Consider the following 72,089-nt stretch of genomic DNA (forward strand, 5'->3'; position numbering starts at 1 on the left):
ATAACTGTTACAGGCATAATTTCCTCTCGTCGCACTGTAGCCAAAAATTTATCACGTGGATGTTACAAGTGCTACGTGGCGTTACCAACATAAAAACCTAAAAAGCTTAGCTACACTATATATGTACATATCGCTATCCCATGAATTTTGTTGCCTCTGTGTACATAAACATACATCACGAAATTTTCCTTTTTCTCTGGGACGATGGACGTCGTTGTCTCAGAAATGAAAATGTTTCAATAACCCAGTTCGACCAAGAGTTTCGGGAAGTTACCTTGGGTCATTGGGCGAATATGGAAAGTGGAAATTCCCCCCGCCCCCCCCCCCCCCCAAAGATTTCTAATTGGGATTCTGTTTGCTCCACTCCTAATGTTATTAATATTATTATATTATTATTGACTGAAAAAGATGAAGCCCTACCACAGGCCCCCTTGCTGTCACGACTTGCGGATGAGAGATATAAAATAAAATAAAAAGAAACTGATCCAGAAAGAGTCCGCAATAAAATGAGATGGAACGCAAGTAAGTGAAGCGAAGCTAACTGTGACCTGCGCTCAGGGGCCCAGGAGAGATGAGCGACGACCTGGGCGAGCTGCTGGGGCCGGTGGCGGCCGCGCTGCGGCTGCTGGGGCTCCAGGCGCCGTCGACGTCCTGGTCACTGACGTGGAGGGCGCTGCTGCTGCTCGTGGTGAACGCGTCCGTGCCCGCCATGGCCGCTTCCAAGCTGTGGGTGGCGCCGGCAGCTAAGCTCGAGGAGCTCGCCGTCGAAGTCTTCGTCTGTGTCACCGGTGTCGCCATGACCGTGAAGGTAGGCAGCAGTCGACTTTGTAAGAGAAGGCGGTACTGCCGAGGTCGGGCTTGCAGTAATGAGATGTAGTCATAAAGTATCAATTACCACATCGAGAAGTCGATCTGCTACCACAAGACTTGGTGTCAGCCTCGCTCTACACATTTTTTCCAGCGGTGAAAGACTTACTGGAGACCTTAATGTGCCTTTACATGGGCCCCATTTTACTGCAATGTTTGACCTCAGCCGGCCGGAGTGGCCGAGCGGTTCTAGGCGCTACAGTCTGGAACCGCGCGACCGCTACGGTCGCAGGTTCGAATCCTGCCTCGGGCATGGATGTGTGTGATGTCCTTAGGTTAGTTAGGTTTAAGTAGTTCTAAGTTCTAGGGGACTGATGACCTCAGCAGTTAAGTCCCATAGTGCTCAGAGCCATTTGAACCATTTTTTTTTTTTTTGTTTGACCTCAGATGACCGGCGAACTTAATTGTTTCATTTTCGCACTCTTTCATCAGGAAGTACATTACGGCTTCCGTTCAGATATGACACGGAATGAGAAAGAAAGCAATCTAAATAATAACTAAATAATAATCTTGTTGCATAAATAGAGTGATTAAAAGAGACTTTCACCCATTTGACTGCGACTGGGGAAACATTATAATCGAAATCCTCCCTAAACCCCCGCCCCCTCCCCCTTATTACCGCTGTTTCACTTCTTCGACTTTACTCTTATTTGAATTAAAGAAGCTTGAGAACGCTATCAAAATAAGGACTCTTGGAAATGGTATATGTTCTCGATCCATTGCCAAATCACTAAGGTCCATTATCGACCCGTGATTTAATTCATGTGAGAGTGAGGTGACAAGCGGAAGTTTCTGTGCCACATAATCTTCTAAGCACTGTGCGCAAACTCGATTAGTTCTTCGTAATGAATCTATTGACAAAGCTACACGGATTCACCAGCTTGATATGGCGCTATATGTTATCACGTTTTTAACGATTTTCAGTCTGAAATAAGAGGCTGTATAATACTAGGATGTGGTACATATAAAACTACCTGCACAAAATCAGTGTCAGGTGTGTAAGTAACCGTATCTTTCTTTTGCCTAATATTTATGCCGTCTAGTACGGCTCTACTTTTTTCAGAATTTGGCAAATTTTATTTCATTATTTAACAGTGTAGCCAGGTGGCCTTCCTGAAGCCACAGTCAAGAGGCTAATCTAAGGGAGGGAAGTCGTGTTCGCCATCTGTCTGTGGATCGTGTAAACTTCGATCTGTGTAGTATCGTGTTTTAACTCCTTGTGTGTGTTATATCCTGTGATACGAAATTTGGGGACCAACCCAGCATTTGCCTAGAAGAAGCCTGGGTAACCGCTTATAAACCATACACAGATTGATCGGCGTACCTGCCCACAGTCGTTAATCCGTCGGGCGGATACGAGCCCTAAAACACAAATCGGACTGATACGATCCAGGTTTGGCTCACCTCCGAGTATCGCGAGTTAGAGCTTTGCGCGTTGCACTGTATGAGTAGGTCAGGTGAGTATCTGTATAGTTAACGTATATTCCAATCATTATTGTAGCACTAACTTGCAATACAACATAAAAATGACGTTTCATGACTCACTTGTGTAATATGTGTCAGTCTGACAAGAGGAGACCAGAAACGAAATGAAACATCATGTGTTGTCATTTCAATGATTACGCAATCAAGTCAAATTTACAAAGAACTTAACACTATGAACCCACTTATCAGTATGACTTACTCGTTCTGGCCCGGGTGCATACACTGATTCAGTTGGGAAGGGAGTCACATAGCCCTTGTATCCTATTTTGAGGCAAGCTCTCCTACAGCTGTTTCAAACGGCCTATGATCTCCTGAGTACTGGCAGTGGGACGCAGTTGACATCCCAGTTGGCCCCACACATGTTCCATAGGCACATGTCTCTGGATCTCGCTGGCCACGGAAGCACCTCAGAAATCACGCAAACAGTTCACAGAGACACATGCCACGTGTTGACGACCATTTTCACTATGTAAAATGGCATTACGGCACTGCCGCACGAAACGTAACACATGGGGACGCAGTATGTCCTTGACTTACTGTTGCGACGTGAATGTTCCGTCAGTCGCTACCAGCCGTGATCTAGAGTCATATCCGATGTCTCGAGACAGAATGATGCCAGGAATGCCTCTCCAAAATATTGGAAGAATGGGATCTCTTCCCAGGTCGCTAGTATACTCCCTGACGATGATCATCCGGGATTGTGCAGAAATGCGAATTATTATTGAACACAGTTCGGTGCCATTCATCAGTAGGCCAAGCTTCCCGGTCACACCGCCATTCGAAACGTAGCTGTCTGTCCTGTGGTGATTATTCCGTAATCTGGCTGCTCCTAGTTCCTGGCCAATAGTATGGGATGACACACTAGATTGCAGAAAGTCGGTTACTTGTTCTCGGAAGCGCGACGCAGACTTGAAGTGGTTAAGATGTGGTTGGTGCACTACACGGCGATCCTCTGTTGTGGTGGTGACGTTGTCGACCGTAACCGTGCGGACGCGTATGCCTGCATGCACGTGTCCATGCAGTTCATCATCAGGCCACAGTCACATCTGAATGCCCCCGAAATCTGGATACTGAACGTTTCGTTGTTGTTGTTGTGGTCTTCAGTCCTGAGACTGGTTTGATGCAGCTCTCCATGCTACCCTATCCTGTGCAAGCTTCTTCATCTCCCAGTACCTACTGCAACCTACATCCTTCTGAATCTGCTTAGTGTATTCATCTCTTGGTCTCCCCCCTACGATTTTTACCCTCCACGCTGCCCTCCAATACTAAATTGGTGATCCCTTGATGCCTCAGAACATGTCCTACCAACCGATCCCTTCTTCTGGTCAAGTTGTGCCACAAACGTCTCTTCTCCCCAATCCTATTCAATACTTCCTCATTAGTTACGTGATCTACCCATCTAATCTTCAGCATTCTTCTGTAGCACCACATTTCGAAAGCTTCTATTCTCTTCTTGTCCAAACTATTTACCGTCCATGTTTCGCTTCCATACATGGCTACACTCCATACAAATACTTTCAGAAATGACTTCCTGACACTTAAATCTATACTCGATGTTAACAAATTTCTCTTCTTCAGAAACGCTTTCCTTGCCATTGCCAGTCTACATTTTATATCCTCTCTACTTGCTCCCCAAACAGCAAAACTCCTTTACTACTTTAAGTGTCTCATTTCCTAATCTAATACCCCCAACATCACCCGACTTAATTCGACTACATTCCATTATCCTCGTTTTGCTTTTCTTGATGTTCATCTTATATCCTCCCTTCAAGACACCATCCATTCCGTTCAACTGCTCTTCCAAGTCCTTTGCTGTCTCTGACAGAATTACAATGTCATCGGCGAACCTCAAAGTTTTTATTTCTTCTCCATGGATTTTAATACCTACTCCGAATTTTTCTTTTGTTTCCTTTACTGCTTGCTCAATATACAGATTGAATAACATTGGGGAGAGGCTACAGCACTGACTTACTCCCTTCCCAACCACTGCTTCCCTTTCATGTCCCTCGACTCTTATAACTGCCATCTGGTTTCTGTACAAATTGTAAATAGCCTTTCGCTCCCTGTATTTTACCCCTGCCACCTTTAGAATTAGAGAGTATTCCAGTCAACATTGTCAAAAGCTTTCTCTGAGTCTACAAACGCTAGAAACGTAGGTTTAATCTTTCTTCTAAGATAAGTCGTAAGGTACGTACTGCCTCACGTGTTCCAGTATTTCTATGGAATCCAAACTGATCTTTTTTGCAGCTGTGGCTTATTAAACTGATTGTTCGGTAATTTTCACATCTGTCAACACCTGCTTTCTTTGGGATTGGAATTATTATATTCTTCTTGAAGTATGCGGGTATTTCGCCTGTTTCATACATTTTGCTCACCAGATGGTGGAGTTTTGTCAGGACTGGCTCTCCCAAGGCCGTCAGTAGTTCCAATGGAATGTTGTCTACTCCGGGAGCCTTGTTTCGACTCAGGTCTTTCAGTGCTCTGTCAAACTCTTCACGCAGTATCGTATCTCCCATTTCATCTCCACCTACATCCTCTTCCATTTCCATAATATTGTCCTCAAGTACATCGCCCTGGTATAGACCCTTTATATACTCCTTCCACCTTTCTGCTTTCCCTTCTTTGCTTAGAACTGGGTTTCCATCTGAGCTCTTGATGTTCATACAAGTTGTTCTCTTATCTCCAAAGGTCTCTTTAATTTTCCTGTAGGCAGTATCTATCTTACCCCTATTGAGATAAGCCTCTACATCCTTACATTTGTCCTCTAGCCATCCCTGCTTAGCCATTTTGCATTTCCTGTCGATCTCATTTTTGAGACGTTTGTATTCCTTTTTGCCTACTTCATTTACTGCATTTTTATATTTTCTCCTTTCATCAATTAAATTCAATATTTTTTCTGTTACCCAAGGATTTCTACTAGCCCTCGTCTTTTTACCTACTTGATCCTCTGCTGCCTTCACTACTTCAACCCTCAAAGCTACCCATTCTTCTTCTACTGTATTTCTTTCCCACATTCCTGTCAATTGTTCCCTTATGCTCTCCCTGAAACTCTGTACAACCTCTGGTTTAGTCAGTTTATCCAGGTCCCATCTCCTTAAATTCCCACCTTTTTGCAGTTTCTTCAGTTTTAATCTACAGATCATAACCAATAGATTGTGGTCAGAGTCCACATCTGTCCCTGGAAATGTCTTACAATTTAAAATCTGGTTCTTAAATCTCTGTCTTACCATTATATAATCTATCTGATACCTTTTAGTATCTCCAGAGTTCTTCCATGTATACAACCTTCTATCATGATTCTTAAACCAAGTGTTAGCTATGATTAAGTTGTGCTCTGTGCAAAATTCTACCAGGCGGCTTCCTCTTTCATTTCTTAGCCGCAATCCATATTCACCGACTACGTTTCCTTCTCTCCCTTTTCCTACAATCGAATTTCAGTCACCCATGACTATTAAATTTTCGTCTCCCTTCACTATCTGAGTAATTTCTTTTATTTCTTCATACATTTCTTCAATTTCTTCGTCATCTGCAGAGGTAGTTGGCATATAAACTTGTACTACTGTAGTAGGTGTGGGCTTCGTATCTATCTTGGCCACAATAATGCGTTCACTATGCTGTTTGTAGTAGCTTACCCACGTTCCTATTTTCCTATTCATTATTAAACCTACTCCTGCATTACCCCGATTTGACTTTGTGTTTATAACCTTGTAGTCACCTGACCAGAAGTCTTGTTCCTCCTGCCACCGAACTTCACTAATTCCCACTATATCTAACTTTAACCTATCCATTTCCCTTTTTAAATTTTCTAACCTACTGCCCGATTAAGGGATCTGACATTCCACGCTCCGATCCGTAGAACGCCAGTTTTCTTTCTCCTGATAACGACATCCTCTTGAGTAGTCCCCGCCCGGAGATCCGAATGGGGGACTATTTTACCTCCGGAATATTTTACCCAAGAGGACGCCATCATCATTTAATCATACAGTAAAGCTGCATGCCCTCGGGAAAAATTACGGCCGTAGTTTCCCCTTGCTTTCAGCCGTTCGCAGTACCAGCACAGCAAGGCCGTTTTGGTTATTGTTACAAGGCCAGATCAGTCAATCATCCAGACTGTTGCCCTTGCAACTACTGAAAAGGCTGCTGCCTCTCTTCAGGAACCACACGTTTGTCTGGCCTCTCAACAGATAGCCCTCCGTTGTGGTTGTACCTACGGTACGGCTATCTGTATCGCTGAGGCACGCAAGCCTCCCCACCAACGGCAAGGTCCATGGTTCATGGGGGGGCTGGGGGGTGGGGGACGTTTCGAGCAGGCCACTAAATGGAGGCCCTCAACGAGGCTGCTTGCGAAGTCTGCCAGGAACTGAGGAAACCGTCTCACACGAGTAGGTGGCAACTCTGTCTCCCTCATACTGACTACTCAAGATCTGATGCTGTTCACGCCCAATAATGCCCTACCAGGCCAGCACCAAACGCGAGAAACACTGGTGCACTCTCGTGATCGTTCTGCCTGTCAAAGAGAATGGTACCTCTAATCACTGCATACCCGGCGGTTATGTGTATGCGTACTCAGTCACTTTACCATTAGGCTGTGCCTTCCGGCGGCTTGACTTTTTTGTCAGGCAGTGTAAACGTCGCAAAGATTAACACATGATTGTCACACCTTTATAAAATTAAATTTCAGCAAGCCGAAATCTATATAGCCTGACAAGTTGTTATCATCTCATAATCTACATCTACATCTACGTACATACCCCGCAATCCACCATACGGTGCGTGGCGGAGGATACTTCGGACCACAACTAGCATCTTCTCTCCCTGTTCCAGTCCCAAACAGAACGAGGGAAAAATTACTGCCTATATGCCTCTGTACGAGCCCTAATATCTTTTATCTTATCTTTGTGGTCTTTCCGCGAAATGTACGTTGGCGGCAGGAAAATTGTACTGCAGTCAGCCTTAAATGCTGGTTCTCTAAATTTCCTCAGTAGCGATTCACGAAAAGAACGCCTCCTTTCCTCTAGAGTCTCCCACCCGAGTTCCTGAAGCATTTCCGTAACACACGCGTGTTGATCAAACCTACCAGTAACAAATCTAGCAGCCCGCCTCTGAATTGCTTCTATGTCCTCCCTCAATCCGACCTGATAGGGATCCCAAACGCTCGAGCAGTACTCAAGAATAGGTCGTATTAGTGTTTTATAAGCGGTCTCCTTTACAGATGAACCACATCTTCCCAGAATTCTACCAATGAGCCGAAGACGACTATCCGCCTTCCCCACAACTGCCATTACACGCTTGTCCCACTTCATATCGCTCTGCAGTGTTACGCCCAAATATTTAATCGACGTGACTGTGTCAAGCGCTACACTACTAATGGAGTATTCAAACATTATGGGATTCTTTATCCTATTCATCTGCATTAATTTATATTTATCTATATTTAGAGTTAGCTGCCATTCTTTACACCAATCAAAAATCCTGTCCAAGTCATCTTGTATCCTCCTACAGTCACTCAACGACGACACCTTCCCGTACACCACAGCATCATCAGCAAACAGCCGCACATTGCTATCCACCCTATCCAAAAGATCATTTATGTAGATAGAAAACAACAGCGGACCTACCACACTTCCCTGGGGCACTCCAGATGATACCCTGACCTCCGATGAACACTCACCATCGAGGACAACGTACTGGGTTCTATTACTTAAGAAATCCGTGATCTGGTCAGATGAGTACCAATTCCAACTGATTGTAGGGTTCTAGTGTGGTACAGACCCCACTAAGCCTTGGACCCAGTTTGTCAACAATGATTGTAATACAGATTAATAAACAAAATACCACTCAAGATAGCACAAAAACTGACGGAACTTGTTTGAGTAGAGCGAAAATAAACAAACCGTGTCTTGCATAAGGCGGAGTTTCTCTCTAATTTTAGAACAGTTGCTCTTTTATGTTTTATATAGTGGCAGGAATACATTGAGATGCAAAAGTCATGGGATAGCGACATGCACATACGGTAGTATCACGTACACGAGGTATATAAGGGCAGTGCACTGGCAAAGCCGTCATCTGTACTCAAGTGATTCTTGTGAAAAGCTTTCCGACATGATTATGGTTGCACGAGGGAAATTAACAGACTACGAACGCAGAGTAGTAGTTGGAGCTAGATGCATGGGGCATTCCATTTCGGAAATCGTTAGAGAATCCGATATTCCGAGATCCACAGTGTCAAGGTGGTGCCGAGAATACCATGTTTCAGGCACTACCTCCTACCACGGACAACGCAGTGGCCGACGGCCTTCACTTAAGGCCGAGAGCTGTGGCGTTTGCGTAGAGTTGTCAGTGCCAACAGACAAGCATTACTACGCGACATAAACGCAGAAATCAATGTGGAACATACGACGAACTGTGAAATTTGGCGTTAACGGGTTATGGCAGCAGACGACCAACACAAGTGCGGTTGCTAATGGCACGAAATCACGTGCAGCGCCTCTCCTGGTCTCGTGACCATATCGGTTGCACCCTAGACGACTGGAAGTCTGTGATCTGGTCAGATGAGTACCAATTCCAGCTGACGGTAGGGTTCGAGTGTGGTACAGAGCACACCAAGCCATGGACCCAGTATGTCAACAAGGCACTGTGCAAACTGATGATGGATTCATAATGGTGTAATGGTGTAGGCTGTGTTTACATGGAATGGACAGTGTTTTCTGGTCCATCTAAATCGGTCATTGACTGGAAATGGTTACGTTCGGCTCGTTGGAGACCATTGGCAGCCATTCATGGAGTTCATGTTCCCAAAAAACGGTAGACTACGTTGGTTGACAATGCGCCATGCCACTGGGCCACAACTGTTTACGGTTGATTTGAAGAATATTCTGCGCAATTCGAGTAAATGTTTTGGCCACCCAGATCGCCCCACATGAATCCCATTGAACATTTATGGGACATAACCGAGAGGTCAGTTCGTGCACAAAATCCAGTACCGGCAACATTTTCCCTATTATGGATGGCTATAGAGGCAGTATGTCTTAGTATTTCTGCAGGGGATTTCCAACGACTATTTGAGTCCACGCCACGTCGAGTTACTGCACTACGCCGGGCAAAAGGAGTTCCGACAAGACACTGGGAGGTATCCCATGGCTTTTGTCAGCTCAGTGTATACAAATAAAATACAGCTTGCTAGCAGTTCAGCTGGGTGGACACATTGCGCCTTGTGCCACCAGGTTGCAGCCTTCCTGTGGCAGCAGGAGCGGATGCAGCGGCTGGCGCTGCTGTTGGCGGACTGTAGACGTCGCTTCGTGAGAAGCGGAGGCGGTCCCGGCGACACTCGGGCCCGCTACCGGCGACACATCCGCCGCATCGTGGTCTACATGCAGGTCAGTAGTGACACACGTCCCTGAGCCACCCTGTCGTTCTAGTATTGATATCTTTCGCGGGGACAAACCCGATGAGTCGGCCATGTTAGGGGAGCACATCTCGCAACTGGGCGGATGCCCACTCCCCTGGGTATTCCCCATGTTGTGGATAGAGATCCCCCAACCTTGTAATACACGGAGTTGCCGCAGAATATATATTAAGTAAGCGGCTTCCTGTCATGGGATCAGAGTATAGCTGGGGCTAGTGTTTGAGGTGCCAGGCCATGCACTATGTATACCTAATATTCAAGGTTCAACCATGATGTAGTCCCTTCTCAGACCAATTGGCGAGTATCTTAAAGCTGGCCGATTACCCAGTTCCTAGTGTCCACAAGCTAGGAAAACAGCCGTTCTTGTTAGCATTAGATGTGCAAGAGCGATTTCGCTAAAGCACTCTCAGCAACTGATTCGTCAAATGCAGTGAGATGGATTTTTCTACCACTAATGATGAAGTGACGAAGTGACAGATGAAGGTATGTAAGCACTGGAGCATTCATTTGACGTGTCATGTCACGTGAACGTGTGAGATTTTCTAGTCTCTCAGGCTCACTGTCTTGTCACGGTTCGCGCGGCTCCCCTCTCTCCCCCCCCCACCCCCCACCCCCGTCGGAGGTTCGAGTCTACCCTCGGGCATGGGTGTGTGTGTTGTCCTAGGCGTAAGTTAGTTTAAGGTAGATTAAGTAGTGCGTAAGTCTAGGGACAGATGACCTCAGCAGTTTAGTCCCATAGTCATTACCACAAAAATTTCAGGCTCATTGTGGTCACAACGAAGTCCTCTGAGAAACCATAAGATGTTTATCCATAAAACGATCGCCATCTATCTCATCCTATGGCGTGGCATCATGGGCATCGGGCTTTTTACAGTAGAGAAAGAGATACAGGGTAGGTAACAGGTGAACTTTCTCAACAGTGAGTCGTCCATTGTTGTGATAGGGATCTCACCAACACGAGTACCTCCCTGGAAAGGGCTGTCGATTGCGGTGCCGGGCCACACGTGTGAGTTACTGGTTTCAGAGTTCCGTCTGGAGACACGATGTCGCCCGTTGGCAAACCACACACCGATCACCGATAAAACAGTCTAAAATTCTCCGTCATGCTCATGTTTGCGTTCCTAAGGGTAACAGGCGTCTCCAGGCAGGATGTGATGTGCAGCGAAGGAAACATGCAAGTGTCATCGATCTTTCCTAATCAGACATGGTACGAGAAGCCACATTAATACGAGTTGTAAACATACAATGTCAATATACCAACTCCCCGCCATCAGGGACACTCAGGAATACAGTCCGAAGGGAGCCTGGGCTCGACATTGGGTAGGTCTCACCAGCCACGTTATGCAGGGGCACAGTCTGACAAGGTGTTCATTATACAGGTACCGACGCCGCGTTACATCGATGCATGATGCAGTATGAGTTGGCCAAGATGACAGCACCTCCTCCTGGATCACTGTGGGCACCGTCTTCAGGCACACGCCTGCAGTCAGCGGTGACCTACAATCATAGGGTCCGTCCCCTGGTAAGCAGACCTGACGCAGAGGTACAATTTAAAGCTAAGTACCGTACCACCTTACGTTCACATGGCGTTCAATAGCTTGTACGACAGTGTAAAGTAGTTAGAAACGGTATCAGGGGCTGATCCAAGGACTCGATAATTGGTCCATTGTTCTGGGGTTTTAGTAGTTATCCTCTTTTACATCTGTTAGATGGGGTGGATATTGTTTCTACACCTATCTCTGGTTTACTGATAACTCTCGGGATATGTCTGATAACTATCGTAGTAGGTTGCAGAGCAGCATTATAGTGGTTAGGGCGAGAACAATACGATTAATATCACAGGAGGTTATATTTTTAATAATAGACACGTAAATGCCTGGAGGTTAGACGAATACAGTCTGATTGGAATATTAGACGCACTGCAAGGCGGCTGTACAGCATATTTCCAAGCATTAAGAACAGGCTCAGTAAGTGCGTCTTTGACCCTAGTCGACGTATGGTGCACCTATCAACAGGTCATAGTCCACGACCCAAACGGTTTATGTCGATTGGGATGCAGTAATACTTAAGTCTGTGAATGTGGAGAGGAAGGTTAAGTTGATCATGTCGTTTTCAGTTGTCTCCGTTTCCATGTAGAGAGGAATGCAGACAACTAGACTGCGATCTGCAAACAATTGTAAACTACCAAAACGTATATGATTGCACATTGTAATCCTAAAAATCAGTTGCTCAATTTTCACTCTGTAAGATTAAGTGAATGCTCTGAACATCAAAACAACGTCAATATAGCAGAAGAACAAGATAGAAGACCAACAAACAGCTTTTTCTTCATACCAGAGAGTGATAGCTACAAATAAAATGTAATTAATAGAAGCTATACAGTCGATTGTTGTCATGGCCCCCCACACCAGTGGGAGCAATACAGAATAATGTAACAACAATTGCTACATAAGCTGGATGTTATTCACACATATCTTTAATTGCACTCCTTTTACTTTATGTTGCTTTTGTTTGATTATATTTTCAAGATTCTGCTTGGTTTCAGTGTCAGTATTATCAATAGTTGCGGTGTAACGCACGGCTTTCCGGATTGGGAAGGAGCGCCTGGTCCCCAGCACGAATCCGCCCGGCAGACTTGTGTCGAGGTCCGGTGAGCCGGCCAGTCTGTGGATGGTTTTTAGGCGGTTTTCCATCTGCTCGGAGAATGCGGGCTGGTTTCCCTTATTCCGCCTCAACTACATTATGTCGGCGATTGCTGTGCAAACAAGTTCTCCACGTACGCGTACACCACCATTACTCTACCACGAAAACATAGGGGTTACACTCGCCTTGTGTGAGACATTCCCTGGGGGTGGAGGGGAGGGGGAGGGGAGAAGGGGGGGAGATACACCGGGGGCCGAACCGCACAATAGCCCTGAAAGAGTGGTTCGGTGTGGGCGGCGGAGGGGTGAAGTGGACTGCGGTAGTCATCGTGGGGTTGTGGACCACTGCGGCTGCGGCGGGGACGGAGCCTCTCCGTTGTTTCTAGGCCCCTGGTTAACATACAATGCAATGAAATACAGCATGTTAATAAAAACTATTGTTAACACTGATATAGAGACAAAGCAGAATATTGAAAATATAATCAAACAAACGCAACATAAAATAAAGGGAATATAATTAAATTTCTGTGTGAATAGCTTCGAGCTTATATTTCAACGGTTGCTACATTATTCTGTATTGCCCCCCACTGGTGTATTGTATCATGAATATTGACTAAGTAGGAACTGTTTAAGGTACAGTTTCAAGGATATCTGAACCTTGGATTTATGGCTTCGTAGGGTCTGCATTACACTAGAACCCCACCGTCAGCTCTTACCAACTGAAATCGGGACTCATCTGACCAGACCGCGGCTTTACAGTTGTCCAGGGGCCAATCGATATGGTCACGAGCCCAGGAGAGGCGCTGCAGGCGATGTCGTGCTGTTAGCAAAGGCACTCGCGTCGGTCATCTGCTGCCATAGCCCATTAATGCCACATTTTGTCACACTGTCCTAACTGATACGTCCGTCGTACGTTCTACATTGATTTCTGCAGTTATTTCTCGCATTTTGCTTGTCTATTAGCACTAACAAATTTACGTAAACGCCGCTGCTCTCGGTCCTTAAGTGAAGGCCGTCAGTCACTGCGTTGTATGTGATGAGAAGTTACGCCCGAAATTTGGTGTCCTCGGGGCACTCTTGACATGTAGTGGATCGGAAACCTTTTCACACGAATCACTTGAGCTGAAATGGAAGCTCCGCCAATGCGCTGCCGTTCTAAACCTTGTGTGCGTGATACTACCACCATTTGTATTTGTGCATGTCGATATCCCATGACTTTATCACCTCAAAGCATAATATATACACTCACACACAGGTAATGATGTAAAATCATAAGACTGTGAGTACACACCTGAAAATAGTACAACGCCAAAATCAGTTGATCGTATGAGATAAATGACTGTGATCGTAATACAGCCAAGGTGGAAAATTGAATTATCTTTTGATAAATTTGTGGCTATGGGGAACGACATTAAAAAACTTATTTGTCGCATTGCGCTTTCTTATGGTTCCCCCAAACTTGCTTTTACGATAGACATTTACTGGCTGAGTTAAGAAAAACCATGATGAAGTCTATATTAGAAATTTCTTAATGCGTGATTTAACTTCAGTCCCTCCACAGACAGCAAGTGCAAATAGTCTAACAGAGGCCCATTCGGATGCGGAAAACCTCCTAAAAGCCACATATAGGCTGGACTGTGCACCAGCCCTCGTCGTTAGTCCACCAGGTGGATTCGATTCGCGACCGATTCGTCTCCCCGCATCCCAGAAGCGACATGCTAGTACGTGCGGCTTCCAGGGCGGATCCGCTATTCTATTAAGTAAATTCCGGTTTTGTGTGATAGGTCTCATGAATAGATAAGATAGTTATTATAGCATAAGTCGTTTAGATTTTATCATGTATTGTTTTCACTTATCTCGTATGAACGTATGAGTATACGAGTATTTGCATATACTACAACTGTAAGGTATGATAAAAGCGTATGATGACCAAAATCTGGGGAGGATATACGAGCTTATGAATAAATAAATAAATACTGCTTGTTCATCAAATTATAATCAACTTGATTCTTAATTATTGACGGAAAGTGTAGCTACATTCCAGATTTAAGAGAACACAATATTTCAAACATTGGTGAGGGTTTACAAAACCTCGAAACTTAGCACAGACCTCAATGCAAGATGCTTTCGTTCGTTTCCCCAAGGTAATACCTCTTGAAATCTTACATAAAATCGAAAAAGATTCTCATCGTATGCAAAGTACATCAGCGGCAAGAGACTATCAATGCACATTATCAACAATAATGTTTCCGAGCACAGCGCCACTAAAACAGGGCTATTAATCACGGTTTATTCCTTCTCCAAAGAATATGTAGTAAAATATTGCAGGATTCGAATCAAGAATAGCTGCAAATGTGAGTAATTTAGAAGTAGCGAAGCAATTTGAGCCACTTAATTATGACAAGTCTTCCGGTACACACTGTACCAATTACATTTCTTTCGGGGTGTTTTGAAGAAGTAGCTCAGTTGCTAAAAGTCGTATATAATCGTTCGTTGGACGGAAGATCCACACCTAAGGACTGGAAAGTTGCACAGATGACACCAATGCACAAGAGAGGAAATAGATGTAATACGCTGAATTAAAGGCCCATATCGTTAATATCGGTTTGTAGTAGTGTTTTGGAACTTTATAAAATACCTCAAAGAAAACGATGTGTTCACACATAACCATCACGGATTCAAAAAATACAGTTCTTGTGAAAGTCAGTTGGCACTTTATTCATGCAGAGTAATGAGTGCTATCGACAGGGAATCTCAAGTTGATTCCATAGTTTTAGAGTTCCTGTTTTGACGCCGTATCTTGCAAGCGGCTTCTACTCGAATTGTGTTTCTATGGAGTATCGTCGCAGTTGCATCACCAGAGGATCAAAACAAATTGCAGAATGACTTATATAAAATAACTGTGTGGTGAGAAAAGTGGCAATTGAGCATAAAGATGAGGTCGTCAAGTGCTAAAAAAAACCCTTAAATTTCAATTACACGACACATCACAAAAATTTAAAGATTGTCTATTCAAATAAATATCCAGGGATTACAATTACGTACTACTTAAGTTATCATACAATATATGTTGTGGGGCGGGAGAACCAGAAACAGCGTTTTATTGACAAGGTATCTATTAAGAAATTGCCTTCACTACTCTTGTCCATCCTCTTCTGGAGTATTGTTGCACCGTTTGGGATTGTTACCTGAGAGGATTGACCAAGGACATCGAAAAAGATCAAAGAAATGTAGCTTGTTTTTGTTACCTCGAAATATGAAATATAGTGTCACAGGTACGATACTCGAGTTCGAGTGGCAGTTATTAAAACCAAGACGTTTATCGTCGCAGCGAAATGTTGTCACCAAATTTCAATAACCAATCTTCTCTTCAGAATGCGAAAATATTTTCTTAACTCCCACCTACATAGGGTCGGGGGGAGGGGGGGGGGCAGGCGGGGGAGACAATCGTAACAAAATAAATCAGCAATCGCAAATTGCAAGTTCTTTTTCCCCACATGCTATTCGTGAGTGGAACGGTGGAGAAGTAGGCTTAAAGCTGTCCTGTGAGTCCTCTGGCTAACACGTAAGTGTGAATTGCAAAGTGGTCGAGCAGAAGTAAAGGAAAGGTACACTGATGAACCACGGATGGCTTGCAGGTGATGGTGGTTGTACCGACGACGCTGTGGCTCCTGGACCCGCTGGTGGGCGCCGGCTCTTCTGCGCGGCGCCTCCCGATGCCCATGTGGGTACCGGCGGGCCTGCGCTCCTCACCGAGTCACCAGATCCTCTACGCCTTCCAGGCTCTCGCCATGATCACCGTGGTCGAAGCGTCGCTCTACCTCGACGTCTGCTTTGTCGTTCTCATGCTCAGCGTCTCCGCAGAGCTGCACGTGCTCAACGACGCCGTTGCCTCCATCAAGGCTCCAGCAGTTCTGGTCAGTAACTGCTCTAATTGGACATAAATATGACAGCATCTCTCTCTTCTAAACAACTCTTGCCTGACATCTCTAGTACCATTCTATGAACCAAGGCGTCTGAGATTATTATGTCACTCATCTGTCATACCGAACGCTACAAACTTCAAATAACTACAGACACCTTAAAATCTGTTAGGTGTATCTACAGTCCGTATTTCTAGAATCATGTATCAAGGCTTCATGGGTAAACTTCGTCTGCTGGTAACAATAGTGGGAGAAAGAATCCACTTACTGACACAGGAGATTAAAGAGCGTTCTTTCCTCAAATGAAAAAGTTGGTACTACTGAGTTGACTTCAGCACGAAACATTGGCTATCCACCATCGGACGCATACACTATTTGATGAAATCTATTACTGGACTTTAATATGGGAGGGATCCACCCTTCGCTTTTGTAACGGTTTGAATTCTGCTGGGGACACTTTCAACGAGGTGCCTGTAGAGGAATGATAACCGATTCTTCCTCAAGAGCCAAAGTATTAACGTTGGAAGCTGGGTTCTAGAGTGAACTCGACACTCTTCGCTCATTCCGCAGCTGATCCATGGGGCTCAGGTCAGAACGCTGGGCAGGACAGTCCAGTTCAGGAATTTTACTGTCCAAAAACTGTGATGGACGAAGCAGTCCAACCGTGCACTTCATTAAATAGCGGCCCGTAAATATGCGACTTTTTAACGTTTTATGTCAATAAATTGGATCTCAGCACTTTACACTTCTGCTACATACGAAAATACGATGGGTATCTCGACATAAAGTGTTAACAAGCATGTCTGAACTTAAGAGATGAGGTACTTGCGTTTTTAACTACTGAGAGGCATGACTGCGAACTTATATGCAGTTGATGAATGGATATCTAAGCTGGCATAGCTTTCCGATATTTTCGTACATTTACATGAATGAAACAGAAAAATAAAAGGCAGAAACAAAAACATTCTGACTAGTATGGATAATATTCAAGGATCGGTTAATAAGATAAATTTGTGGACACAGAAAATTGAAACTGAATTGAGTGAGTTGTTCGTAACTGACTATAATAAGAGTTTGATGGACTTGCCTAAAGATCATTTGATACTCTTGCAGCAGAATTTCAAAAAATATTTTGGAGGAAGTGTTGAAGATTTTGACTGGGTTCGCAACCCATCCGTGGATTATAATTTAGGTTTAGGCTTACAAAAGGAACTGGCAGAATTGAAAACAGACATTGAAATGAAAAATTTTAGAAGTGCCCTTGGATGTATTTTGCTTGTCAGTCAACAGAAACAGCCAGTTATCTCCGACATAACAAACATAATTACGATTTTGAGGAGACAGACATTTTGGTGCGACGTGTTGAATCCAGGTCCGTCTGGGTGTATCGTGATTAATAAAAGGTTGCGGAACATTGATATAGTGGCCAATTCTGCATTACATTCAGATTACTTTCAATCGGATATATATGAGGTAATCCCCACCCCAACAAATGGAGAAAATCGAGGGAAGCGCACAATCCGTACTTTATTCTTCCACCTGCAAAGCGTAGTGAGATTATGTGGTGGCTTTAGCGACCATACCTTTGATCGTACTGAAAGGAAAGCCAAATTCTCATATCCATGAAATAGTTTTGGTTGAGTATTTTCGTTTAACAGGATAGGTGCTGTTCTAAGCAGGGAAACGCATTTTTCACAACTGCAATGCTCCACTCACACGACTGATGCGTCCAAGATTCGTTTGATGCATATGAAAATATCCTACAAATTTCCCTCCTTTGAAAATTATTCTATATCCTGTAATTTTTTTAATTTGAATAATTAAGACTAAATTACCTACTTTCATTTATCTCTCAAAGATTCGTTTTACTTGTTGAAATTGTATAAGTCACTGGATCACCATTCATTGGTTTCTACATACATTGCTATGATAACTCAGAGCGTTTTGGATACCATAGATGCCCATAAAGCTTATTAGGTAGACGCGCTTTGCACTTTGTTCACCTTGATGTAGCAGATGCTACTTTAGTTGTCAGTATCACTGCAAGTAATTGCGGTTGACAAGCAGTAGTTTCTATAGAGTGAAGTTATGAAATTTCGAGAGTGTCAATGGTGCGATAAGCAGGAGCAATGGTGATATGGCAGTTATGATGTTTCTGAGTGTTAAAGTCGTGTTGCACGACCGACCCAGAGTTTAACGATTTAACGGCGTAGAAGGAGCATGAAGTTAAGACCTTTCTCGTAGGTAGATTTGTGGAACTGCCCTTTGGGGAGCTTTAGTCAGCCAGTTGTTAAGTTCTGCTAAGTGGGTAATAAATATTACCAATATTTTATGCCATTGGTAACTGTCCTCAGAACGCTTTTTACTAATCAAATGTTGAATGTTTCAGTCCTGATGCAAAGTAAATCACATATGGGTGACTGAAACTGCCTACAGCATTCCTACATAATCTCACTCACGATCAGGACAAATTTTAAATAATATGTCTTGAATTCTAAGTCGCAGTAACATAGAAACTTCAGTGTTATAATTTATTTTAGAATCGTCTGCAGTATGGGTGCGTAGTTATTATAATTACTTTTTAAACTGTTCACTTTGACTTATTGGTAATCGGACGAGTAAAGGGGTTTGTTACATCAGAAAAACGGGTCGCCATCATCTAAACTACCAACGTGTGTTCTGATTGCTATTATTAAGGGGAAATAAAATAATGGTATTTCTTCAACATGCAAGGGCAACGGCCTTGCCGCTGTGGATACACCGGTTCCCGTCTGATCACCGAAGTTAAGCGCTGTCGGGCGTGGCCGGCACTTGGATGGGTGACCATCCGGACCGCCATGCACTGTTGCCATTTTTCGGAGTGTACTCAGCCTCGTGATACCAACTGAGGAGCTACTGGACCGAATAGTAGCGGCTCCGGTCAAAGAAAACCATCATAACGACCGGGAGAGCGGTGTGCTGACCACATGCCCCTCCTATCCACATCCTCATCTGAGGATGACACGGCGGTCGGATGGTCCCGATGGGTCACTTATGGCCTGATGACGGAGTGCTTCAACATACAAAGTCATTGAATAATATGCTTGGAAACAAATTATTTTATAACACCACAACGCTAGGCTCGTGACGAATTGAAAATGTCCTTGATGGGTGAAACCGGTGTGGTGTTACAAAATACTGGGTGGATATAACTAAACTGCAGCTGCTCACAGAGGTACAGTGTGGGCTGTAATTATCCTATGGCAACGAAACTTGGTAGACATTCTAATGCGTTAATGTGCAACCAATTGACACTGTAAGAAAATTACTTCGAGTTTTTGCCAAAAGTTGCAAATTTTGCGCTGTGTGCAAGGGAGATGTATATAAATATTTCCATATGTAATAGGTTAAGAAAGGAATGTGGGTAGAAAAGCTCAGACAGATGGGAAAGGCATAACGTTCATTTTATTGTTAACCGCCGTTTACACGATTTGTTCAGTATCAGCACCGGAGACGTCAACGAAATGCTGTGCCCGTAAAACGGGGTGACTAACAGTTGCTCGCAGCAGTTCCAATGGAATCTGAGCAACGTTTTCCTGAATACTGGCCTTCACATCAGGTAAAGACCGAACATGTCCCCGGTGAACACTTTCTTTTAGATATCCCAAGAGCCAAAAATCACATGGATTTAGATCAGGCGATCTTGCACGCCAAGCATCTGAAAAACCTCTGGAGGTAACGCGTTTGTGGAAGTTTGCATTAAGCAGATCTTTCACTGTGCGAGCGACGTGAGGCGTTGCCCCATCTTGCATGAAAACAGTGGTTCCCACACAGCTGGGCTCTTCCAAAGCAGGAATCACATGCTGTACAAGGAGGTCTCGGTAACGTGCACACGTCACGGTACACTTGACAGACCCTCTGGGTGTATCCTATTCAAAGAAGAACGGACGGAGAAAAAAAGGTGCTTGAGAATCCACAACACACAGCCACATACGGCAAGTGCAGTAGCTCTTCGTGAACAACACTTGATTTAACAGTACCCCAAATTTGGCAGTTCTTTGTATTCACTACACCCTGTAATGTAAAATGTGTCTCGTCACTCCACAGAATATTGCCTGGCCACATATCATCAACTTTGATCAGTGCCAGAAACCGAAGAGCAAATTCAGAACGTTGCCGTGGATCCAGATGCTACAGCTGCTGCACCATCTGGATCTTGTGCGGGTACCAGTGTAAAATAGAGTGCAATACTTTCCGTACAGTTGACCATGGAATGGACAACGCTCATGACACTGCGCGAGTACTATCACTACTCGGGTGCTCGTGCTGCATGGTCAGTGAAAGTGACAGCAGCCTCGTCAATAACTTCCGTCGAGACAGGATACCTTCCTCTTCCAGATGCCTCAGCAACCTCGCGTTTTGGAATTTCATTATCACCTTCTTTAAACCATTTAATGACATCGGGCCTCTCCTCAGATGTGTCAGTCGGCATACTCTCTCACGCAGCTCTGTAATTGCTGCCGTTCACATAAAACAGTTTCACTAATAGCACGCGGTCTCTCTCTTTTCAATTTCTCTTTAGTCTCATTATGGCTTGTCAAACGACAGCGTGGATGCCATACCGTGGTACAAACAGTGCACAGCGCCAGATTTGCGCTTGGCGGCCGAAATTGGAACTAATATTTTCTGCCGTGTAAATAGGCTCCACATTAATGCATATCTACCAAGTTTCGCTGTCATACGGTAATTACACCCCAAACTGGATATCTGTGGGTAGTTGTACTTTAATTATAATCAGTCGGTAGATTTGCAACTGGTGCAGTAATTTGTTTCTAGGTAATTACTGCAGTTGTGTACTCTGACCCATCTGGACCAAAAAAGAAAAGAGTTATATATAGTTATTACAGCTTGTTAGAGGAGCAATGTTTTGAGACCTAAACAGTCGCACTTTGCTTAGCAACCACATTTCCCGTTTAGCCACTTCTATCAGATCTTTACATAAAAGTTCGCGTTTTGAAATTACGTTTTTGAGTTACTTCACAGGGAATAGTTCATGGCTTCTTTCTATGTACTGAATGCAAACATGGTCCCTTATAAAAGAAATAATTTGTCATGTACTACAATAGTTAAAGCGCGTTCACGAATGTACTCGTATCAGTCCGCAGTCTGTAATTGGTGATAAATTCGCAGTTCTTCACAAATAATTTTGCAGTGATTTTTTTGGAAAGTCTAATCGTGTTTGCTGTCGGATCCTAAAATCAATGTGATTCAATATTTCGGGCATCTAACTGTCCCCCATCTTCAGGACATTGTTGTTCCACTGTGGATTCAGGACAGCGACCGGTCAGATATTTACCAAAGAAAAGTCGCCAACAGCCGTATGTTTTCACAAGTTACTTTATTATATGGCCGGTTTCGGCATGTCATTAATGCCATTTTCAGGCCCCTATGCTCTCTATGTACAGAGATCAGATACATAGATGCAACCCGTTGTCGTCAAATCTTCGAAGTACACACTCCACAAAAAATTCTGGGAATCTAGATACTGATGGCTCCAGTTATGCATGCATCGATGTATCTGATGCTCTATACATAGAGTCCATAGGGGCCTGAAGATGACACGTACTGCAGTTATTCTTTTCAACTTGTTGCTGATATACAGCTGCCAGTAACTGCCATACGTGTACGATAAATTTTATCACATGACAAAAATCTTGCATACAACAAACAGCTGCAGAAAGCCGCTCCGACACGCAAACATAAACAGGCTAGACTGTTGACTTCAGAATTAGATAAAGCGATCTCCAGTGACGAGAAGAAGTGTAATTTAGATGAGCGAGATGGATTTCAATATAATTGACATGATCTGAGAACGGAGCAGCAGGTAAGAACGAGCAGAAATGTTGGTGGTGGAAGTGTTATGATTTGGGCTGCCTTCAATACTAAAGGTCAACCATGCACTGCTTGATTAAACACTAGAATGAATTCTCAAATGCATACTGAAATTCTAGAGACAGAATTGATAAGAATGTATGAGAACCAAGGGTGCGAAAGTCTAATGTTTCAGCAAGATAATGCATCTGTGTAGGGTTCTCCTGCAACCAAAGAGTGGCTCGAAGGTAAAGATATCGATGTCTTGCTCTGGCCTGCACGTAGCGTGGATCTGAAACCCACGAAAAACCTTTGGGGAGTACTTGCAAACAATGGAACGCAATCTGAGGTCGTGTGTGAACTGAAAAGAGCGATACGAGAAGAGTGGGCGACAATTTTACTGCAAGAACTACAAACCCTAACTAAATCAGCGCTTTAGAGAATTTTCGAGCTAACTGGGCGAACGGAGGGTGGAAAAAGTACTGACAGTGCTATAACACAACAGGATAGTGAGTTCCTTTATGCCAATTTCCATCCAGGAAATGCAAACGCCATATTTTGTTACTTTTTCTACGAAAGAAACTATGTAATTCCGTCTTACATGTATATACTACTTTCATAGTAAATTCGGTACATGTATGCTTCAGTCATCGTACTATTATTGTCGTGGAATCCTGTCTTTATACTGACTTCTACTACTGTACATTATCGAGGTGTGATGTTTAATACCCTTGCTTCTCATAGCTTACAGGTCATACGTAGTCTGTGCTAGGCACCACATTGCAAAGAGCTGTCACGGAGAACCATAAAGTTAGAACGCGCATTCCCCGCATTTTTTACGGAAGCCATGGGGCATGTAATCTAAACAGAAGCCAGCGTCCATTTACGCTCACAAAAATACGGAGCTGCAAAGCGGGTCTTTAAATAAAAGTGTACGGGATTCAGGATATGGTGCCTATCAGAAGAAAATTCGCTTCACAAGACTAATATTACGCATTCACAAGCCGCGCTGTACCGCAACCTTCTGGTCACAGCTCTATAGCAGTCACACTGAGAAAAGGAAGAAACGCAAGCTACCATGATACAGGCTTACTTACTTGATCTGGAACATAGGAAGCTTAGAGCTTGACGTCCCATCAACAACGTGATCATTAGAGACGGAGCTCAAGCTCGGACTGTTTTGTTAAGGATGGGCAAGGAAATCGGCTGTGCTCTTTCAAAGGAGCCATCCCGGCATTTGCCTGGAGCGATTTAGGGACATCAAGGAAAACCTGGATCTGGATGGTCGGAGGCGGATTTGAACCGCCGTCCTTCCGGATACGAGTCCAATGTTCTAACCATTGCGCAACCACTCTAGGCATTTGGTCTCAGGAGAAGCGAACTCTTCTGTCAGCAAATCAGTCTCTAACTGGTCACAGTCCCTCGCGTAAGCGACTATCACTACTTGTTATCAAAAATGGCTCTAAGCACTATGGAACTTAACATCTGAGGTCATCAGTCCCCTAGACATAGAACTACTTAAACCTAACTAACCTAAGGACAGCACACACATCCATGCCCGAGGCAGGACTCGAACCTGCGACCGTAGCAGCCGCGTGATTCCGGACTGAAGCGCCTAGAACCGCTCGACTACAGCGGCCGGCTACTTGCTGTCGCGGCCAACCCTTGTGACTTCGCTAAACATACTGTCACTGATGCAAATTTAGGCGTAAGTAACACCTACGTTGGATCTTTAACTTCATCACGATGTTATGGCGGATTTATTCATACTTTATCTCACCATCGATCGTATAGGCTAGGCAAAATAAAACTGGCCTGGAAAACATTTCACGCATCTTGCGATAGGCTCCCTGACAGGGTGACATAAGTTACGCTGCCTATATTAAAGTGCACGAAATATCTTTCCGGCCATTTTTATTACGTTAACGCTGTATTAATTTGTGCCACGCTATTTTTCTTCCATCCTCCATCCGATGGACGAGTCCATCCTCTCGGCTGAGGGACATCGAACATTGGTTGCGTCTTACATATTCTGGAAACCAGATGTCCTCCAAAGGCCATGTCCTAGAAAAATCTCTATGTCCTGCAGAGCGCTTCCGCTTGGACACCTTCCATTCATGTTCCGGCTTCGCCTCTCCCTTCAACTCCAAGACTACGCCTCCCACGACATCCTCTGACACGATGCTATATGTTGTTCCCGCCTATGAGCGAAAACTATGCAGTGTGCTCCTTTAATTAATGTACAGACTACCCGTTTCGCTTATTACCAAGGTACTTACATTTTTCTACCTCCAAAAAATATCGCTTTCCATTTATGCATACTGAAAAACTTATCCCTTGAAAATAAATTAAAATTAAAAATTATAGTGTTCTGTGGGTTTCAAAATACAGCGTGGGTTCGAAGATTTCACGTTATCTCAAATTATAAAAAGAGTCGAGTTACTACGCTTCAGTTTCACACCTTACTTTACTCTTGAAGTAGGAGGTCATGAATAGTTCGATACTCCTAAATGTTTGTGAATTGTCACAGGTCTAGTTTACGGTACACAGTCCAGTCATATTAACGTGACTACCGTCTATGTTCGCCGTCAACATGCAATAACCAATCACAGACGACAGATGGCGCCACTAGCAGTGGAAGATATATAAGCCATGTCGGGAGACGCAGGGAAAAGCGAGTCGTTGTCGTAATCCAGAAACGAAGCGATTGTCTTCCGTCCAAAAGAGCGTGATCATTCGCTTTCGGGCAAAGAATGAAGGCGTTTGCGAAACGGCTAAGTTTGTAAACAGTTCACGTGCCGATTAGCCTAAAGTATACCATGCCTGGCGGAATGGCGCTATCCAAAAGAAGGGCACCACGGGTCATAGATGACAATGGTGAAGGACGCTATGGAGATGTGTGGGGCGGACAGTCGCGCAGCTGTTGAGCAACTGACCACCCAGATGAGCCAAGGCGCTACCGACAGTTTCTCCTCAACGACTGTTCAGCGAACGGAGCTGCTGATGGGCCACCTCAGCAGGCACCTGGTTCAGGCACCCATGCTGACTGCTGTTTATATGCACGCCAGTTTCGCGACTGGACTTCCACTGAGCCACAACAGGTGGCCTTTTCAGGCGAAACATGTTTTATGCTGCATTGGACAGATGGCCGTTGGAGTACATGGCCCTGCAACAATTGCCGTGAGGATTCAGGCCGGAGGATGGAGAATTCTGGGTTTGGCAATCTTTTTGTGGCATTCCCTGGGCGACATCGTCAATCTGGAAGGCATGACGAATCAACACAAGTACACATCCATCCTTGGTGACCATTTCCATTCCAACATACAGTTTGTGTTTCCTCTGCGCCCTGGCATCTACCAGCAGGACATTGCAATGTGCCACATAGCTCGCAGTGTACGTGCGTGGTTCGAAGAACTTCAGGATGAGTTTATTATACTTCCCTGGTCACCATAAACCCAATCGAGAATCTGTGGCACAACCTCGATCGGGCCGTTCAGGCCATGGATTCTCGACCGAGAAACTTGGCGCAGCTAGTCACGACACTGGAGATCGGCTCCACACCCCTTTTGGTATCTTCCAAAACTTCACTGACTCTCTTCCCCCATGCATGCGCTGCAAAAGACGGTTATTCAGGCTTTGTACAGGTGGTCACATTAACGTGTCTGGACCGCGTATGAAATTCATTTCACTTAAATGCATTTTTCTTGGTGTGCATTTTTCGCAAATGTAAGTGTATTTTGTCAGTTTCCTGTCATTCGTTTCTTCTGCGTTTCAGAGATCAGCACTTTATAGTGCATCGTATAGAGTGACCAATGTGATGAATGGAAGTTGGTTGCGCTCTGGACTCAGTAGTCCAAGAAGTGCGATTGCTTATAACGGTCATCAGTCAACCGAAGAACGCAGCGAGAGTACTGCCATCATCTCTATCGATACGAATAGGATAGGTACAGAGATGTACCGCGTGCTGGTGAAGAGTATAAAACACCATCAAGCCATAATTCGGTGAGTACTTCGCATGCTCTTCAGTGTTGAACGACATCATCACCATAGTAACAGCATCGTCACCGCTACTGTGCGTATTTCGTTTATCTGTGTTCTGTCGTGTGGTAAGTTTTCCCAACCATGGTATTTGACACCAACTTAAAGGACGCTGCCACAGTCTCTCACCGAAAGAGTTGAATGTACGAGAGTTGACTGAAAAGTAATGCCTCCACCTTCGTAACTCTTCAACAGTTGGCAGCATTGGTATGTGAGCAGGTTCTGGCTTGTTCCGTAGCCTCGATTCTACAGCTCCAGTTGGCGGTAAGCCTTAGCATTGAACGGCTGTGTTGTTACAGTGTAAAGTATGCAACCCCGCGCAGACGGTCGGTCAATGCGATTTAAGCAACATGCAGTCATTGAATTCTTGACAGCAGAAGGTGTCATCGCAAAGGAGATTCATCAGAGAATGAAAGCAGTTTATGGTGACTGTGTTGATGTGAGTACTGTACGTCGTTGGGCTAGTAAGTTTAAAGATGCTGAGGCGGGATCATCTGACCTGCATGACAAAGAGTTGGACGGCCTGTGACAGCAACCACCGAGCTTCACAAGCAAAATGTTGACAGATTGATTCAGGACGACCGTTGTATCACTCAGAGAGAAACTGCAAGCACAACCGACATTTCACAAGAACGTGTGGGTCACATTATTGCTTTCTTGGCTATCGGAAAATCTGTGCACGATGGGTACCCCGGATGCTGAGTCCTCAAATGAAAGCGCACAGCATTTGTCAGGAACTCCTCCCGCGTTACGAAAATGAAGGTGACGCCTTTCTCCATTCAATTCTGAGAGGAGAAGAAACGTGGGTACACCATTACGAACCGGAGACGAAACTTCAGTCTATGGAATATCGACACAAAGACTCGCCCCAGAAAAAGAAATTCAAGACGCAGCCCTCAGCTGGAAAAAATCATGGCCTCAGTGTTCTGGGACGCAGATGGTGCTATCCTTGTTGATTTCCTTGATCGTGGAACAACAAAAAAATCAGAGCGTTACATCACAACGCTTCGAACTCTGAAACGACGACTTAAAAAGGTCCTAAAGGAAAATGGAAAGATTTTCCTGCAGTATGACAACGCCAAACCACACACTTGCCAACAGCAGAACTTCAAAGACTGAATCTCACCACCACACGGCATCCTCCATACAGTCCAGATTTAGCACCGTCTGACTTCCATCTGTTCCCGATAATGAAAGACGGTCTGCGGGGACATCATTACGCTTCTGATGAAGACGTTGAGAGAACTGTGAGACTGTGGTTGCGGAAACAGAGTGCCGACGTCTTCGGTGACGGCTTCAGAAAACTAGTTAATCGTCGGCAGAAATGTATCCGGTTGGCTGGAGATTACGTGGGAATGTGAATATTGGTAATTAAAGATCACATTCTAAGGATTATTTCTGTGTTTGATTTATTAAAGTATTACCATCCAAACCCAATTAACGAAGGTGGAAACATTACTTTTCATTCGACCCTCGTACAAAGCCGTGCTTACGGCTCAAGGATGTTGCCAGGGGACTGCTAAGGGCGTGCTTCCGTAAGGAAATACTTAGGCCTTGTCGATATCCGGTTGAATCAACGTCAGGCTCTGCGACGAAAGCTCTTATTTTGTGCCTGCATATAGACACTACATTTCCATAAATTTAGATATAATAGTAGCTTTCCTGGTAGAAAGCTAAGAGTGACAAGTGTTATGAGAAAGGTTCGCGGTACCGTTAACACCTGAGTCTGCATGGTGATAAGGCCATTTAGAAAACATACGTTCCTGCATTTGCAGAGTACAGAAACCGAGAAAATATAGGGCATCTGAAAATGAGTATATGGGTCTTAAAGCTTTGCAGCATTTATTACACTCAACGTATAATTACAAATAATACTTCAAATGAAAGAACAACTGCAAACGATAAAGGCATAGTTGTAAGCGTCTCCTTAAAAATCTCCACACAGCCGTCACTGTAACTGCTAATATAATTATAAACACAGAAATGTTCAAATGTGTGTGAAATCTTATGGGACTTAACTGCTAAGGTCATCAGTCCCTAAGCATACACACGACTTAACCTAGATTATCCTAAGGACAAACACACATACCCATGCCCGAAGGAGGACTCGAACCTCCGCCAGGACCAGCCGCACAGTCCATGACTACAGCGCCTTAGACCGCTCGACTAATCCCGCGCGGCAAACAATACATCAAATGAAACAGCTAGTCAGACAGTATGGAACGACCAAGAGTGACTGAAGAGCGTGTTGAACGAGTGAGAGTTTTTCACGCATAGCCCCCAAGAAATCGGTTCGGAAGGCTAGTCGTGAATATACCTAGTCCCCTCCAACCCCACATCTACGGTGTTCGCACCACAGTGAAAATACGGAAAGCAGTTCTCTTAAAAATTACAATACATATTCAATTTCCACACATCCGGCATCCTAAGATGCTCTTGAATGCTAAATTTAGTTGTTCCTAATGAAATACAACTATTATATTATGTTCATGGGGGTAAATTTTCCTCAACGCGTAGCCCATGGATAAAATCAAGCTCATAGTGCGTAACATGTCGGAATTTCCAGTGGCGACAACTGAGGTACGCTAGTAACACCTTCGAGTTTTCTTCAGAGGGCTGCCTTCTGCTAGAAGTGCAAGGTGTTATTGTAACATTTTATGCTGTATATTAGATGTAGCAATTTTGTGTAGTTGTGCGTTCGAAAAATTATTGATATTTTCGTATCGATGTTTTAATTAATTCACTTCAATCAAAATATTGTGTAGGGAGATAGGTGCCTCAACCTCCTGCTTCGACTGAGGTAGCTCAGTTACTTCGAAATTCTGTTTATAAAAAGTATTTAAAGCCAATTAGTGCAGTGGAGACAAGCCCTGCTATGTGGCGCCAGTTATAAAGTGATTTCACGTATGCTGAGATTAGAACCGCTCACACAACCAGTTCATAATGCAACAACGGATCGATACAAAGATTTATTGGTAGACGCGAGGTTCGACACACCATCTACTATGGCAATATCCAGACATTCCATGAAGTGAACAAAGAGATAATGGAACTGTGGACGGCCGTCCATGCTTGAATGACCTATCACTACCTCGCAAAACAAGGCATAACACTAAATTTTAAAGTTCCGCGTGCGGCTTAGTAGGACGTGTTGGTCAGGGGGTAGCTTCAGTCGAAAGATGTCAGAAAAGAACTCGAACGCTCCACAACGAGAAAAGGCTACATACAGACTGTGCTCGTGAATATTGAAACCGCCCTCAACTCGAGGACAATCGCTTAAAAGTAAGATAAAGTGCTTTCCCCAGCACACTTTTTGGTGGGGGAGAGACTCACAACTTTGCCAAGACCCAAGCCACCAACTGTAACAGGCTTGAAGAGAGGACTCAGATTCCATTAGAAAACAGCACCAGAATACGTTCCAGCTTAGACTGTCCGTTGTTTCAGTACGTTTGCTTACGTGTAGTCACAAGCGTGGCGTCGCCATAAGGATGCAGCACTGGACAAGCTTTAATATTAGATCTACACACCAGAGTTCAGATATGCATTTGTTACGTAATTCGACAATTTATTCTGTACGCTCTACTCAAATATTACTTCAGCAGCTTGTACACGGACAATAATCTGATAAATTTTAATAATGAATGCAAGTAATCTGAAGGCAACAATGCTTAAATGACAACTGGGACCGCGCTCGAAATAGACGTAAAAGGCCTCTTGAATTACAGCAGACAGAGACTTCAAAAGTTTCTATCCGTGGTCCCGTTCGCGGTTTCGGCACCAGAAAATGTATGGATCAATTATAAAGTGATTTAACGTCAGTGAACATACGTTATTTAAACAGAAGTTACATCACGGAAATTACATAACGCCTTTCGTTACAAATGCAGAGTTAAATGCTGAGATGCCGTTTAGCTATCTCTCACAGCAGAATTTGCGTAGTACAATGCTATGTACACTTTGCCATGCACTTCATAGTGGTTTGAATAGTATGTACGTAGAAGCAGATGTTTCTAAATCAATACTATTAAAAATTGAATCTCCTTTGCCATTTGAATTTTATTATTTACATTTACGCTTTTGTAAGTTTGTTAAACTTGGTTCACATTTTCAAATAGAAGCTGCAACGAAAATCACTAGGGAAAACATCATTTTTAACCGTTACACTTACGAGAAAATGTTTGCTTGAACTGTATCTTATCTTTCGCAGAAATTTTGGGAATGCAGTTAATTGCCCTATTCCACTATCTAATACACACTAACCGATATACCATTTCAGATGTGTCGAGGAGTTGGAGTCAGTAATGTCACAGTCCGTTTTCGTCCTCCTTTTTCTGAATATGATGAACATCTGTGTACACATTTTCGTTACATCAGTGGTAAGCATAAAATAAATTTTCAATATTTATAATAGTTGTATACGTTTTAAACAAAAAACAATTGTTGAGCAGCTTAAATATGAAGTTCTGACATGGGAAGCGACGGAAAGTCACGTATGCATCTGTTAGGTAAAAACAGGAAAAGAGATTCTTTCGTATGTTTTTCTCATCTGCTCTTACAAACAACTTTCTAACGTAATACACGTTGCTGTGAAAGTCAAACTGTCTACGTTACGCGAGGTGACTTCAAAACTAAGTTGCACGTTATCATGGCGGCCCAAGTACCTTGTATGAATGTTGCATTAAACTTTAAACTTTTCAGCATATTCATCAGTTCTCTGTAAACACCGGCTGGAATTTTCTTCCAGCCATTCAATTCTCTGGTTACGGCGCCATTCTAGAACCGCTGTGTGAACGTCTTCATCTTCGGAAAATCTGAGACAGCTGTGAATCAGATCCTCGATGGCCTGGACAACGTCGTCTGTGGTAGATGTAGATGGCCTTGTCTCACAATCATCCCCACCTGAGTCTGCGCGGCCTTGGTCAAACTGTTGGCACCATTTCGTTACGGGTGGAAGCGACACTGCATTTAGGCCACCTACCACCAGAATTTTACATTGAATCTGTGTGCAATTATACATTTTTCCGACAAGAATCGTAGTATCATGCGTACTTCAACTTTGAATTACGTTTCGATTTGCACCACCATTACACCCCCACACTGCGATGCACATATCATCCGAAACGCAAAAGAATAGAGCCTGCAGGAAACCCAGAACATGTGCACCCCTCTGACAGTGTATCACTATTATTGCACAATGGTCTTGGTGTGGACGACATGTGTAACTTACTTTTTGAGGTCCCCTCGAATCATTTTCTAACTCTTTTTTCAGGCACCTAAGTTATGGAAATGGTGAAATTACAGTTTTAAGCAATGTGCAGTAGCTATACATACAATGAGATGACAAAAGTCATGGGACAGCTGTATGCACAAATACAGATGGCAGTAATTTCGCGTACACAAGATATGAAAGGGCAGTCCATCGGCAGAGCTGTCATTTGTTCTCAGGTGGTTCACGTGAAATGGTGTCCAACTTGATTATGGCCGCAGGACGGGAATTAACAGACTTTGAATGCGGAGTGGTAGTTGGAGCTAGACGCATGGGACATTCGATTTCGGAAATCGTTAGCAAATACAATATTCCGAGATCAACTATGTCAAAAGTGTGACGAGAACGCCATATTTCGAGTATTACCTCTCAGCGCGGACAACACAGTGGCCGACGGCCTTCACTTAACGACCGAGAGCAGCGGCATTTGCATGGAGCTGTTAATGTTAACAGACAAGCAACACTGCGTGAAATAACCGCAGAAATGTGGGACGCACGACGAACGTATCTTTTCGGATAGTGCGGCGAAATGCAGCGTTAATTGGCTACGGCAGCAGACAACCGATGCGAGCGACTTTGCTGACATGACGACATTCGCCTGCAGCGCCTCCCCTGGGCTCGTGATCATGTCGGTAGCACCCCACATGACAGGAATACTGTGGCCCGATTTCAGTTGGCAAGAGCTGATGGGAGAGTTCGGGTGCGCCGCAAACATCAGGCAGCCATAGACCCATTTTGTCAACAAGGCACTGTGCAAGGTGGTGGTGGCTCCGTAATGATGTGGCCAGTGTTTACGTGGAACGGACTGGGTCCTCTGGTCCAATTGAGCAGATCATTGACTGGAAACGGTTATGTTCAGCTACTTGGAAACCATTTTCAGCTATTCGTAGACTTCATGATCCGAAAACACGATGGAATTTTTATGGATGGCAGTGCGCCATTCATCGGGCTACAATTGTTCGCGATTTGTTTGAAGAACATTTTGGACAGTTTGAGTGAATGATTTGGTCACTCAGATCGCCCGACATAAATCCCATTGACCATTTTTGGGACATAATGCTGCACCAGCAACACATTCGCAATTATGGACGGCCATAGAGGGAGCGTGGGTCAGTATTTCTGCAGGGACTTCCAACGACTTGTTGAGTCCATGCCACGTCCAGTTGCTGCAGTACGCTGGGAAAAAGGGGGTCTAACACGAAATTAGGCGGTATCCCGTGACTTTTGTCGCCTCTGTGTATCTACTGCCTCGTAATTTCATGCGTGCGTGAAGTACTTAATATTATAATGATTTATTACTGTAAATCTAACACGTTAATTGTTATCCAACAGCTGTTACAGAAAGACGTGGAACGCACGACGATGTCGAAGATGTTGTGTACACTCCCAATATATATGTACGAAACGGGGCTGTACTGCATATTCGGCCAGACAATTATTGACCAGGTAGGTGCTCAAGAAAATTTTGATATTATTCCCAAATGAAAAAAGAGGAGCAAAAAGCTGACAGTTATAAAAACATCGGACATTTCTAGAGAGAAGTACATATTGCCAAGAAATTAGTTCATTAGAATGGTAGAATAGTAGGAGTTGCCTAAGTAAGAGTTCAGCGGTATAAAAGTTTCATACACATTCTGCCCCGTATCCCGCGCGCATCTCACGTACTTCATAATGATTAAAAGTCGACCATGAGTTGCGTAGTATTCTTTTTTAAACTTTTAGTATACCGGTATCGTATCACGGGCCCAACTTAAGTGGCACTCTGTGAGTATCGTTATGCCACATGAAAAGTCTCATACAGGTGTACTATGAACAATAGTACGTACATGTGTCATGGTACATGCCTCATGTCGTTAACAACAAACGCTGACCAACGTGGTGTTCTGTTGACGTTTGTCTATTTGGGTAACATTTGGTTTAATTACAAGATGCATCTACTTCTAACAGAAACATACAACTGTTTGTAGTGCATCTGCTAAACGCTGTTCATGCTCTGACACAGATTTTTCGTGTCCGGCTATGATTTGTTAGTGTGAAAAATACCGAGCCACATCGCAGTACGGAATCCACTTCCAACTTGGTAAGTAAATTGCTAGGTCGGAAGAAAATAATGACGTACAAGAGGCAATAGGACTGTGTCTTGCAAAGCACTGTGGTTTTGTCTTTTACGTAAAAACGAAGATGAGATACGTAGCAGTATTTTAGAACAGTAGAGAAGCATTTTTTTCCTGCATACAGATGTCTGTCATGTATGAGGCACTCAAAGTTTACCGTCAGAAATCGGTTTTCTTTTAACAGAATTGGCCAAAGCGACTATTTTTTTCTTATTACATAGAAAAACATATACTACATTGTTCTTAAGAAAGTTTTGGGACATTGTTCTTAGGAAAAACAACGATTGGTAAAATTATATTACACTTATTTCAATAAAACCTTATTGACTGCGTGTATGTTGTATATTTCGTCTGGAGACCGGTATCGGTCAGTGGTCCACATGCCTCCAGAGCGGATTGCTCCATGCCACCGGCTGCTACTGTCACCAAGGAGTAAAAAATGATCCGATGATGATCTTTAAAAAGACCGAAACGGGTCACCAAATTAAATATACAACATACATGCGATCAAGACTGTTTTATTGAATTAATTTTAACACTGTCTTTAATTCTAATTTACCTGCTTTCCGCACCCAAACTAACAATTTTTCTGTTACATTAAATTAAGTTGTGATCTTCAAACTCGCCCATATACTTCTGACACCTTCATCGTCGTCGAAAACTAAATCTGTTTATATCCTACTGAATATAAAGCCAGTTCTGTACATAAATCACCATTAATAATTTGGGCGTTTTACTTCCGCGCATTTATGCATTTCCAGTCCCTCTAAAGCGCACACAAATACGATACTTTTCGTACTTCTTTACCCAAATGTATCAAAAATGTGTGACGAAAACAGGACGCAGTCAGGTCTATCAAACCATTTGAATTTAATGCACGTCTCGTCCACGCAGAGAAAGTCAGAGTTTCCGAGCCAAATGGCCGGAACTTGTGCCTCCGGAAATCAGCTCGGTAGCCAGCACTAGTCTAGAAGCTGTGGTGGACTGTCGTTTCCTCTCGTCCCCAGGCGTTTCTAATCTAACCTAGGCTCAAAGATGCAGTGAGTTCTTTTTAATTTTCTGGTACTAACTCAGTGCTTCGTTTATTGATACTAACATAGTATTTCGTTTAATAGAATGTGGGGAATATACCGGGTGATCAAAAAGTCAGTGTAAATTTGAATATTGAATAAATCACGGAATAATGTAGGTAGAGAGGTACAAATTGACACACATGCTTGGAATGACATAGGGCTTTATTAGAACCAAAAAAATATAAACGTTCAAGAAATGTCCGACAGATGGCGCTTCATCTGATCAGAATAGCAATAATTAGCATAACAAAGTAAGACAAAGCAAAGATGATGTTCTTTACAGGAAATGCTCAATATGTCCACCATCATTCCTCAACAATAGCTGTAGTCGAGGAATAATGTTGTGAACAGCACTGTAAAACATGACTGGAGTTATGGTGAGGCATTGGCGTCGGATGTTGTCTTTCAGCATCCCTAGAGATGTCAGTCGATCACGATACACTTGCGTCTTCAGGTAACTCCAAAGCCAATAATCGCACGGACTGAGGTCTGGGAACCTGGGAGGTCAAGCATGATGAAAGTGGCGGCTGAGCACACGATCATCACCAAACGACGCGCGCAAGAGATCTTTCACGCGTCTAGCAATATGGGGTGTTTTTTTTTTTTGTTCTAATAAAACCCCATGTTATTCCAAGTATGTGTGTCAAATTTTTACCTCTCTATCTACATTATTCCGTGGTTTAATAAGTTTTCAAATTTATACTGACTTTTTGATCACCCGGTATATACGAGATTCCTCTAGAAAGTAAGTTTGGCTTGCAGAGATATATATTGTGTATGCTGTACAGCGCTTGTTTAGAATGGCGAAGTTGGTTGAAAACCTGCCGCTTATGAGATTAGATCTGTAATTCGTTTTCTGAACGCGAAGAACATACAGCATTCTACATTCAGCGACATATTTGCAAGATTTGGGGAGAAAATGCAGTGGTTCAGTGATAGAGAAGTGGTCCCGACAATTCAATGAAGGCAGTAGTCAAACGCGCTATAACCAACGAAGCTGGCGTCATGTTTCGTTAATACAGAATTGGTTCGTTCAGTTGAAGAACTCGTGAAGTAAAACATGACCTTCGTATGAACTTTCTACAAATTTCAAGATAATTTCTTCATGAATCTATTTCTGAAAACTGAATTTTAGAAAAATGTGTTCTAGTTGGCTACCATAACTCTTATTGCAGCTACACAAAAACAGAGTCAGGGCACTGTACTTGATTTTTTCGCACATTAGAACAAAAATGATGATGATTTTCTAAGCAGGGCTGTGATCGGGGACGTGTCTTTTGTCGCTTCGAAACCCCTCCATCCTATCGACAATCAATGGAAAAGGGACACCTTGCGCCCAATTACACGCTGACGCCAAGCGGATCTTGACATCTCAAAGAGCCATCTGTGTAGTCTTTTGGGATAGATACGACATTCTACTGGTACTATTTTTCCGCGAGGTGAAACAGTCAGTGCAACTGTTTACCGTGAAGCGCTTATGAAACTCCGTCGCGCAATGCAGATTAAGCGCCACGTAAAACTCAATTAATTCGTGACAATGCCCGACACCACACTGCGAACAAGATGCGACAACCGTTACAGGACTTTGTCTAGAGTCTGTTTGCCCACTCTCCATGCAGCGACTTTTGCACCTGAAAGTGTTCCATGGTGGTCAAAAATTCAACAACGACAACGAACTCAAACAACGTGTTATCACGCGGTTGATAACAACGATAGTTCTAGAATATTCTCGAATGTTCTATAATCGAAAGGGCACATATCGCATTGAGCCGCACTCGGACAAAATCGTCATAACCGATGAGGTGTGCAGATGAACAATTCGTCGAAAAAGTGTATCTGTCTATAGAGAGCTACGATATCAACAGAGACTGGTTCTGTGAGCGAATACTTCTAACAAAAAACATAGCTCAACAAACAAATCAGCGTATATGATATCGAGCGAAGAAAAATATTTAAATCCGTTGATGCAATGATCAGCTAAGACGAAATCGTAAACTTCCCACCAAAATTCGTAAAATCGCTCAATGTTCCCCGTATACTCTCGCATAAAATCTCATGGACTACATCATAGAAGCAGAAATATGCGTCGGAAACGAAATAGCAAGTCAGTATCCATTCCACGAATTCCACTCATCTTATAACTTACAACTCAGTTTTAAAAACTTCAGTTTCTGGTAGATAAGCGTGCAGTACAACTGTCACAAAAGCAGAAGACCAAACATTCCAAGTTGAGGAGTGAAGTTGAAAGAATCGTGTTTCTCGTACGGACAAGTCTACGTAGTACGTCCGCTTGTTGGACACCACGAAACTTATTCTTCTTTGCACCCAAAAGCAAACCACTAAATTTATTTTATTACACTGTTACAAGTTATATGCGGTATACATGAGATGATTATTAGCATCTTTTCCAGTTCAGGAAACATATGAAAAATGAAAACCTTGCGAAGAGGGTCCTTTTATATGTGTTTACAATGTTTTAGTTACTGTCGATTGTAAATATACTTATATGAAAACAAATGTTTAATTGGAAGCCAGATAATAGACTAATAACAATTGTTAAGCATCGACGATGGGAGACATTCTATTATAGCCATCGCAGAGCACCGCCTAGAAATTACATCGAGGGCGGAAGTTTCGCATTGACGACTTGAGAAAACTTTAATGATAGTGGAAGACAGAATATAAGTGTAGCACTGTCATTAGTGTTGTTTACAACAGATGCTACCAAATCCAACCAGCGTTGATACCAAATTAAATTGCCTGCAATTAGCATATACACAGCCATCATAATTACGTTATGAGTTCGAGGTACCTGACGCCAAAGTAAGTGCACAATTCCTTACACGGAAGTCGTGTACCACCATTAGCTGCAACAGTAGCAGGACGAGACAACTTAAGTAATGTAGTACCATATTAACTGACTCTAAAACGCTTGTTCCATATACAGGTAACAACAAGCAACACTTTTCAGACAGTCGCAACTCACTTAAAACATCACTTTGAATAAAATCACACCATCATAAAGTAGTAACAAAGACATGTAAATTATTTATACAAAGTCACTAGATCTGGAGACTCGTGCCAGTTTTAGAAAGCAGACAGGAAGGCAGAAATTCCGAACAATCATGCCGCAAGGTGTTTCTGCCGGCCATGCACAGGGTGTCCTACACAAACAAATAACTATGACAAAAGAACCTGACATGTCATGTTGGGTAAATACGCAATCGACAAAGACACTCTCCAAAATATGATCCTCATCACTTCGTGAACAGCACTGAGTCGTATGGTGCATGTTCAAAATGGTTCAAATGGCTGTGAGCACTATGGGACTTAACATCTGAGGTCATCAGTCCCCTAGAACTTAGAACTACTTAAACCTAACTAACCTAAGGACATCACACGCATCCATGCCCGAGGCAGGATTCGAACCTGCGACCGCAGCGGTCGCGAGGTTCCAGACTGAAGCGCCTAGAACCGCTCAGCCATACCGGCCGGCACGCATGTTCGCGCTTACACACAAATGTTTACTGTGAAGCAGGGTGTTGACAGTCAATATGTGGGCGCCATAACGAAAGGTGCAGTGTGTGCTATGGTGAGCAGAGTTAAAATCTCTAACACATGTTTAGCGGCGTGAAAGAAGAGAATGGAACGTGAACCCTCCACATGTAAATCCATTTATCAGTTGGATAGAACTCTTTGACAAACAGCAAGTTTGATTTAATTGCTGTAAAACATCCTACAACGCATTTGAATGAAAAGATTGTGGAACGTGTGCTCGAAGCACCCGCTAGAGGACCATGCATATTCATCACACAAGCTACTAGGAAGCTAACCGTCCTCCAGTCGACGGTGCATGACACTGTGCACAAGCGTCTCTGGTCGCTGCTTGCAGCTTCAAATTTTGCACTGCGTTAAGCCTGAGGATCACCGCAGACCATGTGATTTTGTTGCTGAAATGTTGCATCGAATAGAGGAAAACGACGCCTACATAAATGCAAAGCTACTCAGTGATGAATACATCTTCCACGATTGTGGCAAAGTCAACCGACGTAACTGTCGAGTATGAGGAAGTGAGGCTCCAGGAAAAGTAACTGAGTGCGAAAGATACACGCCAAAAGTTAATGCGTGGTTGGGGGTGTATAAATATGGTGTGACTGGTTCATTTCTCTTGGTATCTGCAGTGACAGGGCACATCTATCTCGACTTGTTGGCGAAGTCAATTATGCAGTTCTACAGATGCTTCTCGATTAACATTTTCCAGCAGGATGGTGTCCCAACATCATGGCGATGTTACCACATTTTTCCATGAGATGTTTCCTGAGAATTGTATCGTTATGGGGGGGAAGAGGGGGGGGGGAGATCACATTGCCTGGCGCTCTGTGTCTCCCGATTTGAGTCCGATGGATTTCAGTGCATGATGGTTTATCGTGGTTATTGTTTACAGAGCAAAGATTCGCGATCTGTCGAGATACAAAGGGCCCCCACATCAAACTGTACCAACCTGCATAAAAATTTTTGAGCTCCTGTGTACAATGTCGGACAAATGAAGGTATAAACCTTAATAGGTAATGAAATACAAACAAACGCTTTCGTATATCTCTAGCCCGGAATGTCTGAGCTCCTGTGTACAACATGGGACAAATAAGGGTACAGCTTCATAGGTACTGAAATATAAACGAATGTTCTTGTATGCGTCTTGCCCGGACACCCCGTACATTTCAGCTACCGAAATATCCTGAACATGGTTAAACGTCCAAAAGGCACATAATTTACACAAAAACTGGTACAAATGTATGTTTTGTATTTAGAGTATACAAATAAAAGTATTTTATAAAAATTCAAAATAGCAGCTACAATATGATTTACTTCACATATTAAATTACTTTGTAAAGCCGAACCATCTAGTGAATTAGATGCACATGATAATACCTTCAATGTAAGTTGTTTCCTACTTTCTTCTGTTTTGGCACGTTCAGATCGTTCATTACGAGGAAAAAAGTTCAATGTTCATTTTAGTTTGATTTGGGGTTTCGCAGCACATGATAATAAAAAACGTTTGACTGTATCAAGCCAAGCTTAATTTTTCTCAAAAATCTCTCAATTTCCTTGAAACTACTGGCCACGTTTCTTCTGTCTTAGAGTGAATTTCTGGAAATGATTTACTTGTTTCTGGAGTAGGCCAAACGACAACAGTTCTACTTCTACAAATGCCAGTTTTTTTTTATAAACAGCTTTTGATTCATGTTATTTTTTGCTACACCAAAAATACTTCTCTTCGCAAAAAAACAAATAATGTTTCTTTAAGACTAAGTAACAACGCTGCTAATGGTTATTTATATTTGTGGTAAATTTATTATAAAAATATCATTTCTTTATATCTATCAGTTTTAGTCTTTTCTTGAATTTGATGTCACAGAAAGCAAATCCGCATAGATACACAGTTACATTAAAAAAAAAAAAAAGATTCTTTATAGTTTAATGGAGAGAAACGACGAAGGCGAGAATACCTGAGAATCCAAATCTAGTAAAGATTGATGTTTAGATTAAATCAACATGCACATTTCTTATTTTTGTACAGTGTCTACATCTAGTAACAACAAATGACCTCACATTATTTTGCAAAATACGTTTAGTGCTGGTACACGGATCGTTTTTAAGCACAATACGCTGGTTGCACAGAACACAAGTATAATCCTCGAAACCAAGTCCAGGGGTCGTCGACAGTATATGTGAGTATCTGTATATGAGCTGTAGATGAGAATCGGGCCGGCACAGTAAACCGCGCCATGTCTGTTGCAGTAGTCGTCATATAAACAACAGCTGCATCACAGGGTCTGAACATTGATCGACAAGATGTACGCGGTTCTTCGCAAGGCATGTCGATCCCTTTATTCCAACACGGAAGAAGCCGTTAGCCGGCACGTGATCCTACATGGCGCTGGGAGGCGTGTTGCTTATTTGTAGAGCCGCTCGCGGTGTAACTGTTGTGATTTGCTGCTGGTAGAGGGACCGCGCGAAACCGATCGCATGTATCGATATGCGGATCGCTGGATGCAGCATAATACTGTGTGTTTATAAATGAATATCGGGGTTTTAACGCTTTATAATATTTATTACATTAAACTTACAGTTATAAATGATATGTCAAATGAAAGAGCAACTCAAAACAGATTTACCAAGAACCTTATAAATTTTCAATGTGAGCACCATTTGTCACACGGCACACATTAGGTCTGTAGTCGAGTTCTTCCCAAACGTTGTAAAGTGTGTCTTCAGTGATCGTAGCAACAGCTGCTTCAATCCTGTTTCTTAATTCAGGGAGGTCTGCTGGTAGCGGAGGCACGTACACAGGGTCCTTGATGAAGCACCAAAGGAAAAAATCGCTGGCGTTAAGTCGGATGAACAAAGTGGCCATGCAAAGCAAGCCCTGTCGTTGGGCCCCTTGCGGCCTACGCAGTGCTGGGGTACAGTGATGTTCAACCAATCGCGTACTTCGCTATACCAGTGAGGTGGCGCACCATCTTGCTCGAAAATGAGGTTCTCTGGCTCATCTTCTTCCAACTGAGGGAAGAGCCATTGCTATAGTGTATGAAGGTAAGAAGTGCCAGTTACAGTAGGTTCACCAAGAAACTCGGCTACAGACATGATGTGTGCCGTGTGACAAATGGTGCTCACACTGAACATTTATAAGTTTCATGGTAAAACTGTTTGAGTTGCTCTTTGATTTGACATATCATTTATAACTGTAAGTTTAATGTAATAAATATTATAAAGCGTTAAAACCCCGATATTCACTTATAAACACCCTATATACATCGGAACACTGTCCGTTTTGCATTTTACCTGTATATTCTGCAGTATCCGAATTAGACATGTTACTGCTCATATTCTTCCACCCGACAGTACTTGATACAGAAATTAGTATTCTATAGATTCATCATATGCTTATTTTTCATTCTTTTATACTTTTGGGCACATTTTTAGCCGTCACGTGCCTATTAGACTCCATTTTGCAGCAACCAGTTTGAACTTTCATAATACAGTTTTTCGGCGTTTATTCCTAAACACAGACGATATATTTGGACCAAAATTTGTATAAATTACATGGCACTTACACTTCTGATCATATTTTCTCGCATCCCGTCCACTATGCGAACTGCCGTTGCCTTCCTCTGACGTGATGAACGTGGCGTGATACGTAGCAACCTATACCGTGTGGGCTACTGCAATCATGACACGTTAACTGTAGCGTCCTGTTTTGTAACGTGAGAGTATGGAAATGCCGGGAAAAGAAACCAGTCGTGCCGGAAAGCAGAAACGAGGCCGCAGAGTTTAACGTTGCCGTCCGCTGAACTACTCCATTCTCACTGAAAACGCATCTTGAGTAATAGAAACTTAGTAGACTAACGGTGCAACAGGTAGCGTGTAATGCGATGTCGTGTTACTAATGGCCAATTTCTCCCAAACTTTTTTTTAAATATTAATTTACTGGACCGATCACTATTTCCCACGAAGTAATCGGTTTCAGCTGACATTTGCCATCTTCAGGTCTAGGAAGAAAAAAAAAATTTAAAAAGTAGTCATGCCATTTTAATACCCTCAAAGACAATGTTTACTCGCACCTCAGTAGACAGATTATTTCTACATTTTATCGAGAACCTACACTTTAAGACCAAAAAAAAAAATCTCGTACTACGGAGAAATTTTCCGAATGGCACGGGAATCGGCAGATGCGATGTACATATACAAGCAAATCTTTACAATTTCAGTAAGACTGATTGACTTATTCGAGAGAAAGAGCTGCACAAATTGATCGAGTCAATAACGCGTTGGTCCATGCTTCATCGACTTGCAGGATGTTCTCCTGAGGGATATCGTGCCAACTAGTGTGTTAGATCGTCAAAATTCCGAGATGGTTGGAGCGCTCTGTCTATAATGAACCAAACGTTCTCAGTTGGGGAGAGATCCGCTGACGCTGCTGGCCGAGGTAGGATTTGACGAGAACGAAGGCAAGCAGTAGAAACTCTTGTCCTGTGTGGGCGGGCAGTATCTTGCTGAAATTTAAGCCCAGGATGGCTTGCCAAGAAGAGCAACAAAACGGGTCTTAAAATATCGTCGACGTACTGTTGTGCTTTAAGAGCTGGGGGTCTTGCTATGGAATGAAACAGTACCCCACACCATCACTTCCGGTTGTCGGGCCTTATGGGAGACGGCAATCAGGTTGGTATTCCACTGCAGCCAGGACGTCTCCAGACACGTCCTCACCTAGCCATGACTGACTAGAACTGCCTTCAGTGATGAGTCCCGTTTGGAACAGAGCCCCTCAGACCAGAGAAGACGGATCTGCAGACGCCCCTGACAATGGTGTGAGTCTGGGGTGCCCTTTCTTTCGATAGCAGGATCCTTTTGGTTGTCGTCCTTACAGCACAGCGGTACAAGTACCAAGATTCTACGCCCTGTTTTGTTCCTTTCTGTATTTACATTTCAGCAAGATAAAGCTAGCCCGCACACGGTTAGAGTTTTTACTCCTTGTTTACAAGACCACCAGATCTCTCCCCAATTGAGAACGTTAGGAGCCCTCCAACCTGCTCGGGCTTTTGACAATCTAAGACGCCAGTTAGACAGAATTTGCTACGTTATCCCTCATGAGAGCATCCAACAACTCTGTGAATCAAGGCCACCCCGAATAACTGCTCGCATAAGGTCCAGAGGTGCACCAACGCGTTATTCAAATGGTTCAAATGGCTCTGAGCACTATGGGACTTAACACCTGAGGTCATCAGTCCGCCAGAACTTAGAACTAGTTAAACCTAACTAACCTAAGGACATCACACACATACATGCCCGAGGCAGGATTCGAACCTGCAGCCGCAGCGGTCACGCGGTTCCAGACTGAAGCGCCTAGAACCGCTCGGCCACAGCGGCTGGCCACCCGTTATTGACTTTCTCTGTTTATGAAGTCCTTTATCTTGAATAAATCATCCAGTTTTTCTGAAATTGTATTCATTTCCGATTTACGTCTATTTAGGATAAATCCCTCGTAGTTTGTAGTTTTTTTTTTTTGCCGTTGATTATGTGATACGAAAAGCAGCAGAATACTTAATGTCAAGTGGAAGTAACCACAGTATTAAGAAGTACAACTGGTAAGAACATTTCACAATTGTACAGGGTGTTTTACGTACAACGCAAGTGCTATATCTGGAGTTGCCCTGGCACCAATACCGGGCAGGCAGGCTGTGACCATCCAGTACGCTCCGGTCTCTTCCTTGGAATGGATGCTCCCGAACTAAGTTCACCAAAGGTTCACCAACTGCCAACTCCATTCAGCGATGATACGCGCAGTTGAAATCAACGCGTCGGCCTGCAGTGGGCAAAGAAAAACGGTTGACCGCGTGAGGACGAGTTTCGGACGTAGCGCACAGAAATCTACTAACAGAGCATGCAGAGAGCTCAAAGTACCACAGCGGACTGTTTGGAAGATCTTAAGGAAACGACCGAAGCTGAAGCTTACCCCTTGCAATAGCTGCAAGCCTGATTTCCAATGACAAAGTCAGACGCTTCGAATTTTCGGCGCAGTCGCAACAGCTTGTGGAGGATCATTGGTTTTGTGAGAAAGTCATATTTAGTCACGAAGCAACATTTTTTGTGAATGGCACATTGGGGTTATGTGTAAGATTCACTGTTATACCTCCTCTACCAACAAATCTACTACAGCTGCTAGCTCACATCGACAGTGCTTTAGAACAGATAGACACAGACATGCTGCGCTGAACTTGGGAAGAACTTGATTATCGACTTCATATCTGCAGAATCAGTTGGGGGCACTTGTACGAAGCACTTGTAATACGTCAAAAAAACTTTTTGAGTTTTTCTCAGTGTTTGCAAAGCCCTGTGACAATATGTCAAATAATATAGCAACACGAAATCTGTGAAACTAACTTTGTACGTCCACCTGAAATGGTAGGAGCGCACTCAGCTGATTCAGACCGAAAAAGTGCTTCAGAACGAATGTTGATAAGCAGTGGCGACAGTATCTCCCAAACTGCTGCACTAGCTCGTTGGTTTCCACAGCCATAACATCATCTCAACTCGCAAGTATGCGACTTTTAGCGCCGGACTCTAAGTAAAACCGAGGCAGTTCCCTGTATGTATGATTGTGGCCCTGTTCAGTCTGCCTTGCACTTCGTAGACAACTTTCTCGATACAGGGTTGCAACTGCATCTTGTTGCAGGCTACCAACGAAGGGCGTTGAAATTTTCATAGTGAACCATTATTTATATTTGTGATGCACATGACAACAGTAATAACAAGCTTGTAGAGGAATTTGCTGTACATTCGTAATACCTCAGGCAAATTAGGGAAAATGGTGGAAACAACTGATAATTTTGAAGCTTTGAGAGAACACTCATAGGGCATGTAGTAATAAGAAAGGGGAAGTTCCCCGTTCTAACGACTAAGCATCCCCCTTCGCCACCTCTTAATTCGATTCCTGCTTAATTAGATTTCTGTGCTTTTTCTTTTCTTTTCTTTTCTTTTTTTTTTTTTTACAGAAAACCGTTCATTTTTCGAAGACACCTGTTCTGACAAAAATATTCATAGTAAAATTCTGTCCAAAGCAGGTCACAAGAACGTTTTGAAGAAGACAAGTTTTCGAGACTTTCTACGTGACAAATTAAAAATCCATTAGCCTATGAGTTTGGCATAGTTTTAAGTATCGATTTCAATTCAATTAAATCTTTCGTCTGTTTCTCCACAGGCACTTACATTTGAAGATATAGAAACTTAAATTCAGGATATAAAAATTAGTACTGAAGCCTCAAGGTAAAAAAAGAGAGAGAGAAATTCCTTTCAAAACTGACATTGATTCAGAACAATTCTGCTATACCCTTTTCGTTTAGTATTATCCACCTTAAAATTTATATTGCAATCAAAATCAGTTGTCATGAGAATTTAAAATTTGTTGGAATCAGTCAATCACATTCATAATACATTTACAATCATCGTATGTACAACACGTACAAAACTAAAATACTACAAAATCTTTTGAGTACATAAGCTATTGCGTATAATTATATACAGAAAACCACCCCGCAATCCTGTCGAATCACTGCGAGCCACGTTAGTGCAGTGTCGTCGTTGACAGCTTTTATACATGGGTATGCAGGGCAAACCAGTCTTCACACACTTGCATTTTCTTCCGGAACCTTGAGTGCAGCAAGTAAAATCAGTATTAACATTTTGTCTGGAGCTGGTGGTCGTTTCATGTGAAATCGATAGAGGGATGAACATAGCAATCTTGATGATATCGGACTTCCTCAGCCAATGAACTCAAAACACTGTTGATTAAGGCAACCTTTCTACTGAAATCATCATCGCATTTCTCAAGCAGTATTGTTACATAGTTAAAGAACGAACTTCAAACGTTTCACGACGATTTTGGAGTGGTTTTTCTTTCAGCTTGCAGGTCAATTTTTCAGCACATATGAAACAGATTTTTTTGAAACTGAATGGATATAACGAATACAACGCTAAACTTCTACCATAAAATTATTTGGAAAGCTTTCTGGTTAATTAGTTTCTTTACATTACGTTGATTAATATATTTACGTTGACATACCATACGCACTTCAATCATTCCAACGTTTTGTAGAACAGCATGAGCCTCATCCCTCGCTGTTTCCGAGCGTTTCTAGGCGCTGTAATTCGAAACCGCGCTGCTGCTACGGTCGCAGGTTCGAATCCTGCCTCTGGCATGGATGTGTGTGATGTCCTTAGGTTAGTTAGGTTTAAGTAGTTCTAAGTTCTAGGGGACTGATGACCTCAGATACAAAGTCCCACAGTGCTCAGAGCCATTTGAACCTCATCCCTCAGTTCCTTGCTGATACATATTAAAGTTGTCAACAATGTCGCCAGTATTGATACCTCACCTTCCGAAATAGATTTACCGCCAACATAACAGGTGTTAGGTCCCAGCATTATTCTTCTCTAAGACCTTAGTAACAAGAAACACAAGTGAACCGTGCGCACGGTCTCCCAACGTAACCTCAACTAAACTGGACTTAGGGAAAAACGGCAGCGACATTGGTAGGGGAACGATGAGTGAATCGGAAGGGGAACGTGACGTTTTGGGCTCGCATTCGGGAGGACGACGGTTCAAACCCGCTTCCGGCCATCCTGATTTAGATTTCCCGTGATTTCCCTACATAGCTTCAGGCAAATGACGGGAGGGTTCCCGATTTAAATAATACTGAACACACATGAGATTTTATCAAGCTGAAAACACACGAAATATTTCCGTATACTTTATTACTCTTTTCTTATACATAACTGACTACGCAACAAAAGTTGTATGAAATATGCTTTAAAAGGATTGTAATTTAACTCTTACATCTGTAAACCTATTCGTCTGACTCGAAGTAAAAGATCGTCTTTGTGTAGAATTTTACGAGGAAAGGTTTACGTAATTACAGATCTCTTCTAAATATGATACATTTTGTGCAAAAATTTAAAATTTGGAAGAAACTTACTTTTCGTGAAGGGGCGGAACTTTTCTGTTTGTTACTGCTACATCGCATATTAGTATTTTCCCGACGTTTCAAAACTTTATAAATTATTTCCCCATTTGCTGTTCGTTTTACTAATTTTTCTGGGATGCAAACCGTTGCAGGGTGAACAGCTGACTGCGTCGGCCTTTAGTGGGGACTGGCCCGAAGGCGACGCGCGCATGCGCAAAGCACTCCTCGTGCTGATGCTGCGCTCGTCCAGGCCACTGAAGCTCACCGTGGGCAAGCTGTACGTGCTCTCCAGGCACACGTTTCTCCAGGTATGCTGGCAGAGTTACAGCCACCATAAACATAGTACGCAGTGACTCACAAGAGCAATGGCTTTGGAACGAGAGCGATATAGACGATCAAATCTGGATACTGGTATGATCTGAGCTGCAGGAGGAAGGGAGGAGAGGGATGGTGTGGGGGAGACTCCAACCAGTTTTGCGAAGGGTGTGAGGGGTGGAGGAAACGAAGTAAAATGTCTTACAAAATAAAATTCAGAACTACTGTCAACAACTATTAAGACACACCTCGGCAGCCAAATGGTCACCGTCCGTGCTTTCGATGCAGAAAGTCTCGGATTCGATTATCGATACATCCTCAGTCTTTTGTGACATAGAGAGGCCTGTAAGTTGTCCACTCAGCCACGTGAGGTCAAATGAGGAGGTGTTCGAATAGAGAAACATCGGCATTATTATAATTCATTTACTGGCAACAGCGTCTGGAGGAATTGGTGACATGCAGAACACGTGTCCCAAGGACGTAAATCGCTGCTCGTACTGCTTTTTAGGCAGACGTCGGCCAGTCGGAACAGGTCAAAACCCTAACCCGTCACTGGTGTTTATTTTTACGTTTCCTACTAAGAAACTTTAATCATGAAACTTGCTAACACTACCACTTCATAGTGGGTAGGTACCTACTACCTACAATATACTTAAGTGGGAGGGTATAGTTCGTGTGACATTTGTACATATTATTTTTTGTCAGGCATGTACTGTTTAGATACGTACGAATACTTTCTTTCTTCATATTGTAGAAGTTTTTCACATTAACTAGTCACAAGGGAAAAAGTCACTGTACATGGAACTTTAAGAATTCAGAACTATCTGACACTTTCAGTTCCAAAGAGAATAGAGACGAACAACGAAACAACCTTGAGATTTCATAGCAGATGCTTCCGTGTAAAATGTCAACTAATCGGTATCCATTACATGTTCTCGTTTTCTTCAAATGGGTACTGAGTTGATTCATCTGTCTGTGTAGTGTGGCGGTAATGCAAGTTTTGTACGTGAAGATTTCTTTTTTTTCATTTGGTAGGGGGGAGGGGAGGGGGAGGGCAGATTTTCTCTAAATGCTTCTAGGCCCTCCTGTAATCTTCGATAATATTGATGTGACTTACGATTCCGTTGCTAAATTTTGCCAGCTCCTAATCCTATTCCCACTGCTACTAAATCTAAGAATTCCAAGATCACCATTACAGAGCTGACTACTCCTAAGCCAATAAAGACAAAACTTTTTGGAGGAATGTCACCTGTTTATTCTACCGATTAAACCATAAATTTTAATAGGATGGAAGCAGCTGTATCCAAAAGGCTAAACTCTGATGAAAACATTGGAACTGAAACAAAAAGAGGAATAACAAAAAAAAAAAAACGGAAACGGAAACAAGGCACAGAAATATCACGAAAGTCAAATATCAGTGATGCAAAAAACAGACTGAAGAAGCTAAAAAAATACTGTAACTAAGTTACCGTGTTTATTAGCTGCAAACATTATCTAAGATTACGAAAATAACATTGATGAATGGAATGAAGATGACTGTGCTGGATATTTCGAAATCTATTTCGGAACTAATAAAAATTACGGTAGGTTTAAGTGTGTTTGTCATTCACAATGAGTACATGAATGTTGTTCAAATGCGTCACTGCTGTCGCGAGGGAGCCGGCCGCTGTGGCCGAATGGTTCTATGCGCTTCAGTCAGGAACCGCGCTGCTGCTACGGTCGCAGGTTCGAATTGTGCCTCAGGCATGGATGTGTGTGATGTCCTTAGGTTAGTTAGGTTTAAGTAGTTCTAAGTCTAGGGGACTGATGACCTCAGATGTAAAGCCTCATAGTGCTTAGAGCCATTTGAACTATTTGTGGCGAGAGAAAGATGGCTAATGCTTGAAAAAACCAATAGCTCATTAGAAAAACCAATGTTCAATCAAGATTTATAATAAACTGATAATATTGTTTTGGACTGAAACATTTAATACTATAATTCTGTATTCATTATCCCAAATAAAAATATTTAATTTTAATTGACTCTTTTCTTCACATGTGGGTGATCAAAATGGTTCAAATGGCTCTGAGCACTATGGGACTTAACTTCTGAGGTCATCAGTCCCCTAGAACTTAGAACTACTTAAACCTAACTAATCTAAGGACATCACGCACATCCATGCCCGAGGCAGAATTCGAACCTGCGACCGTTGCGATCGCGCGGCTCCAGACTGTAGCGCCTACAACCGTTCGGCCACTTCGGCCGGCCCTGTGGGTGAAATGGATATTATCATATCTCTCGTGCTGTAAGTGACAGTGGCTCAGTAATGTATATTTTATGCTGAAGAAAAAAGTGTCCAACTATCGCAGTCGCCTTAGATCTGTACTGTTGTACAACTGGTACCAGACGATCGTGTGAAACTCCACCGCTAACGTGAGTTGTGGCAGTGAAGTGGAGTATTTGTGGCAGACAATTTTATAATTTTTTGCAGTCAGCCCAGGAAAGTGGATCGACATGGAGAAGTGATAAAAAGAATGAAAGGAGCTGTCGTGTTCGGACGTGCTCATGACCGCACCTTGCACGAAGTTACCGTATTTGTTGGTGTGTCAACACGTCCAACATGTCTACGAGGAACGGGGTACAACTACCAGCCATGTAACATGAAGTAAGAAAGGTGATCATAAAAATATTCTAACCGACAATGAAAGGAGACGAGTGGTACGCCTTTTCAATGAGAGTGGGATTCAGACCCGACTAGAATTGTATGTCGATGAATGCAGGTCCCTTTCAACCTTTTTTCGTGTGAACATTGCGATGAGAGCTGAATGCCATGCACATTTGGACCCAAAAATACCACTACTCACGGCGATACTGCAGTCTTCAGTGGGCCAAATAACGGAGAAACTGCACAATATCTGATTGGGGACGAGTTCAGTGATCCGACGAGTTGCGGTTTTGCCTCTTTTCAAATGATGCAATGCATCGAGTGCACTGATGGCCACTAAGACGTTTAACCCACAGTGATTTGGGAGTGTTTGTCGTACCGTGACTTGGGCCCACTCTTACAGGTTACCATGAACATGAATCGGGAGGCTTATTTCAATATTCCCGTGACCAAGTGCAGCCCTATCTTATACATCTTGATGATGAGTATGCTGCGGGCGCTTCCGTCTTCCATCTTCTTCTTCTTCTTCTTCTGCTTGTGGATTATCTACTGCTGCCGCCGATTCTCCGCCCCCAGTCGCCATCGCCACCTTCTTCTTTCTTGACTTCTCTCAACATTCGTTTTTCTGGCTAGCATTGCCTCCTGCATATAATTTTTCCCGTTGCGTCATCGGCGACACTTTTTTTCCCCTGGAGCGGTATACGTCATAGTATTCTATTGAGTATCGTGGCTTCCTTCATCCTGTTTACATGGCCAAACCAAATTAGCTATTCTCATCCTTTTTCGGATTACATCATTTCTTATTCCGTCCATCCTAGTAAGCTTGAGCTTTGTATTCAGTAATCCATATATGAGGTTCCAGACATCTGTTCCGTACAAAACTACAGTCTGGAGTGTAGTCTTATACATTATCTCCTTCGTTGTTCTTCTAATCTTTTTGCTCCACAGATCAGATTTCATTGTCCTTGTTACCACTCGTCCTCTATCAATCCTATTAGTGATTTCATGATTGCTTGTGACCTCTTTAGTAAATAATACGCCAAGATATTTTGTCATTTCATCTGCCTCCAAATTATTTACTTTTTGTTCCAAGAACCAAGTCTTCATGTTAATTTTCAGGCCAGCCTTATTTTATCGCTCTTTAAGCTTTCTTATCAGGTAGGTCAGATCGTCTTCATCATATGCTGATACAATCTGATCATCTACAAAATCTTGCTCTCCTCTACTTTCATTCCCATAAGGTGGCACTTTTTATGGCAAGTCAGCAGAACTGCTCCTAGATACATCTTAAAAAGGTCGGTGACAGCCCACATTCCTGCAGCAGACCCTTATTCACCTCGAATTCTTGTGTGTAACTATTCCCAATCCTTACACTCGCTGTGTTATTTTGATATAATTTCACAACATACTTCAGCAATCTTTGGTCTCACTCTGTCTCATTCAACGTTTCCCATAGTTCAATGGTGAGTACATTATCGTATACTTTCTCTAGGTCATGCGTCCTCCAGTCCAATCTTTGTGCTTTTTTCTCGTATTAGGTTCACTGTAAAGATGTTGTCCATTACCGATCTTCCCGTCATCCAAGGTGACAAGAGTCGTTTGCGCAGGGCTGCATACATACGTTCCTGGTTGGAAGAACCCGCAAGCCCGCTAAGTCACACCATAACAAGTACAACAGAACATATCTGGGCTTGTTTCGAACAACGGGTGAGACGTTGCATTCAGGACTCCTGCAGTTTGGTAGCTACACAGGGTCCAGTCATCAGTGAGTAGCGTCGGCTGTTTACGGCTTGCCTGAAGAAACCTGTGGACTATCTTCCTCGTGAACCGAGGCCAGTATGAACGCTGGAGGCGGTGTTACTCGATATTATCATGACGTCTCCTGAGGGGAAGATGAGGGGCGGGGAGGGGAAGCTCACGCTTTGTTCGGTGTGCTTAGTATGCTGTCAACAGGCAATCACAGTTCTGAAACAGCAGTCTGCCTCTTTCACAGCATTTACTCTGTCGTAAAGCGTCCCCTGTTTTCATGGTTTGGCAAATTTAATTTACTTTAACTTTTGCTCGCATGGCCATGTCGTCGCCAAAATTGTCAGTTATCCTAGCTGAGGGAACTCCTGTGCGCCATCTCTCTGTGGATCATGTCAGGTTTGTACTGTGCATGATATCGTTTTTTAAATGCTTGTGTATCGTACAGTCACGTGTAGATTTAAGGACGAAAGTAATGTTCGGAAGATGTGTCACTGCCAACTAATATAGCTCATGAAACTTGGACCACACATAGAAAGGATTATCACAGTATAGTACAGAAGGTAACAAAGAAGTACGCAATGAGATGAACTGAAATGACACATATTCAAATACACCAATGATATTGAAATCACCGCGATTTACAATGGTCCCCTGGATATCACAAAATAAGGAATATGGCTTTAATACAGTGTTTGGTCAATACGGAGAGAAATGCATGCTCTGCAACGTGCAACCCCTGCTGGCCGAAAATTTGCTACGGAGAGCAGCTCCCTCAAATGGTAGGGAGCTCCACTCTTCCACCAGTGTGGTGCAGAACTACTGCATGGTCACTGGTGCATGTGGACGCGCTGCGTCTCCTCAATGCATCCCACACGTGCTCGATAGGATCTGATCCGAGTTGGGAAAACGGGCAGGCCAGTTCATCTGCCGCCACTGCACCTGCTCTTTCCGATACGGTCGCGTATTGCCCCCTCCCCTTCCTCCCCCCTCCCCCATAAAAGGGAAATCAGGGCCGAATGCATCTCTGGAAAGACGCACGTGGGAAAGACTACAGTATCACAAACCTCTCATCGGCGAATGTGCGGTGTTCAAAGAAATGCACATGAGTATGCCCATGCAGTATTATACCTCTCCACACCATAACATCTAGACCACCAAAACGATGGTGTTTGACAATGTTCCTGGGTGTATTACGTGTTCTCACCTCTCGCCCGTGAGAATACGTCCAGAATCACAACCCAGACTGATCTGCACTCATCCGAGAAGAACACGCGATTCACTTCTCGTTGGCCCAAACCCTTGCTTTTGGCATCATCACAAACGGTGCTGCCGAAGTGTCAACGGCACGCAACACAGTGGCGGCTTGGCAAAGAGACCAACCCCATGTAGCTGTCATGCTACTGTGGAGCCTGATATTGCGTGCTTTGAAGTTGTGTTAAATGTGATTCCAATTGTACCTGCTTTTTGATGTGGTACTTTCATCCTGCTGCACAATGTAGCGGTCATCTGCTTCTAGAGTTGACTGTGGTCGACCACCTCTTCTCCCTGGTGCAGCAATGCTTATGGTTTGGAACACTCCCATGCACGTGAAACAATGCTGTGAACAATACCATACTCCTGACAACACTCGCCACACTTCGTCCTCATACCAATTTCCCAATGATTCTTCCGCGTGTGAAGTCATCCAAGTGTTGTCTCCAGGCCATGTTGTAATGAAGAACACCACCATCACAGCTTACTGACTGGCACACCTGTCTTTTGTCGTTTATTCAACCACCTCGTGTTGCAGCACCAGCCCCATTTGCCACTATAGTGATGTTGACCCCACACTGCGTGATCTCCAACATTCTGTGCACGACTGGGAGATATCTGACATCACCTCACAGCTTCATTTATCTTTCTCTTCCTTCAGTTTTGTAGAGCAGTGTATTTTCGGAGGCGGCGATTTGCCTAAATGGTCGGAGAAAACCGTCTAAAAACTACGATAGGAATGGCCAATGTACCCACACCTGTTTGGGTCTGTTTCAGCCCCTTGCCTGGAAAGTTATCGCGCTGCCAGCAAGCTGTACGAGCAGGTCAGGTCGAAAAAAAAAACCAGTAGTATTAGGAATATCCTTCAATTAGTCTTAAATCTGCACAGGAAGGAATGAGGTATTCATCCATTAAAATCTTTGGTCGTTTACCCAGTAATGTCAAGAGCTACAGCATGATAACTTTGAATTTAAACAAAAACTGAAATCGTGTCTGTTCGACAACTCCATCTGCTCAGGAGAAGAATTTCTCAAATTATAATAATAAAATGCATAAGCTTATGAACTGTGCATAAACTCTAAGACAAAACAAAAACAAAAACAAAAAACAGGCATCACGAAAGAATTATCCAAATGAGACGGAAATCAATAGATGTGATGCACATGCACAGAAAAACAAATGATTACAATTTCAAAATGGCTCTGAGCACTATGGGACTTAACTGCTGAGGTCATCAGTCCCCTAGAACTTAGAAATACTTAAACCTAACTAACCTTAGGACATCACACACATCCATGCTCGAGGCAGGATTCGAACCTGCGACCGTAGCGGTCACGCGGTTCCAGACTGTAGCGCCTAGAACCGCATTACAATTTCAGGTAAATTAGATGTTTATTCAAGAGAAAGAGCTTCACAAATTGAGTAACTCAATAACGCGTAGGTTCACCTCTCGCCCTTACTCAAGCATATATTTGACTTGGCAGTGTATGATATTTTGGAGGTTTCCCTGACGGATATAGTGCGGAATTCTATTCAAGTGGTGCGTTAGATCGCCAAAATCCCTGGCTGGTTGGAGACGCGTGCACATAATACTCCAAACGTTCACGGTTGGAGAGAAATCCGGCGACTGTGCTGGCCAAGGTAGTGTTTGGCAAACACGAAGACAAGCAGTAGAAATACTCACCGTGTGCGGGCGCGCGTTATCTTCCCGAAATGTAAATTCAGGATGCCTTGCCATGAAAGGCAACAAACAGGGGCGTCAAATATTGTCGACGTACCAATGTACTGTAAGGGTGACACAGATGACAAACAAAGTGGCCCTGATATGAAAAGAAGCAGCATCCCAGACAATCGCTCTTGGTATCCCACCGTTGTCCAGGGCGTCTCCAGCACAGGTCTTCGGCCTGGAATCTCATTGAGTGGAGTAGAAGTGTCTTCAGTGATGAGCCACACTTCGAATTCAGCCTCGATGACCAGCGAAGACATGCCTGGAGACGCCCTGGACAACTGTGGGATACCAACCTGACTGTCGCCCGCCATATGGCCCGACAACCATGAATGATAGTCTGGGTTGCCATTTCCTTTCGTAGCAGGACTCTTTGATTGTCATCTGTTGCATCCTTGCTGCACAAAGGCACTTCGACAATTTCTACGACTCTTTTTGTTGCTCTTCATGGCAAGGCATCCTGGGCTTACATATCAGCAAGATAATGCCCATTCGCTTTCGGCGAGAGTTCCTACCGCTTATCTTCGTACTCGCCAAGCCCTATCTTTACCAGCGAGGTCGCCAGATCAATCCCCGAGTAAGTACTTTTGGAGCGTTATGAGCAGAGCTCTCGAACGACCTCGTGTTTTGACGATCTAACAGGCCATTTGGACATAATTTGGCACGATATCATCCAGGAGACTTCTAACAACTCTATCAATCAATGCCAACCCGAATAACTCAATAAGGATCAGAGGTGGACCGACGCGTTTCTGACTTGCTCAATTTGTGAAGCTCTTTCCCATGAATAACTCATCCACTTTCTGAAATTGTAATCATTTGCTTGTCTGTACAAGTGCATTACTTTTACCGATTTCCGTTCCATTCGGATACTTCCTTTTTTTTTTCTTCGAGTGTATTTCCAAGAGAAACTTTGGTAGCACCGCTGATTATGGAGGGCGTTTCACAATACCTGTTATACACTCCTGGAAATGGAAAAAAGAACACATTGACACCGGTGTGTCAGACCCACCATACTTGCTCCGGACACTGCGAGAGGGCTGTACAAGCAATGATCACACGCACGGCACAGCGGACACACCAGGAACCGCGGTGTTGGCCGTCGAATGGCGCTAGCTGCGCAGCATTTGTGCACCGCCGCCGTCAGTGTCAGCCAGTTTGCCGTGGCATACGGAGCTCCATCGCAGTCTTTAACACTGGTAGCATGCCGCGACAGCGTAGACGTGAACCGTATGTGCAGTTGACGGACTTTGAGCGAGGGCGTATAGTGGGCATGCGGGAGGCCGGGTGGACGTACCGCCGAATTGCTCAACACGTGGGGCGTCAGGTCTCCACAGTACATCGATGTTGTCGCCAGTGGTCGGCGCAAGGTGCACGTGCCCGTCGACCTGGGACCGGACCGCAGCGACGCACGGATGCACGCCAAGACCGTAGGATCCTACGCAGTGCCGTAGGGGACCGCACCGCCACTTCCCAGCAAATTAGGGACACTGTTGCTCCTGGGGTATCGGCGAGGACCATTCGCAACCGTCTCCATGAAGCTGGGCTACGGTCCCGCACACCGTTAGGCCGTCTTCCGCTCACGCCCCAACATCGTGCAGCCCGCCTCCAGTGGTGTCGCGACAGGCGTGAATGGAGGGACGAATGGAGACGTGTCGTCTTCAGCGATGAGAGTCGCTTCTGCCTTGGTGCCAATGATGGTCGTATGCGTGTTTGGCGCCGTGCAGGTGAGCGCCAAAATCAGGACTGCATACGACCGAGGCACACAGGGCCAACACCCGGCATCATGGTGTGGGGAGCGATCTCCTACACTGGCCGTACACCACTGGTGATCGTCGAGGGGACACTGAATAGTGCACGGTACATCCAAACCGTCATCGAACCCATCGTTCTACCATCCCTAGACCGGCAAGGGAACTTGCTGTTCCAACAGGACAATGCACGTCCGCATGTATCCCGTGCCACCCAACGTGCTCTAGAAGGTGTAAGTCAACTACCCTGGCCAGCAAGATCTCCGGATCTGTCCCCCATTGAGCATGTTTGGGACTGGATGAAGCGTCGTCTCACGCGGTCTGCACGTCTAGCACGAACGCTGGTCCAACTGAGGCGCCAGGTGGAAATGGCATGGCAAGCCGTTCCACAGGACTACATCCAGCATCTCTACGATCGTCTCCATGGGAGAATAGCAGCCTGCATTGCTGCGAAAGGTGGATATACACTGTACTAGTGCCGACATTGTGAATGCTCTGTTGCCTGTGTCTATGTGCCTGTGGTTCTGTCAGTGTGATCATGTGATGTATCTGACCCCAGGAATGTGTCAATAAAGTTTCCCCTTCCTGGGACAATGAATTCACGGTGTTCTTATTTCAATTTCCAGGAGTGTAGGTTTCTATGGGTTGTAGAGGGAACTTGGTAGATGAAATTTTGATATGGCATCCATGCCCGGAAGTCTACTGTTTGGGTGTAAAATATGTTTGGATCACTTTCAAATCTGCCGCTTCATGACACGCACACAGCAGAGTCCTGTGTGCTCTACAGGACTCCATAGCTTGGGCAGCGTTTCGAGTACTCGTCGTTGGGTTCTCTTCTACGTGACGAACAAATTCCTGTTCAAAGTCGTGAGTGCGATGCAGGCGTGGAGCAACTCAGTCAACCCCTCCTACTTGCCAATGTAACAGCCTCCCGCAGCCGTTATCGTACAAGAACGACAATGTTATGTCACATCACAATTACTATAGGAACTTACGACGGCGCCCGCTTCTCAGTTTGTGTACGTGCCGCTAAGCGGGACATTCGAAAGTGATCGATCTCCAAATATGTTTTACGGTACCTTCCTGGACATACGTTCCTTATAAAAATTTTATCTTCTACGTCCCCTCTACAATGCCCAGAAGCGTGAAATAAGAATCGTGAAACACTATGTTTACTGAACTTGTATTTATTAAATAAACAGGTATCAGGCCATGAAGCGAAGATTCCAATGGATTGGGTGTCCTAAAATAGCCTTCAGTTCGCTTTGTATTAGCTTGCGGTAAATACGAGAGGCGAGCTCTGTTAATGTAAACGAAACAGGAATGACTCAGATGTATGGCAGCCTCTGTTACGACGGTAGCAAGATGAACGAGCAAACGTAGCAGAAAACCAGTGAGATGAGCACATCGCCATCAGATGTCAACAGCGCATCTAGGCTCTTCATGACAGGGCATATTCAAGCCAATATAGCGGCTTTCCATCCCGAGTGACTTAATATGTCAATAATAATTATTATCTGTCGCGTACAATGCAAAAATAGACGAAAACCGTAATACTGGCACCTTTAACTACAAACTATTTGTTATTGCAGATGTCTCCCAGATACACCCGCGTATGTCCGTATCCGCGCAGGTCTCTAAACGATAGTCCACATAATCACTCCCGTAACCTACGAGTGTGAAGAGCCCACACCTCTATGATTCGTGTTTCGGTGCGCTGAAAACACTAGGCTCTTCTTAGAGACGAGTCATATATTACGACAAGGCTGTTAGTCGGTTACAGCATCTGGAGGCGCGATTTCCGGCAATCAAAATTTCATTTTTCATTGTTTCCTTAAACAACCAGTGAATAGTGTGATCTTTATACTTCATGAAAGCAACAACGTGTTGGCTTCCACACGCTGTCCAACAAAGCTAGCGAACCGTCGCTAATGACTTCGTTGTCGACGGGATGTTAAGCTTCAACTTCGTGTCCAAACCACATTCAGGAACGTCTTGTTGGACCATCGGTGGGGGCACTACAGCAGGCCTACACACAAACAATCCCATGCAAGATACTGACAAGTCGCGCTTTCGCACTAAAATACGGTTCTGCAAGTCTGTTGAGGGTCTCAAGCCGACGGGGCACATTTGTGCTCACTTTCAAGGACTCTTCCAAGAACTCTTGAGAAGAGTGCGGGATCCTTTGTTATTTCCGTTAAAGAATGACTCTACAGACATAACGACTGCGGTTATGCAATTTAAAGGGCGCTTGCGAATAGCAGTAACCATGATGTCAGTGTACACGTTGCGCATAAAGGTGGCCACGGTGACGCGTAAAGGTCGTCATCTTCCCGCTGTTAAAAGGATGCATGGAGGAACGTGAAAACTCAAGTGAAGGAAAGCAGTCCCGTGCGCCTAAGGATCACTGTTTTGCTTCTGGCTTTAGTTTTCAGAACAAATCGTAAGTGTAAGGTTAGATTATTAATTATGACAGTCTCACTTGGATGTTACAAAGTGTACTCTATCCCACAGATACTGAATGGATCGTATACGCTGTTCAACATGCTGTACCAGGTGCAGACGAAAAAGTGACTCCACGAGATGGCTGACGCCACTGGAATTACACAACTTATGTCAGAGCGAAACAAATGCACTGGCGTCGATGGATATAATTCTTTGCATTTTATGATAACAGGTATTCCGGGCAATATAATACATTATAATAATTTGGATTGCTGTCTGATCAACAGGTGTAGTATGTAAATAAAGGTATTTCTGTGCAAATCAAGAAAAAGCGTCTTACCTTTATTAAAGATTAAAAATGTTTCTTCTTTTCACTGAACATCATTATTAGACATACCGGTATATAAACTAATCCGGTCACAACTCGTCAGATATAACGCCAATCAGAAGCCGTGACTCCCAGAACAGCATAAGTCCACCAATCTTACTTCTAAGAAAATCAATTATTTTAATATATCTTGAAACTATGTAGATTATTATACCGATGTTTCGTACGTAGATAACTAATGTAGATATACATAACTTGTTTCATATCAGCGAAATCCAATGAATGGTTTAAGTATGAAAAGCCGGCCACTGTGGCCGAGCGGTTCTAGGCGCTTCAGTCCGGAACCGCGCTGATGCTACGGCCGCAGGTTCGAATCCTGCCTCGGTCAGCCGGCCTGTGTGGCCGAGCGGTTCTAGGCGCTTCAGTCTGGAACCGCGAGACCGCTACGGTCGCAGGTTCGAATCCTGCCTAGGGCATGGATGTGTGTGATGCCCTTAGGTTAGTAGGTTTAAGTAGTTCTAAGTTCTAGGGGATTGATGACCTCAGATGTTAAGTCCCACAGTGCTCAGAGCCATTTGCACCATTTGAACCTGCCTCGGTCATGGATGTGTGTGATGTCCTTAGGTTAGTTAGGTTTAAGTAGTTCTAAGTCTAGGGGACTGATGACCTGTGATGCCAAGTCTCATAGTGCTTAGAGCCATTTGAACCATTTTTTCAAATATGAAAAAACGTTAAAATCCTTGTTCCACGCTGTTTTAAAAGTCTTTATATTCCAGGTTGTGCAAATTCACAATGTCAGAGCTCAAATTAAGTTAGAAAGACGTAAGGTGCGATCAAAACGTTTCTGTTCGAAAGTCGAACAGTCCAGAATCGGTATGCCAGTCAGGCAAAATCGTCGTGAGCACTGAGGCAATCGTCCAACCGACGCACCAGGTTGAATATAACCGTTTCGTAAAACGCCGTATCTGACTGCTGCATATCCTCGTCCAGCAGAAATCGTCGACTCTTCAAGGCCTTTTTAAGGGACCAAAGGCGTGTAATCCCACAGGGAGAGGTCAGGTCTTTAGAGCGGATGCTCGAGTGTCTCCCACTTGAGTTGTCATAATTTCGGCGTTACGACGTTAATTTTGCGGCATGGAGACGTGCGTTATCATGAAGCAGTAGGAGCCCTTGGTGCACCATTCCTCGACGGTTTCGAAAGGCATGGTGCGCCATACAAATTCTTCATTCTCCTATAGATGTCTACCGATGTGTGTTCTTCGGCAGCCAAGAAAAGAATAACAGCACGTTCGTCCTGTTTGGAAGCATTTGGTAATAACGTCGCCATAGTTCACGTTACCGTATTTACCGCAGGTACTTCGGGAAGACACGAATGCCAAACTAACCCCTTGCCCTATATGTCGATGCTTATACAGGGTGGTCCATTGATAGTGGCCGGGCCAAATATCTCACGAAATAAGCATCAAACGAAAAAACTACAAAGAACGAAACTCGTCCATCTTGCAGGGGGAAACCATATGTCGCTATGGTTGGCCCGCTAGATGGCGCTGCCATAGGTCACACGGATATCAACTGCGTTTTTAAAAAATAGGAACCCCCATTTTTATTACATATTCGTGTAGTACGTAAAGAAATATGAATGTTTTAGTTGGACCACTTTTTTCGCTTTGTGATAGATGGCGCTGTAATAGTCACAAGCGTATAAGTACGTGGTATCACGTAACATTATGCCAGAGCGGACGGTATTTGCTTCGTGATCCATTCCCCGTGTTAAAATGGACAGTTTACCAATTGCGGAAAATGTCGATATCGTGTTGATGTATGGCTGTTGTGATCAAAATGACCAACGGGCGTGTGCTATGTATGCTGCTCGGTATCCTGGGCGACATCATCCAAGTGCCCGGACCATTCGCCGGATAGTTACGTTATTTAAGAAAACAGGAATTGTTCACCTACATGTGAAACGTCAACCACGACCTGCAACAAATGATGATGCCCAAGTAGGTGTTTTAGCTGCTGTCGCGGCTAATCCGCACATCGGTAGCACACAAATTGCGCAAAAATCGGGAATCTCAAAAACGTCGGTGTTGAGAATGCTACATCAACATCGATTACACCCGTACCATATTTCTATGCACCAGGGATTGAATGTCGACGACTTTGAACGTCGTGTACAGTTCTGCCGCTGGGCACAAGAGAAATTACGGGACGATGACAGATTTTTTGCACGCGTTCTATTTAGCGACGAAGCGTCATTCACCAACAGCGGTAACGTAAACCGGCATAATATGCACTATTGGGAAACGGAAAATCCACGATGGCTGCGACAAGTGGAACATCAGCGACCTTGGCGGGTTAATGTATGGTGCGGCATTATGGGAGGCCCCCACTTTATCGATGGCAATCTAAATGGTGCAATGTATGGTGATTTCCTACGTAATGTTCTACCGATGTTACTACAAGATGTTTCACTGGATGACATAATGGCGATGTACTTCCAACATGATGGATGTCCGGCACATAGCTCGCGTGCGGTTGAACGGTATTGAATAGCATATTTCATGACAGGTGGATTGGTCGTCGAAGCAACATACCATGGCCCTCACGTTCACCGGATCTGACGTCCCCAGATTTCTTTCTGTAGCGAATGTTGAAGGATATTTGCTATCGTGATCCACCGACAACGCCTGACAACATTGCATTGTCAATGCATGTGCGAACATTACGGAAGACGAACTACTCGCTGTTGAGAGGAATGTCGTTACACATATTGCCAAATGCATTGAGGTTGATGGACATCATTTTGAGCATTTATTGCATTAATGTGGTACTTACAGGTAATCATGCTGTAACAGCATGCGTTCTCAGAAATGATAATTTCACAAAGGTACATGTATGACATTGGAACAACCGAAATAAAATGTTCAAACGTACCTACGTTCTGTATTTTAATTTTAAGAAACCTACCTGTTACTAACTGTTTGTCTAAAATTGTGAACTTGTGACACGTCTATGGACTCAAATGGAATACTGTTTTTACATACATAGCTACTCCCCACCCCGGGAGGAACTCCTTGAAAAACAGCCAGCTAATCTGTATTCTGGTAAAGGAAGCCTCTGAATTGTCAAATTATTTAAGAGGTATTTCAGAGTCAACATATATAAGCAGTTCACTAATTTTTTCTCTAATACCTGTTATATTTTGATGAAATGTGCTAATTCCTTCTGTACTTGGAAACATGACGTCCTCCGAAGGTGAGCCCTTAGTTATAGGGACTTCCTTTACTCAGGTATACCCATCAGCTGACTTCAATCTAAAAAAGGTGCACCAACTACTACAGAAATTTTTCCATGTGTGATCCCACCACCATCCACTACTCTGTGACCTATAAGCTTTGTGAGCCTCCCCTTCCCAAGCCTATTGAAATGCAGACCATGCCTAGCTAAGCCCGGTCTACTGACAGACACAACTGGCACCACTGAAATGTGACCCATGCGCTCTGCCATCAGCGCCCTCTCCAGCCCCATGTTAACGTGCCTAACAGCCGCATTAAGATGAGACCGATCATGGCGCTGAAACAGTTGCACGAAATGCACATTAGTGCCACCAGCTAGTGCCACCTTTACCAGGTCACCATCTACATCATATTCCCCATCCCTATCAAGACTTTACCCTGCTCCATCCACTATCACTACCTAATCCTCCTACGTAACATTCCTACATAACTCCCCTATGCTGTCAGTCACCTGAGCCAACCCTGCACTAGGCTTCACAATACTGGTAACCTGGTACTCACTCCCCACACCTTTACCTTGCGAACTACCTAGCAGCAGAACCTCCTCCTTTCTGTTAGACTTTGCAACTTACTTAGGCCTCCTAACTGCTGAGGATTGCTGCATGTTCCCTGCACCTACAGCTACAAGAGGCTTCTCTCCACTCATCTCTACAGTTGGTCAAATCTATTGCATATACGCAAAGTACAACTGTCTGAAAACCTCCTTCTCCTAGCTGCCTTCTTGCTAATTGCCAGTTCCCATTCCCCAGCACCCTTCACCCTCCTCAGCCTATCTAGTTCTTCCTTTGCGTATTGTAACTGCACCTGAAGAGCACAGATCTTGCGCTCCTGCTCCTCTATCAACTTGTTTATACTACGGCTTCTGCATTCCCAGGAGAAGACCTCGCTAGAAGCCCACTGGCTTCCCACTACATACCCCCCAATGAAAATACTTTGAGCAAATCCCAACCCGCAACCCACTACTCACATACCTATGACAGAGCCCACACTTCTCACCCATGGCAAAATTTTACAGCTATTTAAAAAAACTAAATGTCTACGTTACCTAAGTTCAGTTACACCAGCACTATTTATAGAAGTAACAAAAGCGCTCTCGAAATTCTCTCTCTACTAAGAAAGCAACAACTTTGTTAATACTAATAAACAACAACTAATACCAATACCACCAAAACTTCACACTGAATTTCTAACTTCAGTTTCTCACAAACAGTACAAATGCATAGGGGATGCGAGGTTTAATACAAGCTGTCCCTGATGATTCCAAGACTCAGGTTCATAATGATAGAAATACCTATTCCACATAATTTTCACGGAGAAATCTGAATTAAGATATCTCGTCTTGTCCCACATTTACCTTAATAAACTGCTCTGAATGGGTAAGAGATGATGTGATCTGTCATTCGCCCTTTTACATCATCATCCTTACATCAGATTTCTCTCCTACCACCCCGTTTGTCAGTAGGAGAAAATACTCCTTCAGAGAAATAAGACGACCAGTTAGAGTTGCAGAAATGCCATTGAAGGGTAGAAAAGCCTGCTTGTAGGCTACATTTTCACACTCTCCTATCTGTGCAAGAAATCGAGGAAGTTCTCGGTACAGGGTGACATTTCGTAAAGTACCGGTACTGCAGTGTGTCATTTTTTGGACGGCAGAATGGGGGTGTCCGAGCTGTTACCCCTTCACTATTTGTTCGTCGTTTAGGGAACGTTCACAGATCCAGTGCATGCTTGCAGAAAGAGAAGCGATCATGCGATCTATCGTCACAAGCCTTTAAAACTCAATGGGAATGACATAAAAGAGTGGTGAGAATTCTCAGTATCTATTATGTGGTCGCATAATCAACGGGTACTGCAAATTTGCTATGAAATGATATAACAGTACCATGCAGAAACAATTTAAAGATTTAAATTGGAATGAAAGAGCAAAAAATTACAACCAGCGCTAGACAGGATTCATTGTTCTGTACATCAAGAAACATTTCGCGTTAAATTTGCAAGCATGGAGCACGTGAAGAAATTTATGGTACGAATAGTTAAATTTCTGAAGTCGCACACATTATTCCACTGTCTGTTGCAAAAGTTTTCGATGAAACTGAACGAGGAGTATGGAGGCTCTATATACGCTGAGGTGACGGTAATAGGATAGCGATATGCACAAATACAGATGGCTCTAGTAGTGCGTAAACAGGGTATAAAAAGGCATTGCATTGACGGAGCTGTCTCCCTCCCCCTCCCTTCTTCTCTCCCGCTAGCATCCTCCCCCCGTCGCTCCTACGCTCCCCTCTTCCCTATGACAGGCCCCCGGCTTTTTCGTGCGAACAGTATGTTTCAGCGCGCCGAAGTTCGTCGCCACTGTGCTAGTGTTTCTCTTCCCATTAGTTCATCAGTGTCTCTCCTACAGTGCTCTTACGTTCACGTGTGCCACTCCGTGTCTCCGTCTGAGTATAGTGCTGAACTTGTTTATACAACCAGTGCGTCCGTGAACGCCTTCCTTTATTTTAATCTGTATGTCTCCTGTTTTTATCCTCCGTGTATGCTTGTCTTCATGTCTTCCTGTTTAATGTATGTTTTATGTCAAGGTTTGAAAATAACAATAAAGGGAAAAAAACAGAGCTGTCATTTTTACTCATCAATTCATGTGAAAAGGTTTCCGAGGAGATAACGGTAGTACGACGGGTATTAACAGACTTTTAACGCAGAATGGCAGAGCTAGACATTCCATTTCGGAAGTCGTTAACGAATTCAATATTCAGTTATCCACAGTGTCAAGTGTGTGCTGAGAATACAAAATTTCAGTTTTCGCCTCTCGCCACGGACAACGTGGTAGCCGATGACCTTCACTTAACGACCTAGAGCAGCGGCATTTGCGTAGAGCTGTTAGTGCTAACAGAAATGCAACACTGCTTGAAATTATCGCAGAAATCAATGTGGGACGTACGACGAACGTGTCCCACTGGACAGTGCGGCGAAATATGGCGTTAATGAGCTATGGCAGCAGACGACCGACGCGAGTGCCTTTGCTAATTTGGTGTCTCAGTGTTTAGTGGCACAAAACGCGTGGGTGTTTTCAGCTCGTTACTAAATACAAATAAGTAGGAGGCCGAGTTGACAGGAGCTGAAGGAGCCCAGGTTGCAATAATATGCGGTACGGCACACTGTTAGAGATAAGGATTATTATTCAAGAAACACATAATACAATTAAAATTACTTATCTTCAGTATTTTGTAGGACTGCAGCTCGAAACATGGAATACAATGTATTAATACAACATGCAAACTCTTGTGTAGTATGTCCAGTCAAGAGAGATGTTCACCAATTGTGGATTAAAGTATTCTACCAGTTACCTCCTGTTTTGCTAGTCTTATTTCTCTGACCTGTTCCAGACCTCACGCGAGCCTGCGTGAGCTTAAACACGTGCCTTTCGGCTTCCTCCAAACCCCGTGAATTGGCTCCTGCCAATTCACAACACATTGGCGAAGCCATGACACAAGTAATTTAAGCAAGTATAAAGAAGAAGACCGTTATCCCGTTGTGAATTGACAGGAGCCAATTCACGGGGTTTGGAGGAAGCCGAAAGGCACGCGTTTAAGCTCACGCAGGCTGGCGTGAGGTCTGGAACAGGTCAGAGAAATAAGACTAGCAAAACAGGAGGTAACTGGTAGAATACTTAACTTTAATCCACAATTGGTGAACATCTCTCTTGACTGGACATGCTACACAAGATAAATATCAATTGAATACGGCGACTTGCTAGGTCGTAGCAAATGACGTAGCTGAAGGCTGTGCTAACTATCGTCTCGGCAAATGAGAGCGTAATTTGTCAGTGAACCATTGCTATTAACGTCGGCTATACAACTGGGGCGAGTGCTAGGACGGCTCTCTAGACCTGCCGTGTGGAGGCGCTCGGTCTGCAATCACTGACAGTGGCGACACGCGGGTCCGTCGTATACTAGCGGACCGCGGCCGATTTAAAGGCTACCACCTAGCAAGTGTGGTGTCTGGCGGTGACACCACACAAACATTACTGGTTATGAAAGTGCGTCTGCCTAGGTTGAAATCTAGCTAAGAAGTGAACGACGCACACTCCAGTTCCGTCGCGCTACACAGCCCGCTAGAGTGCGCTGTGCTCGGCAGACGACGGGCTGCCAACCTTGCGTTGGCGCGGCGTTGTAGTAGTATCTGTGGCAATGATACTACAGCTAAGAGCACAACATCGGTTGCAGTGCCTTTACTGGGCTCGTAACAGTATCCGTTGAACCCTAGACGACTGGAAAACCGTGGCCTGGTCATATGGCTCCCGATTTCAGTAGGTACGAGGTGATGGTAGGGTTCGAGTGTGGCACAGACCCCCACGAAGCCGTGGACCCAAGGCGTCAACAAGGCACTGTGCAAGCTAGTGGTTGGTCCTTAATGGTGTGGGCTGTATTTACATGGAATGAACTGGGACCTATGGTCCAACAGAACCGATCATTGGCTGGAGATGGTTATGTTCGGCAACTTGGAGTCCATTTGCAGCCATTCATCGACTTCATTTTCCCAAATAACGATGGAGTTTTTATGGATGACAATGCGCCATGTCACCGGGCCACAATTGCTTGTGATTGGCTTGAAGAACATTCTGGACAGTTCGAGCGAATGGTTTGGCCACGTATATCGCAAGAAAGAATCCCATCGAACAATTATGGGACATAATCGAAAGGTTTGTTCGTACACAAACTCCTGCATAGGCAACACTTTATCAGTTATGGACGGCTATAGACGGAACGTAGCTCAGTATTTCTGCAGGGGACTTCCAAGGACTTGTCGAGTCCATGCCGCGTCGATTTGTTGCACTACTTCGGACAGAAGGTGGTCCGACGCGATTTTAGGAAGTATCCCATGACTTTTGACGACTCATTGTATCTACAGAACTATTGCAAAGTACGTTGGCTAAAACAAGGGCCATACCTGAAACGATTTTTCGATTAAAAGCACCCTATTGTTGAATTTATGAAGGAAAAAGAAGTGCAGAATCGAAAATTAGAACTCAGGAATGGACTGCAGACCTCGCATTTTAAGTGGACTTGACTGCACCCTGCCTACAATAAGACACCGCAAAGTGAGAAACAACTAATTTCTAATTTTATCGTGATCCATTTAAAAAGAAAATCGCATCTTGGAAGGGACGAATTTCGATAAGTTGGTTGGTTTGTGGGATTAAAGGGACCAGACTGCTACGGTCATCGGTCCCAAATTTCGATAAAAATCACCATCCATTTCCTAATCACATGGCGTTAAAGAAAACGTTCAAGTTCTGTCAGTTAGTTTGGAATCAAATCAAAGGCAAACGATGTCCTTAGAGAAGGGTTGAACCGTTCGGTGGAAGGGAGAGGGGGGGGGGGAAGGGGTGGCGGACTACCGTTTTCGAAAGCGAAATGTGTGCGAACCAACGCCCCAAGGAATAAAATTTCAACGCTGGGCAATGCGTTGTTGCCCTCCATCACCGAGGCGACAAAAGAAGGGCTGAAATGTGGGTAAAAGGGGGTGAGTGACGGTCTCCCCATCGCGGGACACGTCCACGGGACCGTTGGGTCAAATTTCAAACTTCTGTGTTGCAATGGGAGACAGTTACGGCCATTTGAAACAGTGTCCCTTTGATCGTATTGCTCACTGTAACTTCACGCGAGTAAAGTCTGTGATATGGTGGACTAATGCTGTCTCAACATTTTCACTTAAGTCGAAAATTATAATTAGTGAAGTCTAATATTGGATCCTCAGTATAGAATAGCTACGTCCAGTTGCAAAATTATAATTGGTGCCATTTCTCGTAATTGGTAACAGCGTACAGTTCAGGGCGAATGAAGAGGACCGTTGCGAAGACGACTGAAATGTCGGTTTAATTATTTTTAATTTAACTTTTTAAGTGTTTCAAAACTACGTTAAGACAAATGCCCTAAAGAAATTGAATAAAGTCAGTAGGTAGGTTAATTTCGTTGCAAACCGGTGAACCTAATTCCTGCATCATGTCGATGTTTTCTTTCTTTTCTTAGTCTTCATCTTCTTGTTTCATATCTCAAGTAGTGTACCCTGTTACGATTGTCATTTTTTTTACTGATGGCATTGTTCCTAAACAGTTCCATTAACATGAATGTTGTCTATTCTATCTGTATGTTTTACCTATTATATAACACTGTATGTAAACTCTTACACTTTTTATTTGAAACTTTTAATAGATTTATCCTATCCCTTCTCATGTACCCTGCCATTCTTCTCAAGCATATCATATTTGTAATTATCATTGTTTTTCTTTTTATTAGAATCCAGTCTTCACTTTCGAACATTGCAACATGAGTCATCATTATGCTGTAAACTGTAAACTTTCATCAACTTTCTGTACTTAGTTTATTTCTGATATCTACGAAAAGAGTGCAACCAACGTAACTGAATTTTTACATTTTAGTCCCAATGTTCATTTTTCTTGGGAAGCTAAATTATATCCGACAAAATTTAACGAATTTTGTCCAGTCTATTAATTTCCCGTTACAATTTTACACCTAATACATTATGGTCTTGAAAATGCCAATTTCGAAATATTATGACTGGACACTATAGTTGTCATACGAACCTGTCATCATAAATGTGCTACAAAGCAATGTTTAATTAATCTTCATCATTGATTGTCCTAACATATAATCTACATAAGAATTAGAAGTATATACAATGAATTGCTGCCTTGTCCCGTGCTTGAATTGATTTTCCATTTAAAATATTCATTTTGAGTACTACCATTTTCCGAATCATTGTACATGTGTTTAGGACTTTTGTTAGGCCCTTTTTTCAGAATATGTACAGATAATATATTTACTCTGAGTTAAAAAATGAAGAAATAGCTACAATATCAGAGAGAAATCTACCTTGTATTTGTCGATTATGCGAAAACAATCTGATAACGTTAGCAGGGATAAAAATAATTTTCATAGTTCATATACATTAAAACAGACTGCAGCTGTAACGCTGCTTCATAGTTACTTTTGCTCTCCTCTTAACAATGAACAATATTCCTTTAAATTTAGATACGTTTGTTCAGAGAGATTAATGCTGAAGTATAAAAACTTTCACGGTTCGTCCTAAGCCAGACCGTTAAGTGGTTACGTCAGAAGGAGGGTATGTTTCATCCTGTTGAAGCGTTACTCGTTCATCAGAGGATGTTCTTGAAATTATACTTGTTCTAATATAAAAATCTACTAGGGTCTCCGTACGCTAATTTTGTTTCCAGTGGCCGATTGTCAGTAATGCCACCAGCTTTCTTCTTTTGTCCGTTCAAAGGCAAGTAGTAGAACACAGTTGTAATCAGGTAGAATGTGGAAAAATTGCTTGTAAGAATGAAAGTTTCCTACCTTTTTTCTAGTTTACTCATGATAATTACAGTCCCAGTAAATACCCTTTTGTTCTTTGGTTCTTTGTTTGCAAGCGCTCCAGTCTCCAGTATTTTAGATTGTGCTTGCGAAGCAATTTCTCACTAAGTGTATCTAATTGACGGCGTTCAAGATTAAGTTACAGTTTTTCTGAACTTATTACATCTCTCATTTTCAATGGTGCTGCGAAACTACCTTATACGGAGTAGATGCCACTTTGCCTTATTATCGCGCATTAATTCTCGAGAGTCTCATTAAGTTCATTTAATGTTCTTCCTTTCTTGTGTTCCCTCTTCTCAGTTCGAACGCTACAAATAATTAATTTCATTCCCCAGGCGGGAGTAGCTAAATAGTTGAACCTACCGCGCAATCTGTGGCAATCAACGATAATTTTCTTCAATTTTCTCAGATGAGTCGTTTCCTTTGAACACAACAGAAGATGACTTATCCAAGAATCGAACCGTAAATAAACAACGCAAGAAGTACCTTGAAGATTCCGGTTCTCAAGAGTACACACCTGTATCCTTATAGTGTGTTACTACAACGTCAAAAAATCTTTGTACTTAGCTACTTCCCAACTCGACATGAGTCATTCACATAAATTCCTTAGACTGTCTTTAAGAGGCTTACTGAACATAGTGAGGTTTGTGCGTGATTTCTTTGACGAGGTAGTTAGGATTTTTCGAAATTTACGCATTCTCTCGTCGTATTGTCAGGTTACGCTCCTCGCTGTACATTACTTCTCGGTATTAACTATTCCTGATATGAGACATTCTATTATAGAAGAACAGTGAAAGTGAAGGAAGGATTTCCGAGGTAAGTTACCAGCCTATGAATTGCTTTGTATTTGTTATGTTTTCAGTTAGCGATGTACACTAGACGATAAGTGAAATTCTTATTTTCTTATGTGTAATCTACATTGGGAAGCAACGTTTTCCAGGTGGGCTATTTAATATATTGTAGTAAATATGCCTATTACGTTGCTGAAGTCAACATGAGTCTGCTAAATCGTTACTGCAACCGGCTGAAAGTAAAGGGAAACCACAACTGTTAATATTCCCAAGGACATGCAACTACTAGGTGTGTGGGAATTGCTAGGGCCTTTAACACGTCGTCACATTGTTTTTAAGTCTCAAAATGGCATCCTTTTAAATTTTTCAATTTTGGGATTCATATTAAGTGAATAGGGGGGGGGGGGCTGTGGAACAGCAAGAATGGCTTTTGAGGACAAAAATTCCGTGATGGAAGTGGCCGTGTGACATGGGGTGTTGTCATGACGCAGCATCCACTTGTCTGCAACGTGCAAATCTTCGGTCAAAATTTGATGTGCCATGGAAGTGTTTAACAGATTGCCCATCATCCTTATTGTTAAATGTCGGTCCTATCCTGCTCTTGCACACTTTCGACGTTTTCGTCGGTTTTTGAAGTTGAAGTCCTCCCTAAGCGAGGTTCATTTTCAGTGTGTTCTCGGCCTTCCAAGAAATGATTCGTGCCAGCGAAAACCTTGTGCTCTTCATAAGGAATGTTCCCCATAGGCCTGCTTCAACTTTTCCAAGTCGCACTCGCGAATTACCAAAGTTTAACACAAAAGCTGATGGCTTAACGTTGCTTTAAATTCCACTGTTCCATTTTCGTAACACACAACAAAAACACAGCTTCACTGATCGCGCTGTCAAAAATCATGTGATGACTGTACGGAGATGAAACTCGGTCTGAGCGTCTGGAAGGGATGAACACACCGGTGTACACAAGTAAAACAACACCGTGTCGCCAGAGAGTGTCATTATTTTTCTTACACATCTGATGCTGCTACAACATGATGCCTTTGCTGTTGGTCGATGTAGTCCAAAGGCCGATTGTACCTGTCGTGTCCACGCATCTTGGCTTCTTCGTGGAGGTGCAAAATAAAGAGGGAGGGAGAGAAAATGTTCGCTTTCCACTTCCAATTAACACAATCAACATACAAACTACTTTTTAGGGCGAATGTAGCTGTGTCTTCCGCAGCAGTTCT

At 43.5% G+C, this 72,089-nt stretch overlaps 1 protein-coding gene and 1 pseudogene across 1 annotated transcript; both read left to right on the plus strand.

Moving 5' to 3' along the window:
- Positions 1–571: 571 nt before the first annotated feature.
- On the plus strand, positions 572–59,264 carry LOC126186457 (uncharacterized). The gene is made up of 4 exons (XM_049928214.1): positions 572–808; positions 9,576–9,728; positions 47,331–47,486; positions 59,130–59,264. Exons 1-4 carry the CDS (start codon positions 572–574, stop codon positions 59,187–59,189), a joined length of 606 nt encoding a protein of 201 aa, XP_049784171.1. The 3' UTR covers positions 59,190–59,264.
- Positions 19,056–19,173, plus strand: LOC126095238 (5S ribosomal RNA; annotated as a pseudogene).
- Positions 59,265–72,089: the final 12,825 nt, after the last annotated feature.

The sequence above is a fragment of the Schistocerca cancellata genome, chromosome 1, assembly GCF_023864275.1.
Source record: "Schistocerca cancellata isolate TAMUIC-IGC-003103 chromosome 1, iqSchCanc2.1, whole genome shotgun sequence".
In the NCBI taxonomy this organism is placed as follows: domain Eukaryota; kingdom Metazoa; phylum Arthropoda; class Insecta; order Orthoptera; family Acrididae; genus Schistocerca; species Schistocerca cancellata.

Bases quoted from the DNA above. Each gene is read 5' to 3' on its own strand.
- LOC126186457 (XM_049928214.1), top strand. From the start codon at position 572: ATGAGCGACGACCTGGGCGAGCTGCTGGGGCCGGTGGCGGCCGCGCTG. The intron at 9,729-47,330 runs GTCAGTAGTGAC...AAACCGTTGCAG, and splicing joins GCATCGTGGTCTACATGCAG to GGTGAACAGCTGACTGCGTC. The intron at 47,487-59,129 runs GTATGCTGGCAG...TCTATCCCACAG, and splicing joins CCAGGCACACGTTTCTCCAG to ATACTGAATGGATCGTATAC.